The sequence below is a fragment of the Rosa rugosa genome, chromosome 6 (assembly GCF_958449725.1).
Source record: "Rosa rugosa chromosome 6, drRosRugo1.1, whole genome shotgun sequence".
In the NCBI taxonomy this organism is placed as follows: domain Eukaryota; kingdom Viridiplantae; phylum Streptophyta; class Magnoliopsida; order Rosales; family Rosaceae; genus Rosa; species Rosa rugosa.
In genome coordinates this window covers 34130240-34202328 of record NC_084825.1, presented here as the reverse complement: position 1 = coordinate 34202328, position 72089 = coordinate 34130240, and the positions used below count along the sequence as shown (strand labels likewise).

Here is a 72089-nt window from a genome sequence, read left to right as displayed (position 1 = left end):
AAGCATCTAGCTTTCTTCATGTGGGTAGGAAACATGAACATGTGAATATTGAGCTGGTTTTAGGTCAGTTTCTGTCCCTTTATTCCTTCAATTATTTCTCCAACAAGACTTCATTATATGCCTTCGACTTCTCCATATGAAATGTTCCACTATGAGTGTAGATCATCTTGACAAATTTTCAGATTTTTATTCCATGTGGTTGGGCCGAAAATGCTGCTGGACCTCTTATAGGTCCAGTTTTCCAGTTTTGCTTCTGTAGAAAATTGGGCTGATTTTTTGAAGGCCTTCCACTCAAAAAAAACTCTTGCACTCTTCATAAGAAATGATCCTTGGGCTGTCTAGAATGGATCTGGAAAGTTTCAGCACATTTCGATTTCATTTGGTTAGTCTGCCACCCCTCCTTCCTTGTCTAGCTCGGTTTTTCCTAGCCGAAGTAGGAAAATATGCTAAAGTTGACTTGTCATACTTCCATAGTAGGCTTTATTTAGCCTCTAAATATATATTTCGAGCTTGTCGACAATATATAGCTTGAGCCACTGATATTGGCTCAATTTCTCCAAGACGTGCCTTGTCAGGCCAAAATGTTCATTTTGGGTCCAAACATTGCCCCCCAGACTTCGAAGTCAAAGGTCCTCGTCTTGACTAAAGAGGTCTTGAATCAGCACTGCTCTTATAATGTCGTTGCTCCAAAGCCACTTGTATTGGCTTGACTAAAATTACTTGAACAGTGGACTCTCTCCCTCTTAATTATATATAATGAGCATACATATATTAATCGCCAGTCTTCCTTCGCGAACCATCCTTTGCGAGGCCATGTAATTAAAACCACTTCGCTGCCAACAATTCGTAACCCAGCTTTCGCCACAATTATTGGCAAAAATATTGATTTGACCTCCTCCACTGCTAATACCATACTAGGCATATTAAATGCCTCTTGTATATGTGCCCAGACCAATACCAATGGCCTCTTAAGTATATTAGCAAGTTCCAGCCACTATTAGGCAAGAACACAATTTTTTGCATCCTCCGCGACGCACAAATTTGAAACTCTTTTTGTATTTTTGTATTTTTTTTTTTTTTTTTTTAATAAGACAATGTGAATCAAGGTTTAGACATGCGGCCCAAGTATAGTCGTCTAGACACAAATTTTCTTTCAAATCCTTTGGGCAACCTTACTGAAATGGCCAGGTGGGGGAGGGCGAACAAGAGAGGCAGAATCCATTTTGGCATGAGCTACTCCCACATAGTGGTTTAGGCCCATTTGCACGCACTTCTGGATTCAAGAACCTGTCATGAACGTTGTCCCCTTTCTAGACACCATTTCACATAGGCTATACTTACTAAGATGAGAAAGGTCATAAGTGTGAAGACAGTTCAACAAGTGTTAATAAAAGCCGCCCTTAACCTTAAGGGACCTGAACTAGGCACCAATAAGGAGTTTAGGCCAATATTAACAAAAGAGACTTCACCTATTCCGTTATGATTCACAAATGACGAAAATAAAAATGAAAACTGAAAATTGACAGGAAATTTAAAAACAAAGAAAGAAGTTAGTAGCACTATATTTGGCTAACCTCCAGAAGGCCACGGGGGAGGCCATCTATGCTTCACTCCAAGCTCCGATGTATCAAAATTTGTAGGGTAAAAATCCCTCCTGTGAGAGCTCATAGGAAAAGAACAAAGACACTTCTCGTTGAAGAATTTGGAGGAATTTGGCTCGTGAGAGGGGTAATGTTGCCCCCCAAGTATCTTTGTTGGTTGACGAGACATGATCTCCAATTGTAATTTGGAAGATGACGGTGTCCCAAGATCGGCTTTGTCGCCAACTGTCGCCAACTTCTCTTGATCAAAGGGATGATCATGGGTCATATCTTGCCCCCTATGCATCTGATCAGTAGCCACATATTTGGCTTGATCAGTGGAGACATCAGATATTTGTTCAGAGACAATTTTCTTGTCTGAAGAACAATCTTGTTGATAACGTTCTCCATAAGTAGCCTCTATGTAAGGCTGTGATTCACCAGTGAGGCCATTAGGTTGATTGCCACCTATAGGCAAATCAGCCTCATAAATGACCTCTTCTCGAGCGTTCTGCTCAATTTCTAGGTCCCAATCGCGAAACCTCTGCTTTGTTTTTTCGATCAAAATGGCAATGTCCCTGGCTTGCTTTTCTTTATTCCTCTCGATGTTGGCCATGATGATCGCGAGCTGTTCATCAATGCTTGCCCCCTCTGGGATGGTAATAGGCATAAACTCATCATTAATGGCGGTATCGCCAATGGTGGCAACATTGTCCATCAATTCACTTTAGGAATTTCTTTTGGTAAAGATTTTCCCCTGGCATCTCAATGATGAAAAAAAAAAAAAAAAAATTCTAACCTGGTCCCACTGGGCGTGCCAAAATGTTTGGCTCCAATTTTGTTGCAGCTGGTCAACAGTCTCTTTTCTGCGTGGGCGTGCCAGCACCGTTCGGGTGCGGTCGTCGGGGGTGTCCCTTGACCTGACTTCTATCAAGCGATTGTAGACGAGGAGAGCACCAACCTCGTCGTGGGATTCTTTGTGCCTCGTGGTGAGGACTTTGCTGAAGTTTCTTGTTGTTAACACAATCGATACTCAATATTGTAGATCGAGCAGAGCGACATCACCGGGAAGTGTTGAGATCTTGCTAAAGCGTGACTTTAGCTTGGCTGGGTTGCTAGGGCGTTACCCTTGCTTGGCTGGTTCTGTAACCGTTGTGGTCGCGGCACTACCGTCGGCTCCCGAGGAGACTAGGACCGAAGCACGTTGACAGAGGGTTTGGTGGCACTGAAGGTCGGCTTCTGAGAAGACTAGGACTAGGAGTGTGATCACCGCTAAGAGAAAGAAAAGGAGAGGAGTTGCTCTTAGAGAGGTTTGCTCTAGAGAGAACTTAGATCATCTTAGAGATGTTGTTGTGTTGTGAATGTGTGTGTTAGAATGAGAAGAGAATGTGTTTATATAGGGAAGAAAAAGAAGAGTGAAATGATGAGTGGAAGAAAAATAATGAAAGTGGAGTATGAAAGTGATTTGTAAAATATGGAAAAGATAGAGAAATGATTAAATGAAAGCAAGGCATGAAGGTGCAAAAACATGGAAGTGATGATGATCTATTAAAGAGATTGTCTTGAAAAATATATCCAAGGAAAAGAAGAAAAGCATCTAGCTTTCTTCATGTGGATAGGAAACATGAACATATGAATATTGAGCTGGTTTTAGGTCAGTTTCTGTCCCTTTATTCCTTCAATTATTTCTCCAACAAGACTTCATTATATGCCTTTGACTTCTTCATATGAAATGTTCCACTATGAGTGTAGATCATCCTGACAAATTTTCAGATTTTTATTCCATGTGGTTGGGCCGAAAATGCTGCTGGACCTCTTATAGGTCCAGTTTTCCAGTTTTGCTTCTGTAGAAAATTGGGCTGATTGTTTGAAGGCCTTCCACTCAAAAACAACTCTTGCACTCTTCAGAAGAAATGATCCTTGGGCTGTCTAGAATGGATCTGGAAAGTTTCAGCACATTTCGATTTCATTTGGTTAGTCTGCCACCCCTCCTTCCTTGTCTAGCTCGGTTTTTCCTAGCCGAAGTAGGAAAATATGCTAAAGTTGACTTGTCATACTTCCATAGTAGGCTTTATTTAGCCTCTAAATATATATTTCGAGCTTGTCGACAATATATAGCTTGAGCCACTGATATTGGCTCAATTTCTCCAAGACGTGCCTTGTCAGGCCAAAATGTTCATTTTGGGTCCAAACACAAAGTACATATATAAGCTATTAGTGTTGATTTTACAAACTCATGTACTAATCACCTAGTTTGTTTCAAGAAGACATAATCACCGATCACATTTCCAATTAGTGAAATCATCAGCCTTCGACTAAGGTACTTTGCCGGAGCAATGGAGCGTCATGCTTGGACAACTCCAACCTGATTTGGGTACTTATATTAATTCCAACTCCAACTCGCTCCAAATTAGCATAAGATAAGTAACTATATCTTATCTTTTACACTCTTGCAATTAGAGCCATTTCCATGCCTTTACATGCTTTTACTACTTTTAAGCATGCCTACAATATACCACACTTGATATGCATTTACATTCTTCTATGACTTTAAGCATGCGTACACTATGTATCAATGTTACTAGTTGATAAGCTCATAAATGTACATGATTTTGTATTGATTTCTTCATGTTTTCTTAGCTAGTTTTCCATCTATTTGAGTCATTTACTTTATTTTTATGTTTTGTAGGTGCTATGGAGCAAAGTAGAAGAAAGGAAGCTAAATCAGTAAATCTGCCTGTGCAGATCAGTCAACTTTAACATGAAACTGAGTGCAGCTCGGCATGAATCAGACAGTGAAATTTGCATGCTTGGAAAGCCTTGGATGTCTATTTTCTTGGAATTTTAACGGTTTATTCATATCATTTTTCTACAAGAAGTTATGGCCGATTTAGTACAGCAAGGTCTGTCAGTCCTAGAATCTGACACTTTAACGAAAATTCATGATTTGAGGCCCGAATTCCTTTTAGAAGCCCAACAACGAGTATTAACTGAATATATCTGTTTATTAGAGATATATATTAGGAATCTTAAAGGAGAAGCTACTTGATTCCTAAAACGAAAAGAAGTGAAAATATCATAACCTAAGCAATAAAAAGGGGACGTCAGTTTAGACGGAGGACGACCGCACAAGAGAAAGAAAGAACAACATCTTCTGCCATCAGCTAGCCGTGATCTCACCTCCTTCATTCATCTCTATTTTTCTTTTCAATTCTCTTAATGTATGCTTTCCGCGAATTCATGACTATGACTAGCCAATACTTTTGTAGCTAGGGGCGATTTCAAAGCCCCAAACATGTTCAATTCATATTGAAGACAATTCAGTTTTTGGTTTTCTATATTATCAATTGAGTGTTTGTTTTACTGTGTGTACAAGATGAAACTTTACTTGTTTGTTTAGGTGCACAGCTAAATGAATAGGTTAGAGTTCTAATGCTAGGAGTAACACTAGATTCGTATATGTCGTGTGTTAATTCCAATTGAGTAGCAAAACGTTTTCTTGAATTACATGTGACTCAAACCCTAGGTTTAGCAAGACTACAATGTACTTGTGACCCTATATTTATCCAAACCCTTTTATTGCTTAATGATTTTGATATGTTAAACTTAGCAAGCTTGTGTCTAGGTTGCATAATCGAAAATAGATTAAGTGGTAAGCTTGTACTCACTTAACGAGGAACTAAGAAAGGGTAATGGGTTATTTCGAGCTTGTGAGTTAACTTCAGGTAAATTCAATTGAGAATTAAGATTCCATAACTGAGCTGTGATATGATTGAATGTGTTTGGTGGTGGAGAATGAGTCCTTAGCTTTGTCTCTATCAATAGTTTTAAAGTTATAAAATCTGTTTCTGCTTTGTTATCTTACTGTGTTCAGTTTTACGTGAATTATTTCATATATCAAATCAACTCCGATTGTTCTGAAATTTTGTATAAGTATTATTCAATATGTTTTCAGTGTTCTGTAAAATTTACAGAAAATTCAATCTATTCTAGGTTAGTTAATTAATTTATTTTCGTTAACCATTCAGTAGCAGAATTTAGAGTAGTTTGTGACATTTGGTTAGCAGTTTAGGAACTATCTTCAGCGGGTAATGACCCTTGCTTGATCACTATATTACCAATGATGATATTTGAGTGCAAGGTTTAAGTGTTGTGCATCTTTAGACGTACCACTAGTACGTCTACCATGCTAAATATGTCATGCTTTATGTTTCCATGTATGTTTACACCAATATCAAAAATTTTATTAGCAACTTTACTACTAGTACATGCTATACACTTGCCATGCTTAAATCAATTTAATATAACACTCACTTAAACAAACTATGCCACATCTAGAAGCTTGTGACACTTATGACTTAATTAAACATACTAGGATAACGACTTGCTTGGGTTACGACTCGCTTGGGCATCTAACATGGCCACAACTTGCTTGGGCCATGCCCCGCATGCTCGCACAGCGCCTACCCGCTCAACTACATCCAACTTGTTCGAACACAACCTAACTCACTCAAACATATCCAACATGCTTTAGTTAAAGCTCCAAGTTCACAATGCTTCATAGTATTCATCGGGAGCTACTATCAAATTTTATATGGACACCCATCACACTCGCAATTATCTAATATGCATGTCACATGGCCACAAGATCCATATATTATTACTTGCTATACTTATTTGTCATTGTTCATACAATTACAAACTTTATATATACTCTATATGTGAATATGTTGTCTAGCCTTCGACTCATCATATTTTGTCAAACTCCCCCCACGGGAAAGAGACCTAAACGGGTCTAGACTCCACGAGTCTATGGTCCACGACCAACCGCTAAGCGGTAAGGCAACTCCTAACAATTACAATGACCGCTACGCGGCATTGCTGCCAAGTTTTTTTCCTCCTGGAAAAGTAAAGGGACCAGTTAACGCAGCCCACGGCAGCAATTGATCCGGCAGTTAACCCCCGACACTTAGGTATCAAAGATTAGGTTCGCTACCTAACGCCCACTGCTTATATGCATCTCCCCTCATCAAAAATTTTTCCGACCATTCGGAGGTCTATAGCCAGGAGTGGGGGATTCCTTGGAGGGCCTAGCAGGGGCCCACCCGAAAGGGCATAAGCATTCGCTCCGACCAATTCTAGATGGACGATGCACTTGCACTAATTATGCTCACAATAAGGCACAAAGCCACGTTTTAGTATCAACCCCACAAGAAAACCTCCTTGATTGGGGACTTGTACATACAGCCTAGCATAATTAGCAACGGTCAAGCTCAAGCCTCCGCGGCACCCCCAAGTTTCGCGCTCTTGCCTTCATGGCACCTCCGAGCTTCCCGCTCATGAGCTCTAACGCTCACTCCTTCACGACACCCCCGAGATTCCCGCTCAAGAGCTCTAACCCTCACGCCTCTGCGGCATCCCCCGAGCTTCCCATTCACTAGCTCTAATGCTCACGCCCTCTGCGGCACCCCCCGAGCTTCCCGCTCACGAGCTCTAATGCTCATGCATTCCCGGTACCCCTGAGCTTCACACTCACGCCTTCACGGCACCCCCGAGCTTTCCGCTCACACCTTCTCCGTACCTCCGAGCTTTACGCTCACGCCTTCAAGGCACCCTCGAGTTTCTCGCCCACGCCTTCCCGGCACCCCCGAACTTCCCGCTGTCGCCTTCCCAGCTTCGCACTCTTGCCTTCACTACAGCCCCGAGCTTCACGCTCACACATTCACAGCACCCCCGAGCTTCATGCTCACGCCTTCATGGCACCCCCAAGCTTCACGCTCACGCCTTCACGGCACCCCCGAGCTTCACGCTCACGCCTTCCCGGCACCCCCGAGCTTCACGCTCACGCCTTCCCAGCACCCCCAAGCTTCACACTCCCGCCTTCTCGGCATCCCTGAGCTTCGTGCTCTTGCCTTCACGGCACCCCCGAGCTTCACGCTCATGCCTTCCCGGCACCCCCGATCTTCATGCTCTTGCCTTCTGGCATTCTCGAGCTTTACACGCACGTTTCTCAATATAATACACATTAATGGAACATTGAATTCTTCTACCATTTGTCGTTTTCCACAAATTGAATTATTTTCACGTTCCATTCATACAAGTGAAAACCAAACAAACACAAGCGTTCATGTAGCCATCATTCATGAGTTATGAATTCTTTCCTTCATGGCACTCATGCAACTTACACCTCACGAGCGTAACCCTGTCAACTCGACCTCGTTCATTTTCTTCCGCGAATCATGTATTCATCATATACAATTCACATGCTCATTCTTAGTATGCTCACACAACCATATGCGTTATCGAGTTTATACGTCATAACCGATCATACTCGACGCCATTCACACATATACATCAACATGTATCATGCACCTCGTACATTCGTATATGCCAATGCATATCAATGCAAGTCACATACGTTGCCCAATACAATACGCATTCTATGTCACGCCCCTAATTTTGAATAATAAATTCAAAATCCGAAACATGAATTAAACAATTTAATCAAATAAACGTTCTGAATTTTTTTCATAATAATCACACCACACGACACTCAAATTCCAAATCTCGAAAAATCGAGTTAATTATTACAACTCACTCTTGCAAAGTAAAATTGTAAAGCTCTAATTGAGCATAACAAACCTCACAATAAGAGGAAAATAAAGTAAGTGCTACAACTCTTAACCAGCTCGGTCCCCGCCCTGATTATCCTGACCTGCAGGAGTTCCCGCTACACAATTTGAATAGTGTACCGGGATTGCAACAACACCAAACCCGGTAAGCTTTTTACGGCTCGTATGAGTAAACAAGAATGAACTATTGATTTATTAAATTTCCGTTCTTATAACTCTAACAAACAACCACACAATCACAAGGTAACTCCAAAACACACAGCAACATAAAAGAAAGGATACTCTTGAGACTCTCTTTTAAAAACGTGTATTTCAAAGGCTTCATGTAACCTCCGTGTTACTCCCCGGAAATACAATGGCAGACAGACCAGAGCTCTAACTGAATCGTAACCTGTCACCTTGGCCAATGTTCAATCTTACGATAATAATTGCCTCTGTCACTACTTGTGACCAGGATCTGTAGATCCCAAAACACTCTGTCACTACTTGTGACCAGGATCCGTAGATCCCAAAAACATTTAAAGTCTCACATGACTCAAAACTTTACAGAACTCGACTACTCATTCAACACAATAAGCAACAGTTCAAAAAGATATTCTCAATACATCACAATTCACTCATATCACAATGTCACGTCATCAAATATATATTTCCACATAAATATATATATATATATATAGTCATTCACGCAGGAATGACCACTAATACCAACTATAGTTCAAGCATAAAAATCGTGAAATTCATTTGTATAGTTAAAATCATTTTACTTACCTATGGACCGTAGTTGATCAAATCCATATGATTTAAAACAAATATTTATTCCATAAATATTTTCACACAATTACGACAAAATAAATTAATTAAATGTACTTGGTTCGTAATATGAACCAGTCAGGTTTACTCACTTCCAATTCCCGCAGCATCTTCTAAAAGCCAAATATCAATCCGAATCGTCCACCAACTCGATTCGTCAATCACCTAATTAGATACTATCTTGACTTAGTAAATCAATCATAAACCACACATATACGGAAATCCAACGGTCGGATTCTAAATTAATGATGATCTAATGGTCGGATTCTAATTTAAACGATGATCCAACAGTCGGATCGAAATTATATGATGATCCAACGGTCGGATCCTTACGGATCGCCCTTAGGATCATCCTTCAAAATTATCACGAAGATCCAACGGTCAGATCTTCTTGAATCACCCTAACAAACATCTCCACAAAATTATGTGAAAATCCGACGGTCGGATTCTCACAAATTGCCTTCCGAATCACCATTTCTCAATTATACGAAGATCCAACGGTCGGATCTTGACCCGAGACCACACAAAGTCATCGGGACAGTCATACGATCAACATATCAAAACTACAAATCCATCAGACGGTCTGATCTTCACAGATCACAAATCGAACGATCGAAATCGATCGAAACGTAAAAATTCATAACTTAATCATACGATATCCAAAAATTGCATATAATATATCGAAATGATCGTATTGAAATATAGAATCTAAAAATGCACAGAAATCATATTTTTGACCCCCGGAGGTGGCTGGAGTTAGTGGCAGAGCCGCCGCCGACCACCGGCAATGGTGTCGGGGCCGGGCTGTTTCTCTTCATCTTAACATGCTTAACAAAAAACTCTAAAGGCATGCTATCAGAAAACATCAAGAAGAGGTCGAAATCTACCTTTGAAGCTACGGTGGCCGGAAAATTTGCAGAATCCAGCGAGCTCCAGTTCGACGTAAAAAATTCCACCACTCGCTTCGATCTCTTCTGGATAATTGTTCAGAACTTCAAGGCAAGCTCACTGGTTCAAGAATCACACGAAAAGGTGGTCTATAACTCGAGATAATTGGATCGAATGGTTTTTTTTTCGATCTAAACAACTCGAACTCCGACGAATGTAAAATTATTCACACCAGGTCTGGTCCTTCCTGGAGTTTGATCAGAGGGTTGAGGTGAGTCCAATGAGCTAAGAATCAAGAGAATTGGTGACCTGTAGCTCAAGATATCGAGATCGAACCAAAACTAGCTCAAAACGGAACTGTGTCCTCCGTCGCCGCTGCCGGCCGTGTTGCGGTGCAAGGTTGCCACATACAGCTGCGCAAGGAAGAGGCGAAGGCGTGGGACGTGACTTGAAATCGATTGATGGCTTGTGGAGAGAGAACAAGCTTGGAGAAAATTCTTCAGTTTTCTGGTTTTGTTTCGGCAGGGAGAGAGAACGAGAGAGAAATTTTTTTTTTCTTCTTTCTCAAAGCTGGTATACCACCATTCCATCACTTATGTATAATATAAAGCAACCTAGTGTCGCACTACTTCCTTTACTGTTTGAAACACGGAGCACGCCTCCATTTTTTTTAAACAAAGTAATTGCCACTATACTTTGTGATAAAACCAGAAAAAATACGGCAATTGATAAATGTAGTGGAAATTTGATTAAACCTTGCTATAAAATTAACAATTAAGATTTGGCATAATCTTATTCTCCACCCAATCGAAATGAATATTTCATTAAATAAAACTGCCACCAAATATTGCTCGATTGAAAATCGAGGTTATTACATTCTACATGCGCATGTTCCTATATTTGTTTTACAGGTTGAAGAGTCCCTTCTTGCGCTTACGGAGTTCGGGGACTTGTAGGGGCTAGGCGCCTCTCAGACGTTACTTATGCTTGATGACATCATGTGTATAACTCCCCAACCAATAAGCTCCCTCTTACTTGGGGACTACGGGGACTTGTAGATACCTCTCACTAGCATGACTAATTTGCTATCTCATCAAGCATAAAGTAACACCCTCTTAGGGGACCCACAAGTCATGGTGGGGTCCAACCACGACATACATGTTGTAGCCCGACATACAACCTACCCCGTGGTAGTCAAAAGTGGCCAAGACCTCGCCAGGAACCAACCTTCCAGGCCTTGCCAAGTTACCTTCACAAACATGCTTTCTAAGACTAGAATAGTGGTTTTGCATCCCACATTGAAGAAAATGTAAAGGAGAGGGGTTCCCTTACCTATAAAAGAGACCACTCCTCCCACTTAGAATCCACTAAATTACACACTTTATAATCCTCTTGGGCCGCAATGCCCAACACACATAGTTAAAGCTTTCAAGTGGACGTAGTTTCTCGCTAAGTTGAGAGACGAACCACTATACTTCTCGTGTCTCATTTACTCTCTCTCTCTTTCTTTAAACGTTAATTAGAGCCTTCAGTTTTTTAACATTAACAAATGGCACACCCAAAAATGCGTAAGTGCGATATATCAGGCTCGTACCCAGTCACTAGCTGTAACATAGAATAAGGTTGGGTAGCAGTGGGTCGTAGACAAATTAGCGTGGCTGCATGCAGTATTGCATATCCCCAAGTGGAAACAAGGAGATTGGTGTGCATTACCAATGTCCGAGCTATCATTTGTAGTGGCTTAATGGCAGCTTCCGTGAGACCATTTTAGGTATGAACTTGGGGAACTGGATGATCTACATTAATCCCCAGCGACATGCAATAGTCATCGAACGTTTTCGATATAAACTCTCCAGCATTATCAAGTCAAATTGACTTAATTGGGTGGTCTAGGCAGTGAGCCTATAGACAGATAATTTGGGCTAGGAGTTTAGCATAAACAGCATTTTGAGTGGACAACAACCCGACATGTGACCAGCGACATGCAACCAGCATGTCGACGCATCAACCAATACCACAAAGTATTTAAAAGGTCCACATGATAGTTGAATTGATCCTCAGATATCCCCTTGGATTCACTGTAAGAACATAATGAGTATTTTAGGATTCTTTGCATAGGACGGTCTCGATCCTAATTTTTCCAAGGAACAGGCTTTCCAAAATGAGCGAGGGGTCTTAGAGGCAACCAATGAGGATTTTGGTTAGGCCAAAGCGTCTAAAGCGCTATTCGAAGTAAAATTGGTGATTCCATTACCCATCATGGCGTTGGGACCATGGGAAGTGGCATCTATGGCTCCATGGCCATGGGTGACACCATTTATGGCGCTGTTAATAGGGGCCGTGGCGACCCTAGGCCTGCGGTGGACGACGACGGCACCAGTAGTGGCTGCGGTGATGGTCACACTAAGTCAGGGAATCAATCTTTGATTCTTGCTTCGTTTCGCTTGAAAGAATGGATGTTCGTGTGAAGTTTTTAGTATACGGATCATTATATCACGACTAAGATTTCCTAGTCAGTCATGCCAAACCCAAAATGTGTCAGAATCCAAGAGATCTTCTTTTATTACATTATTGGATTCAATAGGTTGAATGGTAGTGATATAAAGTCCACTAGATTGACACATAAGCTTCTCTAAGATGCGCTTTCGGTCGCAATCATTAGAGGTAATGCAAATGAACTCTTTCCCGTTCTCAGTATGCATTTCCGCATGGAATCCGTTGGCTTGGATATCTTTAAAGCTCAATAAGGTTCTATTTGCCTTAGAAGTGTAGAGAGCTTCTATGACATTAATCAAGATGCCATTTGGCAAGAGGAATTGGGTCATTCCATGTCCTTGAACTAATCCTGATGGCCCAGCTATCGTAGTAACAGAAGGATATGTAGGCAACATCTCCAAGAATAATTGCCTATGGTGGAGAATGGTGTGCGTAGTCACACTATCCACAAGACATTGCAGTTCCCCATAAGGAATTGGGTCATTCCATGTCCTTGAACTAATCCTGATGGCCCAGCTATCGTAGTAACAGAAGGATATGTAGGCAACATCTCCAAGAATAATTGCCTATGGCGGAGAATGGTGTGCGCAGTCACACTATCCACAAGACATTGCAGTTCCCCAAAATCCATTCCTAAAAGAAAAAACTCTTAATTAAAAAGGAGTCATAATGAAAAGAACTCAAATTTTATTAATAAGCCAACAAAATTACATCATTGTCTCTTTAACTAGAGAGAATCTAATCCAAAAAGCTAGCTAATGCAAAACAATGGTAGTCGTCTAACTTCTTCGGTAACATCAAAGAAAATGTGACCAGGTGAGTAGTGAGAGGTCTGTGGAGCAAGGCTCGCTTAAGTATCACTTATCTCAAAACCTTCCTAGACATCACACTTACTTTGGGTGAGCCTAGTTTGAAGAAAGACTAAACCATTGGCATTTACTACCAAAATAATATGGCAATTGCCTACATCTCTCGGAAAATATAACAAACTTAATCAAAATCGCCAATCTCTGGATCTTGGCCTTTGAAGTCTTCCACCCTCAGATTGAGATTGCCATCTTGATCTTCTTGTTCCATGTAATGTGCTTCCCTTGCTTCACAATACATCCTGTATGTGTTTGCAACATTCTGGGATGCTTTACATGCCTTGGCCCAATGTCCGGATGTTCCACACCTAAGACAAGCATCTTTATGGTCAAACTCCCTTGATCGAGGCTCTTTAGGAGCGCGTTGGGGACGGCTTCTTTCCTTGGTGGCGTCACTATGATAGCCAGAGGCTTGGCCTTTCTCTCTTTCTCTCTCTCTTCACACGTTGACGTCCACGGTTCTGTGTACACCTATCTAGGCGGTTTCCTTCCTTTTTGGGGCAAAAATATGGACCAGAATGTCCAAAATTATCCATTTCCTTAGGGTTTTTCTCCTTGCGCCCTCCCTTAGGGGCGCAACTATAATTAGACTCTGGAATAGACTTGGTTCCCACTGGTCTAGAGTTATAGTTCTTCACAAGTATGTTGTCGTGCTTTTTAGCTACGTTCATGGCTCCAATAAGCTCATGAAATCTTGTGATGCATCCGGCATTGACATCAATTCTATAGTTCTTGGCTATCATAAATGCAAAGACCGGGAAGGTAGAGAGAGTCTTCTCGATCAACATCGTATCAGTGATTTTCTGCCCACAGAATTCCATCAAAGACTTGATACAAAGTGTTTCCGAGTTGTAGTCAAGTATAGACTTGAAATCATAGAAGCGGAGGCTATGCCATCTCACTTCTAAATCAGGAAGCAGGGAGTCACGAACGTTGCCAAATCGTTGCTTGAGCTCTACCCATAGCTTTCTAGAGTCCTCTTCATTGAGATACTCATTCTAGAGCGCGTCATTCATGTGCTTTATCATGAGAATAATGGCCTTTGCTTCGTTTGCCTCCACATTAGCTCTATTCACTTATAAAGCGACAACTTGTTGAGGAGTAAGCACGTCCTGACTTGGCTCAAGGATTGTACTTAGAATCATTTCAGCCTTAAGATGCTGGCGCACATCACGGACCCATTTGTGGTATCATGCGCTTGTTGTCTCTAGTGGAGCGAAGCTCAACTTGTTCAGGTTACTCATCCTGAAAAACAACAAGAAAATAGGGTTAGTTTCGGAGCGAAAAAGGCTACCACGAAAACAATAAAAATTTCTAAGCGTAGTCGCTTCCAAGAAATTTGATTCCAAGAGGTGTTGGATTAGATCCAAATAATGATGTTTGCGGGCAATTGTTTCTTCTCAACAAACTCTAAGTTTGGATGACTCTACAAGCTCCAAGATTGGAGTGAGCACGAACCCCCACAGTTCGGCTTAATTAGGTCTCTCCAATAATGAAGAAAGGGGGATAGAGAAGAAAGGAGTTTGCAAGTCCCTAAGAAAAAGAAGTGAAATTGAATAAAACTCAAAAAAGGAAACTTTTAGTAAAAAAATACCTCGAAATAGGTCGCCCGAAAATTTGGCCGGAGATGGCCGGAAAACGCTGCTGAAGATGACTGAAAAAAGTCACCGGTAGTCGGAAAATTTCGACAGTCGCCGAAAAAGTCGTCGGTGGCTGTAGCGAGGCTAACCGTGGCAGGGGTTATCGTTGGTGAGGCTAATCTTCTCGGTAGATTGGGCTGAGGCCGCGTGGAGTGGCTGCAGTGAGTGGGAGAGGCTCACGCGAGGTTTGTCGGCAGATGTCGACAGGCGTCGCAAGGCCTACACGGGAGGGCTGCCGAGAAGTTGTCGAGTGCAAAGGGGGCGCACGAAGAGCTGTCGAGGGCTTTCGAGATCCTACCGTGGGCTAGCGAGGCTAGCAAGCAAAGTCTGCTGGCAGGATGCGCAGGGGTGCGCGAAGGGCGAGTGGAGGCTGCGTCGGGGCTGAAGCAAGGCTAACCAGGCCTGTTCAAAAACTTCTGATGGCCGGTTCGGTGGGTTTCAGACTGGTTCTGGGGGTTTCCTAGCCGGTTCTGGGCTGGGATCGAGTACTTCGAGGTGGCAGCGGTGGTTGCTAGGGTTTGAAGGCTACGATTTTAGGGTTTCAGGGTTAGGGTTTCGTGCTGATAATGTGTTTTAGGGAATCGATATTTGAGAGAGAATTTGATGTGCTTTCATTAATAATAGGGGTCTCTTTATATAGAGGATTACAAGCATAGAGATAGAGTTGTACATGGAAACATAATCATACGTACATTGATTGGATATCTACTAAGATTCTCCGAGATTATATCTAATACAAACCCTATTACAACTAGAACAAGTAACCTAGAGTTTGGGCCAGACACATATTCTGGATTTACTGTACTTGAACAAAAATTTATAAAGGGAGTGTGGTTTGTAATTAGAGTGCAAATTTCACTCGCCCTTAACAATAAAACCAGAAAATAAAGAATATATTGAATGTAATATAAATTGAGAGTAGATACATCGATGGTATGTAGTTTATACTCCCTATGTTTTTTTAGTACTTAAACGGTTAAACTATTGTTGGGTTTCGTGTAAAATCATTTTCTGTTGTTGGTACTCGATTTAGTTTCATGAAGAGTTAGATCTTAACAAAATTCATAATTTTTCATGTTGTACATAAAAAATGGGATAGACTCTGTTAGAGTGGTGGCTCTTTCTCTTTTTTGAGCACGCCCAAAACCTTTTAGACGTATGATAAAATTTATATGTAGATCCAGCTCTAGTTGGATGATCTGCTCCCAATGAGGCCCAAAGATCTTTTTCCACACTCGAAAAAAGTAAGCCAACCCAATCAGCCTAGGCAAGCTTGAAGCCAAAACAGGCCAACAACACCAAGAACAGCGCCTAGATCTGCCACAGGCTTCTTGGAAATGCAAATGTCACTCGCTGCAATGCCATCGTAGAAACTGATCTGATAGGAGCATGAAATGCGTATAATATAATGTTTATTTTCTTGTATCATGTTATTGTTATGCTTTTCTATTTATTATTTAGTATTTATGTTTGTTTTATTTTGACATAGACACTCATTCCAAAGTCTCAAAACATTAATAAATCCACTAGCATCTTGATCCAATAGGAAAAAAATTAATGGCTGAATCATGAACGATGTGGTACGATAGCTAGGAGTAGTTCTAGTAGTGGACTTGGCTTAGCTAGTAGAGTAGGGACCGATTCAATACAAATGGGTTTCCCTCTAAAATTAATGGGTTACAAGAATGATGAATCTGAAATGATGAAAAGTTGAAAACTAGATCTGGAATGGTGAATCTGCCCAAGTGTTCTGACCGTTTTTTCTTTTGCATCCGTCGTTAGTATTTCGAGTGTTTTTGTATTGGAGAACGACTGCAGGTTCCTCACAATATTTCATTAATTTTTTACAGGAAACGAATGAAATGCTTACGCAGAGAATCATGACACAGTGACACACAATTACCAAGAGAAACGATAGCAATAGCCCTTGGAGCTTCAAATTTTCTCAATAGTAAGTGTCACTGTTTCGAAAGATCCCGCCACAACTGTTTTTGTCCCGGCCCGGCCGGACGCGGAGAAAACCAGGAGACTTGAATAAACCGTATCTATATGACATAATTAGATGCGAATTATTAACCTTTGTTCTGATCCTTATAACAAGAACAAAGCCCTGGGGGGCATTTTCAAATATTCATTCATAACGACCAGACCAAAGCTCCAGTACTATTGCTTTCGACCAAGAAAGGACAGACCTATATATATATATATATGCTTGTTATTGCTTAATTAGCCACAAACAGAAACATTAAGAATTATTTGCTAGCCTAAGTGTTTAATATGGCAGTGGCAAAATACTCGGCTCTTGCTCTGATTGCGTTTCTGGTGATCAAGGTGATGGTGATGGCAAATCAGTCATACGAAGTTGACTGGTCAATTGGAGTTGATTTCACTTATTTTGCTACTCAAAATACTTTCTTTGCTGGAGATGTATTAAGTGAGTGATCCAAAACTATGGCAGCTTAGCTTTATTATATACCAGATTCATTTGCTGCATTTCTCAACTTTTTCTCTGGAAACAGACCACCACATTTGAATGTTCCTATTTTGCCAAATGCATGTACTACCCGATTCCATAGCTTTTGTGTTAATATCAATTATGGTGTCAATATAATCCATTATGAACCAGACTGGATGAGAGTAGATGAACAATCGAATTTTGAAACGTTCAATCCTCGATATTATCCCTGATCTTTGTTAAATTTGCACAATATATGGTGGCATTCGGACTTTTTACCTAAGCTAGATCATTGTCTACTGCTGTTAATTTGTCATCAATTTCCTTTGATGGAATAGGTATATATTACTTTATTTTGTTTAACAGACTAATTTGTACAAGCAACTTATGATTATATATTATTCATATCTTAATCGATGTTTTGTCTTCTTTTTTTTTTTCTCAGATTTTCATTACGATAACGCTAATCACAATTTTGTTTAACATACTAATTTGTTCGTGCAAGTAATAAGTTATGATTATATATTATTCATATCTTAATTGATGTTTTGTCTTCTTCTTTTTGTTTTTTTTTTCTTTTCCAGATTTTCATTACGATAGCGCTAATCACAATTTGCTTATAGCAACAGATGGTGATGCATTTGATCAATGCCAGATGACACCGAACTTGGGTTTTTATAACAGTGGCAATGAAGCATTAACCTTGGTTGAACCTGGAAACTATTATTTCATGTGTGAGTATAATTGCAAATCTGATGGCATGAAGATGTCAGTGTATGTGAACAATATGTAACAAATGCATGCCTCTCTGGAGAGGAATTTGTGACAAGTTGTGTCACTCTCCGATTTTCAAACAGAGTTAATAAATAAATAAACAAACATAAATATTCTGGGCATGATGGTTTAGAATATATACTTGAAATTTTTTATAAAGAATGCCCTAAATCCACAATGTCAATATAGGCTCATTCTTAAGGGTGATATATTATATTACACTAAGTTCACAAATTAAATTGAATCTACAATTCAATAAGTAAACAAACTCACCACACTCACTACACAAGTGGAACACTAACAAGTTTCTAAACATATACCTGCAACAGCATAATACCTCTCAGCTCCAATCACGTTCATCCTAACCTACATGATAAACGTACCCCTACACCATCGAATATTGTACTGGGTTGCAAACAACAATCCCAGTAAGCTTATGAAAGCTCGTGTGAGTAAACTCAAAACAACCAACAGAACATATGCTTAAACCATCTCAACCTAGCTAACAAAATTGATATACAATTATCACGATAATTAACATCAAGTTCATACCCTGCAGTAATATTCTTTCGTAAGTTAACTTATGACTAAAACCTATATGCCTGACTCTCAACTTAGCAACCAATTATACAAAACTTCAACTGAAAAAATCAAACTTAAGTAACGTTTTAAAACATTTAAAACCTCAATAATCCAAAATCGTCCTCCATTTATCTCAACCGAATAATTGTCAACTCAGTGACGTTTCAAAATCATTAAAATCTCAACAACCACTTCTCAAAAAAATGTAAAGCATTCATGATCTAAATCAAGTAAAAAGTAATCCCTGCATATGAATTAGTTTAGGAGATCGATCACATCAAAATCACATAACGCAAAGCATAGTAATCTTTGCATATAAGTTGGTTCAGGAGATCACATTAAAATCAAATCAATAGAAGTCACAGTAATCCTTGCATATCGATTAGTTCAGGAGATTACGTTAAAACCAATCAATTCAGAAAACAATAATCTCTGCATATAATTTAGTTCAAGAGATTACGAAAGAACATAAGCAATTCATTAATAGAAATAAACTAAAAATATCAATATACGTTCATCTACTGATAACACCAAACACCACATCAACCACTCAACAATAATCCATATCCTTTTCATTATAATCATCACACAGATCACCACACTGGTTATCACCATACTGGTTCCGCCACACAAGTCCTACTGCATATAGACTATCACCATATCGGTCACCACTTTGGTTATCATCACTTCATATACAATTTCATCATTCTCAAAACAATAAAAAAAAAACCTTTTAAAAAAATTATTTTCACACCTCAGACCATCAGCCAAAATCGTATATACTCCATTTAAAACTCAAAACTGGCAAAACCGTCTTTTCTTCCCAAGTCCATTTATTTCCCTCTGAATCACATTGTTCAATAGTAATGAACAAAACACGCAAAACATTTGACTATTGTTTAGCTTCTTATTCACATTGCGTGATTTGTTATGTGGAAAAGATTATGTGTTTGAGGTTAGTCCAACACCTCATGACTTGCTCTTGGGTCTCTAACTCTCAACCTTGCCTGTTTTCTTTGCAAATTTGTGATTTAATTTACTGGTTATTATTTGCTTCAAGTGAGTTTGTGTGGAAGAAGAAGAAGAGTTTCAGTGGTGGTTTTTTTTATTTTTTTTTAATCTTGAAATGATCGTTTTAGCTCTTAAAGTGGGCTTTATGGTCGTAGTTAACGTCTGATTTGGACAGAGCATGAGAGATTGGACACAGAAGACTAAAATTGAAAAGCTTAGGTGGTAAAAATTTTAAATTGAGAGTACAGGGGTGAAATGATGACACCCCCAAACTTCAGGAGGGTAAAATGAAATTAATCTTAGACACACACATGCATGTACATATATATTAGCAGCAAAGGTATTTACCAAGTCGACGAATAAACCTAAACGCGAAAGAAGATCCCAATGCGCCAAGACACAGAGATCCAGAAAATCTCTATTCTTCCGCAGCCGGTCATTCTAGCTATCCGTAAGAGCAAGTGCACCCGTAGTCAAGAAATGTCAAAGTCGAAAAGTCAAGGCGTCGACCAGTCAAGTAACTGTTCATTGCCACTGGACATAGGTTTCCACCCGTTTTTTTTCTTGACCAGTCAAGACTGTTCATATATATATTGGTTATTAATTGTTTGCCGTTGGATCTTCTACTTAATTGAAATGGACCGCTGGGATTTCATCACTGTTACCCACCTTTTTCATGCTTGTAGGGTGGAGTGATGATGTCAGCCACGTTATGGCTTGGGCCGAGCTAGCAGCCCCTCAAACCCAGTCAAAAATTTTGTCATGCTGTTGCCTTTTTTTTTGGCCTCAGTCAATAAAAGCCAACAATTGGCTGGGCAAGCTTTAACCGGTGGAAGACCCTTTTTCCTTGTGGCCGGTCACCACATCAGTTTTCCTTGCTGGAGCCCGGGCAAACTAACACCGGTGGACTTGCTATAAAGGTTCCTCATCGGTCAAACGAACTGCGTCAAACAAAGATAGAAAGTGCTGTTAAAAAATAAAAACAAAAAAAGAGCAACCACCTCATCAGCAAACACGGGTAAACCTAGCAGTGGTTGGAACATTGATGGAACCATAAAGGCTGGCAGGCATCATTTCCCTTTTGTCATACTCCCAACCATCAGTGGCCATGCAAACAGTCGTCTGCCAGGTGATCGAAGAGTTAGGAGCATTGTTTATTATCTTCGGCGCCTTGTCGGGATATGACAAATGGGCAGTACCGCTGCATCCTACTCGTTCAACATAGACCAAGTTGTAAAAGTGGAGCACCTCCGCCACAGTAGGAAATTCGCAGTCAGAGAGCTTCTACAGAGCAGTCGTCGCCAACAGATCATTATCCGCATGTTGACTGAAATCTGCTTGAAGGCAAGTTTTAACTCGCACAGCATGTACTAAAGGCCTGGGACCAAAGGAAGTTTTATCTTGTAATGTAGAGCAGACTCATGCACAGCGGCAGACTAGTCAGGAAGGTCGGTAGCATGCTCATTAGTCTCCAATGGCCGAAGATGCACCAAGCGCTTTGTAAGTCTTCTTCATCTTATAAATTTTGGGCCACATCATGGTGTTTGGCTCCAATTTTGCTGCAGCTGGTCAACAGTCTCTTTTCTGCGCGGGCGTGCCAGCACCGTTTGGGTGCGGTCGTCGGGGGTGTCCCTTGACCTGACTTCTGTTGAGCAATTGTAGACGAGGAGAGCACCAACCTTGTCGTGGGATTCTTTGTGCCTCGTGGTGAGGACGTTTACTGAGCTTCTTGAAAATCACCAAATCGATACTCGATGTTGTAGATCGAGCAGAGCGAGAACCACCGGGAAGTGAGGAGAACTTGCTAAAGCGTGACTTTAGCTTGGCTGGGTTGCTAGGGCGTTACCCTTGCTTGGCTGGTTCTGTAACCGTTGTGGTCGCGGCACTACCGTCGGTTCCCGAGGAGACTAGGACCGAAGCACGTTGACAGAGGGTTTGGTAGCACTGAAAGTCGGCTTCTGAGAAGACTAGGACTAGGAGTGAGATCACCGCTAAGAGAAAGAGAAGGAGAGGAGTTGCTCTTAGAGAGGTTTGCTCTAGAGAGAACTTAGATCATCTTAGAGATGTTTTGATGTTGTGTTGTGAATGGGTGTCTTAGAATGAGAAGAGAATGTGTTTATATAGGGAAGAAAAAGAAGAGTGAAATGATGAGTGGAAGAAAAATAATGAAAGTAGATCTAAGTTCACTTGTAAAATATGGAAAAGATAGAGAAAAGATGAAATGAAAGCAAAGCATGAAGGTGCAGCAACATGGAAGTGGTGATGATCTATTAAAGAGATTGTAGAAGAAAAATATATCCAAGGAAAAAGAGAAAAGCATCTAGCTTTCTTCATGTGGGTAGGAAACATGAACATGTGAATATTGAGCTGGTTTTAGGTCAGTTTCTGCCCCTTTATTCCTTCAATTATTTCTCCAACAAGACTTCATTATATGCCTTCGACTTCTTCATATAAAATGTTCCACTATGAGTTTAGATCATCCTGACAAATGTTCAGATTTTTATTCCATGTGGTTGGGCCGAAAATGCTGCTGGACCTCTTACAGGTCCAGTTTTCCAGTTTTGCTTCTGTAGAAAATTGGGCTGATTGTTTGAAGGCCTTCCACTCAAAAAAATCTCTTGTACTCTTCATAAGAAATGATCCTTGGGCTGTCTAGAATGGATCTGGAAAGTTTCAGCACATTTAGATTTCATTTGGTTAGTCTGCCGCCCCTCCTTCCTTGTTTAGCTCGGTTTCTCCTAGCCGAAGTAGGAAAATGTGCTAAAGTTAACTTTTCATGCTTCCATGCTTCCATAGTAGGCTTTATTTAGCCTCTAAATATATATTTCGAGCTTGTCGACAATATATAGCTTGAGCCACTGACATTGGCTCAATTTCTCCAAGACACGCCTTGTCAGGCCAAAATGTTCATATTGGGTCCAAACATTGCCCCCCAGACCTCGAAGTCAAAGGTCCTCGTCTTGACTAAAGAGGTCTTGAATCAGCACTCCTCTTATAATGTCGTTGCTCCAAAGCCACTTGTATTGGCTTGACTAAAATTACTTGAACAGTAGCCTCTCTCCCTCTTAATTATACATAGTGAGCATACATATATTAATCGCCAGTCTTCCTTTGCGAACCATCCTTTGCGAGGCCATGTAATTAAAACCACTTCGCTGCCAACAATTCGCAACACAGCTTTCGCCACAATTATTGGCAAAAATATTGATTTGACCTCCTCCACTGCTAATACCATACTAGGCATATTAAATGCCTCTTGTATATGTGCCCAGACCAATACCAATGGCCTCTTAAGTATATTAGCAAGTTCCAGCCACTATTAGGCAAGAACACAATTTTTTGCATCCTCCGCGACGCACAAATTTGAAACTCTTTTTGTATTTTTGTATTTTTTTTTTTTTAATTTTAATAAGACATTGTGAATCAAGGTTTAGACATGCGGCCCAAGTATAGTCGTCTAGACACAAATTTTCTTTCAAATCCTTTGGGCAACCTTACTGAAATGGCCAGGTGGGGGAGGGTGAACAAGAGAGGCAGAATTCATTTTGGCATGAGCTACTCCCACATAGTGGTTTAGGCCCATTTGCACGCACTTCTGGATTCAAGAACCTGTCATGAACGTTGTCCCCTTTCTAGACACCATTTCACATAGGCTATACTTACTAAGATGAGAAAGGTCATAAGTGTGAAGACAGTTCAACAAGTGTTAATAAAAGCCGCCCTTAACCTTAAGGGACCTGAACTAGGCACCAATAAGGAGTTTAGGCCAACATTAACAAAAGAGACTGTTTGGCTCCAATTTTGCTGCAGCTGGTCAACAGTCTCTTTTCTGCGCGGGCGTGCCAGCACCGTTCGGGTGCGGTCGTCGGGGATGTCCCTTGACCTGACTTCTTTTCAAGCGATTGTGGACGAGGAGAGCACCAACCTCGTCGTGGGATTCTTTGTGCCTCGTGGTGAGGACTTTTACTGAGCTTCTTGAAAATCACCAAATCGATACTCGATGTTGTAGATCGAGCAGAGCGAGAACCACCGGGAAGTGAGGAGAACTTGCTAAAACGTGACTTTAGCTTGGCTGGGTTGCTAGGGCGTTACCCTTGCTTGGCTGGTTCTGTAACCGTTGTGGTCGCGGCACTACCGTCGGCTCCCGAGGAGACTAGGACCGAAGCACGTTGACAGAGGGTTTGGTGGCACTGAAAGTCGGCTTCTGAGAAGACTAGGACTAGGAGTGTGATCACCGCTAAGAGAAAGAGAAGGAGAGGAGTTGCTCTTAGAGAGGTTTGCTCTAGAGAGAACTTATATCATCTTAGAGATGTTGTTGTGTTGTGAATGTGTGATTTAGAATGAGAAGAGAAGGTGTTTATATAGGGAAGAAAAAGAAGAGTGAAATGATGAGTGGAAGAAAAATAATGAAAGTGGAATATGAAAGTGATTTGTAAAATATGGAAAAGATAGAGAAATGATGAAATGAAAGCAAGGCATGAAGGTGCAACAACATGGAAGTGATGATGATCTATTAAAGAGATTGTCTTGAAAAATATATCCAAGGAAAAGAAGAAAAGCATCTAGCTTTCTTCATGTGGGTAGGAAACATGAACATGTGAATATTGAGCTGGTTTTAGGTCAGTTTCTGCCCCTTTATTCCTTCAATTATTTCTCCAACAAGACTTCAGAATGAGCTTTCGACTTCTTCATAAAAACTGTTCCACTATGAGTGTAGATCACCCTGGTAAAATTTCAGATTTTTATTCCATGTGTTTAGGCCAAAAATGCTGCTGGACCTTTTACAGGTCCAGTTTTCCAGTTTTGCTTCTGTAGAAAATTGGGCTGATTGTTTGAAGGCCTTCCACTCAAAAAAAACTCTTGTACTCTTCATAAGAAATGATCCTTGGGCTGTCTAGAATGGATCTGGAAAGTTTCAGCACATTTCGATTTCATTTGGTTAGTCTACCACCCCTCCTTCCTTGTCTAGCTCGGTTTTTTCCTAGCCGAAGTAGGAAAATATGCTAAAGTTGACTTGTCATACTTCCATAGTAGGCTTTATTTAGCCTCTAAATATATATTTCGAGCTTGTCGACAATATATAGCTTGAGCCACTGACATTGGCTCAATTTCTCCAAGACACGCCTTGTCAGGCCAAAATGTTCATTTTGGGTCCAAACATTGCCCCCCAGACCTCGAAGTCAAAGGTCCTCGTCTTGACTAAAGAGGTCTTGAATCAGCACTCCTCTTATAATGTTGTTGCTCCAAAGCCACTTGTATTGGCTTGACTGTTTCCATATAGGCCTCTAAATAGGCCATAAAGCTTGAATGCCACTATTGAATTGCCTTTGTCATGAACTGACGCTTCCTTTGCCAACTTTATTGCCCCCCATGGATCTAGCGAAACTTGGGCAGGTTGTAGGCAATCAAAACTTTAGCGTGCCCCCCATGCGAAGGAGACTGCTTTTGATTGCGAATGAGGATCCTTCTCTTCCTTGGTGGTAGCTTCGCCATGTGTATAGCAACAAGTATCTGCCTTGTTTGTTGGCTCTCTGTTGATTTTTTCAAATGTAGGTGTTGGAGCCGCTTTCCTGGCTAGATCAAGGCCTATAGTACTTGGCAAAATAAGATGCAAAATAGCAAACTGTTTGCTTTCATTTAATCCTTCGCGAGTCTTATGCCAAAGAGGATGATTGGATCATGGCTATCGTCATCATGACGTGTAACCAATTGAAACCACCATATTTTGCTGCAACTTTAGCATCTAAAACCGCATCGGTTTTAATCATGTTTTAAAAAACATCAGGCCACTATGCTGGCCCTGCGGTGATAGGAAAAGGTGGAATATCTTCACTGTCGCCTTAGATGCGATTCTCAAGATGGAATAATGACTCATTAATTATCAACTAGGGCCACTCACTGGCCCAGCTAATAAATTAATCTCCAAACATATTTGAGCTATAAATCAAAGCGTATTGGAGAAGTATCTTCACTGTCGCCTTAGATGCGATTCTCAAGATGGAATAATGACTCATTAATTATCAACTAGGGCCACTCACTGGCCCAGCTAATAAATTAATCTCCAAACATATTTGAGCTATAAATCAAAGCGTATTGGAGAAGTATTCCTTGCGACCTAGAAATGGCATCCAAGAAACCATTCGTTATCGATCAGGCAGATGAAATCACTGAGAAAGCCGCATTCGCCTGGCGAACTAACATGAGTGTTCGATGTAGAAGTCAGAACGGAGAGGAGAGAAGTCGACTGATGGGCTTTGGTGGCGGTGATAGTCAAGCGAGTCTGGGTCCCACACCTCGCGATCGTTTGCCAAATGATGCTATGGCCTATTATGGGCTTCCCATCCGCCGTCCCATAGCGGCTCTTCGGCAGGTGCCTGGTGATTTTAGCAGTTGGGGACCAAGGAGGAAAGTGGGCTACTGGCCTACCGTCGCTCCCGAGGAAAATATTTGGTATCAGGAGAACCGAGCGAGAGATTTGGCCCGATGGGATGCGGTGGGTATCACCCAAACCATCGATCTATGCTTCTGTCTTCCCAATAATACTAGCCCTGCACCGCTAGCTGCCGCTCTTTGCTTCTGGAACACCTCCAGCAATACATTCGATTTCCGGTTTGGGCAGATGAGCATAACTCTGCTGGATGTTCTTACCATCACGGGGTTGCCCATTGACTTTGACCCCTATGTGCATGGTCAGTTTGATGGCACTCAATTTTCTTTGAGAATGGATATGGCTGGTCGAGGGCATCACAGCAGATCCTACCCATCCTGGCGCGAATATTACTGCACCCGGCGTGACCATACAGGAGGTATCGCATTCCTGGAATTCTGGCTTTGCAAATTTATCTTTTGCACTTCTTCCAACAAACCTACTGGACCTTGGAATTCTCTGGCCACTGCTCTCTACAATGGTATTTGCGTTGGCCTTGGGCAACCTGTATTGGGTGCGTTATATCGCTCCCTTTATAGAGCCGTAATGCACCCATTTGATACCGAAATTAGTGGCCCCTTCTGGATCCTTGCCTTTTGGCTGCAGATTTATTTCCCTCTCTTCCGTCGCGGTGATATTCCAAAGGAACCTCCAGTTGATTCCCTTTTGGGGAACTGGCTTTGCCGCAACGTAAGGTATCGAGCTCCACCCTACTCCGAGTGTTTTATTTACTTGTACTTGCTGGGAGAGATGCCGGACCCAAAAATGGTCCTTTCTAGGCGATTCCCTCCTCCCCTTGATGATGGCTTTCTGCCCAGTGGACGGGATCATAGCGAAAGAGCCTTCCTGACCTTTCGTCGCGCCATCTACTGCTTGGATATTCGTCTTGCCACTGAACGCGTAAGTTATGAGCTCTATGCCCCTAACCATTTTGCTCGCCAATTTGGGTTGGCCCAGTTGGTACCCTGGCCTCTGGTTGATTCTGCCAATTACTACACCTCTTGGCGGAGATTATCCCCACCTGGGTCTGCCCCCTTTCAGAGTCAGTTTACTTTGATAGTGATTCCCCCTTGGGTCAGAGCGTTGTACCCCCTCAACGATGTCGACGATGATTATGCTGATTGGTGGAAAAAAGTGTCCGTGAACTGTTGGGACCTGCCACATGACGAACTCTTCTTCCTGATCTTTCGTGGCATGAGTAGTCCTGGTCCGGAGGACCGCAAGATTCTTGAGCGCTTCTCCAACCCTGCAGCACAACCCCCGCGACCTATTCTACCTTCTCGCTCATCGCGTCCAGAGATACAAATCCACGAGCCTAGGGCAACAGTAAGTTTTTGTCTTTCTTCACCGTTCTTTTTTCTTGTGTTGATTTTCTCGCTCTTATTCCTGAGTGTGTTTTGCAGCAAACTACCTGGAGCAGGATAGCCTCTGTTTAGGCTGGGAAACAAAAGGCAATAGCAGAGGAGACTTCTGAGGGAGAGTCTTCGCATGATGAAGATCCCGCTGAGGTAATTTAGTTAAGAATGATCCCAAACTTGTATATTTGGTGCTTCCCCCCTTTTTGAGTTATGAATCTTTTCTCGTACAGGCCACTGCTGTCTTTGCTTGCAAACGCGATCGAGCTCAATTCGTCGAAGAGAGTTTTGAAGATGACGAACCTCTGGGAATGCGATTGGTAAACTCCGACCCCGTCTTATCCTTTTTAAATTTTAGAATCTGGGCAGGATCTTCACTATGTATCTTTTGACAGGTCCGTCAAAGGACCACTAATCCCTCTCGCCTGAGCGAGGCTGGACCCTCAGCCACTGCAAAAAAGCCAACTCTCTCGCTAGTTCAAGCATCAACTAACCCCGTGGCGCCTCTTCCGTCTCCCACATCTACAGAGCATCTGCAAGGTCCTACCATTCTAATAACGATCTCCGATGACGACTCCTCGGAGCATGAAAGTGTGGAAAGCCACTCTGAGGATTCTGCCGCTTATGAGGAACTGATGACGACAGAGATTCTCGCGGCACTAAAGGTCCAAGAGGTGAATGAAGTGAGGCCTCTTCCTCTTGGTGACCACGTACCAGATATTGACCCGACAACTCGAGAGGTAAGCCACTGTTGGCCAATGCTTTCCATTTCCCTTTTGATCCAACCCCACTCTCTGACATTTCTGAATCTAACCAGGATTCTGTTTGTACCGAGGAGGTGGCTACAAACGCTGAGGGTCCTATCGGTAGGACAGTCGCCCAAGAGATGAAAAATGATACTGACGGTGGTGGTGCCCCCCAAGTCTTGCGAATAAATGAGACAACCGTCGAAGCCGAGGGCCCTGTGCTTGAATCTGCTCCACTTGCCCATGGTGAGGCGCGAGTTGAGTTTCCAGATTCTCCCGCGGCTGAAGGGACAGACCAACCTATTGAAGATGAAGAAACTGAGGAAGTTGTCCACCCTTTTGCATTGGTGGTTCGTGATCCTGTGGCGCCTCCGCCGCCTCCTACCAGATTCGAGAGATTGATGAGGGTGTTAGAGGTAACTCCTCCTTCTGCTATGGATGAGGCTAAGATGGTGCTTCACGAACATCTGGGTCCTCAGGTATTGGAGACTGACATCCTCTCGCGAGTCTTGGAAGCCCTAAGGTATCTTTGCCAGGAGAAGGCATTGACCCTGCAGCAATTTAGTGCCATTGACGATCTGCTGAATGAACTTGGTGAGGCCCGCCAACGCCCAGGCTCACGACACTCGAGAGGCTTTGAATAGCCTCTCTCGAGAAATGGACATCTCTCGCGGTATTTTAAATGAGCGAACCAACCGCCTGCGGGAACTACAAATCCAAAGGTCCGACTTCAAACTTCGGATCGAGGACCTCCATACAGGTTTAGCCTTTGTTGAAAACGCGATTGCTACAGAAGAAGCCCAACTCGATGAACCTCTGGCTGCTTCTGAAGAAATGGGCCGCAACCTGGCCCATCTCAGAGAACGGGCCACTCAGGCCGAAGCTAGTACTATTGCGGCGAATCTCCGCGTGGAGGAACTTTGCTTGAAATTGAGCTTCATGGGCCAATCTCTGTAGGCCCCCTCGAAAACTGTTCGGTCTCCTTACACGTCAATAATCCCTTCTTTTCCGAGATTTAAGGCATTAATCACTCGTTGAAAAACAACGGTCGTGAAAAAATAATCTCGTGAATAGAACAGTTACCTCCTCGAAAACCGCTCCTCACATGCTGCTAGTCCCTTTTTTCCCGAGATTTGGAATCACTAATCTCGATTTATTGACATCGGTTTTGAAATAGAACTTCATTCAAGGGTGGGGATTTGCCTGAATTCCCTATAAATAGTTGTATTTCGGGAAGGGAATACTCACAACAATTTTTCTGAAATATTCAAGAAATGGCCTTTCAGTCCTTGCTTCTTTTTCTCCTTCTTCACAAATCTTCCCCTCATGAAATGACCTTTAGCCTCTAAATTTTAGGCTTTATGGCGTAATCTTAAGCCTGGGTTAGGCCTCATGGCGTAATCTTAGGCAAACCCTTGTTTCGTCCTTCTGGGAGTCTGTAACAACAATGTCAGGCTTCAGATTGGTTTAGAAACGCGAGGGGGCTCCGAGTGTGGGATCTCCGGTCATGTAAGATCATTTTTTGAGAAAATCCCATACGCGGAGCGAAACGGGGAGAGGAGGGAAGCCAAATTGAGGTTCATCTTTCCTCCTCTGTTTCCTTTCTTCTGGACCTGGCCCGTGTTGTGCCCTCCAGATGGAAGGAGATTTGGTTCTCACCTCCTTCTCCCCCTTTCTCTTCTTGATAGAATCTTGGAGGGATGAGAAGGGATGGACTCTTTGAAGGAATGGGTTCAAGCTACAGAATGGCTGTTCCTGTACTTCACGTCCAGCTAATGGTGGTTACCAAGGCTAGAGGGGGTGCAGAGACTCAAGCTGATATTTGGTTCCTTCACTCTCTGCCCCTCCTTGAGATAATGGCGCGGCTCAACCCGACGTTGGATTCCATAGCTGCTTCCACTTGAGAAAAGATTTAGAAGATAATCCGAAGATTCATGTTTTGTATTCTAGCCACTTTTGGCTTTGTAATGAATGTACTGCTTTTGGCCGCAAAGCCACTTTATGAATACAATAATATTTTCTTATCCTGATATTCAAATATCCGTGAGAAGCTGTGTCAACGTGTCTCGCAAGGCCCCAAATATAGGCCCCCATAGTTGTATATTGAAAATAATACGAACTTTTAAATATGCTCCACATCAAAAAGAGCCTCGCGGCGAGGGTTTTGAGAAAATATGTATCTTTTAGATCCACTTGCTGGCTCCCAACTCAAAACTCTTAGCGCCAATAACTCCTTCTTTTCTGAGATTTAAGGCACTAATCACTCGTTGAAAAACAACAGTCGTGAAAAATAATCTCGTGAAAAGAACAGTTACCTCCTTGAAAACCGTTCGGTTTCCCCACATGCTATTATTCCATTTTTTTCCGAGATTTAAGGCACTAATCACTCTTTACTGACATCGGTTTGACTCTTCTTTTCAACCGTCCATCCAAGGGTGGATATTTGCATGCCTATATCTTCCTCCACAATCTCCAATCCCAAAACCATTTCATCAACTCCAATATTACTTGTCACCACCATTCTTCAATTCTCGCATTCTCTCAATCCTTCACCAATGGAACCATAAACCCAGCAACCAACCGAGGATGGAGGAAGTAACAAAGCAGCCGAGAGTAGTGCTAACATGCTTTGTAGGCGGAACAGGTGGAATCCCACTACAGATCAGATAAGAATCCTTAAGGAGCTTTTCTACAATAAGGGAGTTAGGTCCCCAACTTTAGAGCAGATTCAGAGGATCTGTCTCCAGCTGAAATGGTACGGCCAGATCGAGTTCAAGAACGTTTATTTTTGGTTCGTGAACCAAAGGGCTCGGGAGAAGCGGAAGAAGAGGTCCACTTCGGATGTTCATGTGCCCATGCAAAGATCAGGGCTTGTTGGTGATGACAATGGTACCAATTGGAAACCTGAGGATCAGTATATTAACTTCGAATCTTCTGCATCTGCTTCTGCTTCTTCAGCTGGTGTGATTGCTTTTAACGGGCAGAAGGGGAACTATGGTGGTTATGGATCTATGAACATGGAGATTGAAACCCTTCCTCTGTTCCCAATGCATGGTGAGGACATCTTTGGTAACATGAAGACTACTTCCGATGGAGGTGGCGGTCACGGTGGTGGCTCTCACATTTCCCTTGAGCTCAGCCTTTCCTGCGAGGGCAAAGCTGGAAAAAGTTTCTGGAGCCGCTGACTCGGCTTAGTAGCTTTGCGAGTGTAGGAACACTTAGAATTGCCCCTTAAGAGTTGTATTAATGATTTTTTTTTTTTTTTTTTTTTTTTTTATAAGTAGTTGAATTCAATAAGACAATGTGAATCAAGGTTTAGACATGCGGCCCAAGTATAGTCGCCTAAACACAAATTTTCTTTCGAATCCTTTGGGCAACCTTACTGAAATGGCCAGGTGGGGGAGGGCGAACAAGAGAGGCAGAATCCATTTTGGCATGAGCTACTCCCACATAGTGGTTTAGGCCCATTTGCACGCACTTCTGGATTCAAGAACCTGTCATGAACGTTGTCCCCTTTCTAGACACCATTTCACATAGGCTATACTTACTAAGATGAGAAATGTCATAAGTGTGAAGACAGTTCAACAAGTGTTAATAAAAGCCGCCCTTAACCTTAAGGGACCTGAACTAGGCACCAATAAGGAGTTTAGGCCAATATTAACAAAAGAGACTTCACCTATTCCGTTATGATTCACAACCCCTTTACCAAATTCAACTTTTTTTTTTTTTTTTTTAATGAAAAGAAAAATAAAAACGAAAAATTAACAAAAAATTAAAAGCAAAGAAAGAAAGAAGCTAGCAACACTATGTTTGGCTAACCTCTAGAAGACCACAGGGGAGGCCATCTATGCTTCATTCCAAGCTCCGATGTATCAAAATTTGTAGGGTAAAAATCCCTCCTATGAGAGCTTGTAGGAAAAGAAAAAAGATACTTCTCATCAAAAACTTGGGAAAAATTTGGCTCGTAGGAGGAGTAATCTTGCCCCCCAAGTATCTTTGTTGGTTGGCGAAACATGATCTTCAATTGCACCTTTGGCGATGAAGATGTTCCAAGATCGGCTTTGTTGCCAACTACCATGTCATAGAACATGGTGTCTTCAGGATTAGCCACAGATTGGCCATTATAGACGACCACTTGCTGGTCTGAATTCTCCATATCAAGAGCTTCACTTGCTGGATAATTGTAAACAAGAGTTAACTTGTATTGATGATACTCAAATTTACAGTTGCGAAGGACAACTTGGCCACTAGAATAATTGTTCTGGCCATTCATGCAACGTGGGTTGTAGATGTGCCCTCCACATATATCAAAGCCACCGCTTGGCCTTGAAGAATATATGAAGAACTTCAAGTTGAATTGATTAATAAAGCCACAAATTGGCTTCTGTAGACCACAACTTAATTGATAATTAAGTTGGCTCTGATTTTGATCACCTTCACCAAGACGTCCAGTAGCAGAGTCACAATTAAAATGATCATGAACTTGCTTCTTTTGATCAAAGGGATGATCATGGGCCATATCTTGCCCCCCATGCATCTGATCAGTAGCCACGTATTTGGCTTGATCAGTGGAGAAATCAGCTATCTGTTCAGAGACAATTTCATTGTCAGAAAAACATTCTTGTGGACCGTCTTCTCCATGCATAGCCTCTGTGTAAGGCTGTGACTCACCAGTGAGACCCTTAGGTTGATTGCCACCTATAGGCAAGTTAGTCTCAGAAATGACCTCTTCACGAGCGTTCTGCTCAATTTCTAGGTCCCAATCGCGAAACCTCTGCTTTGTTTTTGCGATCAAAATGGCCATGTCTCTGGCTTGCTTTTCTTTATTCCTCTCGATGTTGGCCATGATGATCGCGAGCTGTTCATCAATGCTTGCCCCTTCTGGGATGGGAATAGGCATAAACTCATCATTAATGGCAGTATCGCCAGTGGTGGCAACATTGACCATCTATTTACTTTAGGAATTTCTTTTGGTAAAGATTTTCCCCTAGCATCTCAATGATGGCGAACAAATGCAAAAAGACTCTAGTGTAGTCCCACTGGGCGTGCCAAAATGTTTCGCTCCAGTTTTGCTGCAGCTGGTCAACAGTCTCTTTTCTGCGCGGGCGTGCCAGCACCGTTCGGGTGCGGTCGTCGGGGGTGTCCCTTGACCTGACTTCTGTTGAGCGATTGTGGACGAGGAGAGCACCAACCTCGTCGTGGGATTCTTTGTGCCTCGTGGCGAGGACTTTTGCTGAACTTCTTGAAAATCACCAAATCGATACTCGATGTTGTAGATCGAGCAGAGCGAGAACCACCGGGAAGTGAGGAGAACTTGCTAAAGCGTGACTTTAGCTTGGCTGGGTTGCTAGGGCGTTACCCTTGCTTGGCTGGTTCTGTAACCGTTGTGGTCGCGGCACTACCGTCGGCTCCCGAGGAGACTAGGACCGAAGCACGTTGACAGAGGGTTTGGTGGCACTGAAAGTCGGCTTCTGAGAAGACTAGGACTAGGAGTGTGATCACCGCTAAGAGAAAGAGAAGGAGAGGAGTTGCTCTTAGAGAGGTTTGCTCTAGAGAGAACTTATATCATCTTAGAGATGTTGTTGTGTTGTGAATGTGTGATTTAGAATGAGAAGAGAAGGTGTTTATATAGGGAAGAAAAAGAAGAGTGAAATGATGAGTGGAAGAAAAATAATGAAAGTGGAATATGAAAGTGATTTGTAAAATATGGAAAAGATAGAGAAATGATGAAATGAAAGCAAGGCATGAAGGTGCAACAACATGGAAGTGATGATGATCTATTAAAGAGATTGTCTTGAAAAATATATCCAAGGAAAAGAAGAAAAGCATCTAGCTTTCTTCATGTGGGTAGGAAACATGAACATGTGAATATTGAGCTGGTTTTAGGTCAGTTTCTGCCCGTTTATTCCTTCAATTATTTCTCCAACAAGACTTCAGAATGAGCTTTCGACTTCTTCATAAAACATGTTCCACTATGAGTGTAGATCACCCTGGTAAAATTTCAGATTTTTATTCCATGTGGTTAGGCCGAAAATGCTGCTGGACCTCTTACAGGTCCAGTTTTCCAGTTTTGCTTCTGTAGAAAATTGGGCTGATTGTTTGAAGGCCTTCCACTCAAAAAAAACTCTTGTACTCTTCATAAGAAATGATCCTTGGGCTGTCTAGAATGGATCTGGAAAGTTTCAGCACATTTCGATTTCATTTGGTTAGTCTGCCACCCCTCCTTCCTTGTCTAGCTCGGTTTTTTCCTAGCCGAAGTAGGAAAATATGCTAAAGTTGACTTGTCATACTTCCATAGTAGGCTTTATTTAGCCTCTAAATATATATTTCGAGCTTGTCGACAATATATAGCTTGAGCCACTGACATTGGCTCAATTTCTCCAAGACACGCCTTGTCAGGCCAAAATGTTCATTTTGGGTCCAAACAGAGACTTCACCTATTCCGTTATGATTCACAAATGACGAAAATAAAAATGAAAACTGAAAATTGACAGGAAATTTAAAAACAAAGAAAGAAGTTAGCAGCACTATATTTGGCTAACCTCCAGAAGGCCACGGGGGAGGCCATCTATGCTTCACTCCAAGCTCCGATGTATCAAAATTTGTAGGGTAAAAATCCCTCATATGAGAGCTTGTAGAAAAAGAACAAAGATACTTCTCGTTGAAGAATTTGGAGGAATTTGGCTCGTGAGAGGGGTATTCTTGCCCCCCAAGTATCTTTGTTGGTTGACGAGACATGATCTCCAATTGTAATTTGGAAGATGACGGTGTCCCAAGATCGGCTTTGTCGCCAACTGTCGCCAACTTCTCTTGATCAAAGGGATGATCATGGGTCATATCTTGCCCCCCATGCATCTGATCAGTAGCCACATATTTGGCTTGATCAGTGGAGACATCAGATATTTGTTCAGAGACAATTTTCTTGTCTGAAGAACAATCTTGTTGATGACGTTCTCCATAAGTAGCCTCTATGTAAGGCTGTGATTCACCAGTGAGGCCATTAGGTTGATTGCCACCTATAGGCAAATCAGCCTCATAAATGACCTCTTCTCGAGCGTTCTGCTCAATTTCTAGGTCCCAATCGCGAAACCTCTGCTTTGTTTTTGTGATCAAAATGGCCATGTCCCTGGCTTGCTTTTCTTTATTCCTCTCGATGTTGGCCATGATGATCGCGAGCTGTTCATCAATGCTTACCCCCTCTGGGATGGGAATAGGCATAAACTCATCATTAATGGCGGTATCGCCAATGGTGGCAACATTGTCCATCAATTCACTTTAGGAATTTCTTTTGGTAAAGATTTTCCCCTGGCATCTCAATGATGACGAAAAAAGACTCTAGTATAGTCCCACTGGGCGTGCCAAAATGTTTGTTTTGAAGCCCGGTGGTTGAATGTCTTCAAGAGAAAAAAAAATTCTAACCTTGTCCCACCGGGCGTGCCAAAATGTTTGGCTCCAATTTCTCCAAGACACGCCTTGTCAGGCCAAAATGTTCATATTGGGTCCAAACACATGGATTTCCCAGTTTTATCCACCCTAACGCCATCTGGCAATGCCCATGTAGACCCTCCACTTGTAACCCCTTCCGCCTCATCACAGGAATTGCCCTCCTCGTGATGGGAAACGCTAGCACTAGTGTATGTTACTCTCGAAGCGCTCCATCTGCTGATGCCTAATTGTTGTCCTCCCATGTCGTGGCACGCTCGTGTTAGTCTAGGTTCCATAGAGTAAACTATGGTTTGCAAGGGCGTTATGTCAAGAGGTTCAGGCAGTGAGATTCCTGCAGTGATAAAATGAGGCAACGAATCAATGAAAACGTGGTTCATAGTGTCAAGTGACACGTCAAACCTTGACTGCTCACTGCTTTAAATCTCTACGACATTAGGCATCCCTCAGAAATACCCTAAAATCCAAGTTAACAATCATAGTTAGATCTAACCTACCCCTTTGCTAACAATCCCTCAAGAGCACATGAAGAACAAAGACTCGAAACCCATAAAAGAAAAACTCAGATTCATGCATATCCTACCTCTTCACCCTTTTTTCCTCAATCAAAACCCGAAATGAGAGCACCCACATCGGCGTATCCCACATCTCTCTCACCATTCTAACCAATTAACCATCTTATACACAATCAACAAAAAACGAAGAAAGAAAACTAGCAAAAGGCACAAAGGAACCAACTTGCAACTGTCACGCCCCGAATTTTGAATAACAAATTCAAATCCGAAACATGAATTAAACAACTAAATCAAATAAACGTTCTGAATTTTTTTCATAATAACCACACCTCACAACACTCAAATTTCAAATCTAGAAATCTCAAGTTAATTATTACAACTCACTATTACAAGTAAAATTGTAAAGCTCTAATTGAGCATAACAAACCTCACAATTACAAAAGCTGTAAACCAAAACAAATACTCTAACCCGCACGATCACCGCCCTGATTCTCTTGACCTGCAGGATTACCCGCTACACAATTTGAATAGTGTACCGGGATTGCAACAACACCAAACCCGGTAAGCTTTTGATAGCTCGTATGAGTAAACAAGAATGAACTGTTGATTTACTAAAATTACAATTCTTATAACTCAGGTAAACAACCAACAATCTCAACTTTCACAAAGAAAACATCAACCCAACTCACAGAAATCAACAAAGAATACATCACCACAATCTCATAACCTCTATATTCCTCATGTGGTCTTTCCCACAATACGTTATTAACCTCACTACAGTGGTCATTCCCACAGCCTGCAGTTATTCCTACTGTGGTCTTTCCCACAATTTATAATTATCCCCACTGCAGTGGTCATTCCCACAGCCTGCAGTTATTCCTACTGGGGTCTTTCTCACAACTTATAATTATCCCCACTGCAGTGGTCATTCCCACAGCCTGCAGTTATTCCTACTAGGGTCTTTCCCACAACTTATAATTATTCCCACTGCAGTGGTCATTCCCACAACCTGCAGTTACTACTTATCCTCAAACACACACACTTCGGTTATCATTAAACCGAAGGACCTTAGACCATTCGGTTCTCGGAACCCTACATTCTCTACATTCTATTCAACACACAAGGTCAACATCATTAACACGAACATTCATTGATAATCATTTTCATAATTAATCATGGCAACTTCAAAACAACACCATATCATAACCAAGTCATCACAATTCCACACACACTTCAATGTCACAACTTTCCATATATATATATATATATATATATATATATATATATATATATATATATAAACGTAATTATCCGCTCAAGAATAATCACTAATACCAACTATAGTTCACACACAATAAAATCGAGAAATTCATTTTTATAATTAAAATCATTTTACTTACCTATGGACCGTAGTTGATCAAGTCCATATGATTTAAAGCAAATATTTATTCCATAAATATTTTCACACAATTGCGACAAAATAAAGTAATTAAATGTATTGGGTTCGTAATATGAACCACGTGAGGTTTACTCACCTCAATATTCCCGCTGCGTCTTCAATTTAACACAATTTACAACCAAACTTGCTCACCCATGTAAGACCGTCAATCACCTAATCAAACACGACCTTAACTTAGCCAATAACTCAAATACATACTCAAACGACAATCCAACAGTCGGATTCTAAGTTATACGAAAATCCGACGGACGGATTCTCACCAATCGCCTCCCGAATCACTATTTTGCAATTATACGAAGATCCAATGGTCGGATCTTCACCAATGACCACACAAAGTCATTGGGACAGTCATACGATCAACATAACAAATCTACAAATCCATCAGACGGTCTGATCTTCACAGATCAACAATCGAACGATTGAAACGTAAAAATTCATAACTTAATCATATGATATCCAAAAATTGTGTATAATAAATCGAAATGATCGTATTGAAATATAGAATCTAAAAATGAATAGAATCCATATTTTTGACCCCCGGAGGTGGCTGTTAAGGGCCGCCGGAGTTAGTGGCAGAGCCGCCACCGACCACCACCAATGGTGTCGGGGCCGGGCTGCTCTTCTTCATCTCATCAAGCTTAACAACTTTCCTAACTAGCATGTAAGCTGGAAATGACCGGAAGGGGTCGAAATTACCTAGAACCAGTCGAGCTTGGCCGGAAATTTTCTAGAAACTGGCGATTATTTGCAGAAACCGACGAGCTCCAGTTCGTCGTAAAAACTTCCACCATTTGCTTCGATCCTTTCTGGAGACTTGTTCAGAAAGTCAAGGCGAGTTCATCAAGCCAAGAATCACAAGAAATCGTGGTCTGTAACTCGAGATATCCGGATCAAAAGGTGATTTTCGATCTAAATCGAGGCGAGCTCCGACGAACATGAAATCGTCCACTACAGTTGCGATCCTTCTTGGGGTTTGATAAGAAGGTTGAGACGAGTCCAACAAGTCAAGAATCAAGAGGAGTGGTGGCCTGTAGCTCGAGATATCGAGCTTGGAACCAAATCGAGGTTTAACCGGCCTCGAGCTCCACCGCCGTGTACGGCCCACAAGACTGCGAAAGGCTGCCACCGGCAGCTGCGCAAGGAAGAGGTCTGGTCTTGATTGGTGGCATGAGGAGGGAGAGAGAGCTCGGAGATCCTATGCCCTGTTTTTCGGTTCGTTTCGGTCGAGAGAGAGAGAACGAAGACTTTCCAAAATGGGTGGTCAGATGAAAAATGGAAAGTTTCTAAATTTGCTAGGATTTTTTCCTTATATACCCAAAATGGAAAAATCTCGTAAATGTCGTAACTAGTTCATACAATTTCTTATTCTTTTGTTCCTGATACGCACGAACTCGTATCGACGAGTTCTACAACTTTCATGAAGGAAGTTTTTCCCAAATTCCATACGTATAAAAAGTCGATTTCTCAAATTGAACATTTCGAGCTTTTTGTTAAAACAAAATGTTTCGGAACTTCGATAATTCTAAAAAAAAGAATTACTTCGAGTAATATTCGTACAAATGCACTTTATTTATTCCGCACAATTTCACAAAAAGAAAATGAAAATTGCGGTTATTACAGCAACAAACCGCAAAAGCAATCAAGGATCACGAACACAAAGCGATAGACCAAGGACTCCACTCAAAGGATTCTTAGGATTCTTTATCCCTCCTTAAAGATTTCTACGAAAGCCCTCTCTCTCTCTCTCTCTCTCTCTCTCAAAGCACAAAGACGAGTGAACTTTTGAAAACTAGGTTAAGTGTGAAAGGTGAAGTCGAGTTCCCCACTGAAGTATGAAACCCTCTGCCATATCAAAACCGTGGAAGCAAAAAACCGCTCTTCACCAAATCATGACATGTGTGTCACTACCCCATTATTACTTGGATTAGGCTTGTGGAGGAAAAAATATATTGTCGAGGAGGGGGTATCTGGTCGAAGAGAAGATATCTCGTCGAAAAGGAAATTTCTTGTTGAGGAGAGAACATCTTGTCAAGGAGAAGATATCTCGTTAAGAAAGAGATATCTCGTCGATGAATATTTCAATAAGATGAAACCATTTAAGGAAGATCTGAGTAAGGAGGGATTTCCTTGAGGAAATCCGAGTGAGGGACAATACCTTCGAGGCACAATCTCTTTGAGGAAGAATCTTCTTAAGGTGGACATGATAAGGCGGACCAGTCAACAGAGTTGGTCAGCTCATCCGAATCAGTAGCAAGTAAAAAATACTTTCCCACGTCGTCTTGAGGGTGGTATCATGAATCCACTAACGCATGACTTACGGACAAAACACACCACTATGCTCACTAGTTGATATTCGCTAAACCTGGTCTATAAATATTTGGTAAAGTGAACATTTCTGGTAAGCCACACATTCCATTTACACCATATACTACTCAAACTATTACTAACTTAGGCATTAAAGTATTTTACAGGTACGTAGCTTCCTTTCTTGTTTCGACTCGACTTGCTTGTACCGACCCAAATTCGGAGAACGAGCGTGAAGAAATTAGCCGCAAAGCTTTCACTCACTCCAATCAGGAAAAATGGGTGGGAAATCTTCAGCTGAATTTTTCAGCACCAACATGGCATGATGTAGATATCTTTTGCAAAAATGAGAACTACCATTCCCGTCTATTTGGCTCTTGGTCACTCTTGGATCGTTCACATTTGTTAGCGTGGGGAAGTCGGAGCCTTTAGGAAATTTCTTTTGGTTATTCACTTTACGTTTTCCCTTCATAAAATAAACAAATCGTAAGATATCAATTTGTTTACTAGAGATTGGAGATTAGAGGCGCAAAAAAGAGTTTGGCTTTCTATATATATTAGAGATCGGAGATTAGAGATTAGAGATCATATTAACTCGGCGGGAGGCAGTATTACATTCTTTCTGATGTTGATGGTGCCAATTAAGCTTTGAACAACTGAGAATAAAGAGCCAGAAGGGAATCTGAATTTACGGCACTAACCATCACTGTTTCGAAAGATCCCGCCAAAACTGTTTTTGACCGGGTCCAGCCGGACGCGGAGAAAACCAAGGAGACTTGAATAAAGCGAATCTATATGACATAATCAGATGCGAATTATTGACCTTTGTTCTGATGATTATAACAAGAACAAAGCCCCGAGGGCATCTTCAAATATTCATTCACAACGACCAGACCAAAGCTCCACTATGGCTTTCGACCAAGAAAGGACAGACCTATATGTTTTTTTTTTTTTTTGGATAAATATATATATGCATGCTTGTTATTGCTTAATTAGCCACAAACAGAAACATTAAGACTTATTTGCTTGCCCAATTGTTTAATATGGCAGTGGCACAATACTCGGCTCTTGCTCTGATTGCGTTTCTGGTTTCTCCGATCATGGTGATGGTGATGGCAAATTCATACGAAGTTGACTGGGCAACTGGAGTTGATTTCGCTGAGTTTGCTACTCAGAACACTTTCTTTGCTGGAGATGTATTGAGTGAGTGATCTAGCGCTTCGGCAGCTTAGCTTTATTATATACCAGATTCATTTGCTGCATTTCTCAACTTTTTCTCTGGAAACAGACCACCTGAATGTTCCTATTTTGCCAAATGCATGTATTACCCGATTCAATAGCTTATGTGTCAATATCAATTATGGTGTCAATAATCCATTATGAACCAGACTGGATATATGAAACTGAAAATATTTTGGTTTCGTAGTTCGAATTTCAAAACGTTCAATCCTTGATATTATCCCCATTCTTTGTTAAATTGCACAGTAGATGGTGGTATTTGGAGTTTTTAGCTAGGCTAGATCAATTAGCTAGTTTGTCATCAATTTCCTGTGATTGAATAATTTATTACTTTATTGTGTTTAACATTGTTTGTGCAAGTAAGTCATATATAATTATATGTTATTCAGATCTTAATCGATGTTTTGTCTTGTTTCTCAGATTTTCATTATGATAGAGTTCATAACAATGTGGTTATAGCAACCGATGGTGATGAATTTGATCAATGCGAGATGGAACCGAACTTGGGTTATTATCAAAGTGGCAATGAAGCATTTACCTTGGGTGAAGCTGGATACTATTATTTCATGTGCGGGTATCACTGCAAATCTGATGGCATGAAAATGTCAGTGTTTGTGAAGTAGATATTTGTAACAGTTGAATGGCTGTGAGATCTCAGAATTTCGGCTTTGTATTTAAATAGGAAAAATAATTTCAAGCTATTTTTGCTTGTTAAAATCTTTTAGTTTTTAAAAATTATTTGAATTATAAGTTTTTTAAAATTTGTCTTTCGAGCCTGTAGAATTAAAGTAGAGGTCGTTACGAGTTCATATGAGTTTTCAGACAACCGAGCTATTTTTAATGATCTTTGAAAGTTGGTATTATCCAAGAATTAATTAAAAATAGATTTATGACTCCATTTTAATCACTGCGAGATCTAGACCGTCAGATTAAGTTATAAATAAGCTTTGGAGCAGCTTGAGAGGCATCAGATTGCAATCCCAGACCGACCCATTTTGCAAGCGAGACCGGTGGTGGTAGCTTCGTCTTGGCGAGATGAAGAAGCCTGTGGTATCTCCTTGTCCATCCATCAACTTTAGAGAGAGAATCGAAGAGGGAGAAAGTTCTAAGTTTTCCGGCGACCTTCGATTTCAACTCTGGTATGAAAGTTGGTCAGTTCGTCGAGGTTACTTGAATTCGAGTTTTGGTTGAGAATTGGAGATTTTGAAGTTTTGGGCCGTCACGGCCACCGTGTGCAGCTACGGTGGTGGTTGTGCTGGTTGATTTCCAGCTTCTATTTGCATACTGAACTTGAATTGATATTCTGTTATGCTTGAATGGGTTTGTGATGGAAATCAACGAAGACTTGGCTGCAGAACAGAGTATATGAAATTCTAGAATTGGTCGATTGAGTTTATGTGCAGCTACTGTTGTTTGTGAAGCGTATTGTTGTAGATTGTATTAATTTTGGAGTCACAGTTTAATTGGGACAGAAATGGAGAAATTGAGTGGAAAGCCAGAATTATATAGAATCGAATTGATTTTGGGAAAGTATGGAAGGATAGGAAATAAGGATTTGGGTGTCCTTAGTACATTGAGGGATTTGGTCGATACGAGGATTAAATGTGTGTTAACAATCCCAGAAGTATAAGGATATGGATTTCAGAAATGTGAGTCACAGTGTTACTAACTCTCAGCAGCATGAAAGTCAAGACAGGGTCTCTCAGGGAACATTTTCTTTTAAATTGATAAATAGATTATTAATTGAAATCGGTGATTTGTTTGACTATGTTATCGCTTTATATAAAAGCATGTGTTATAACGATTGTGATGTCATTCATGATACATATGCATTGGGACGAATTGTAAAAGGAGTTTGGAAGGATATGTGGAATTGATATCTAAATGGATTACGGGAAATGAATGCTTTTGTGTAGTTGAGCTTGACTCATCTGGCTAAATTTCAAGTGGGCTAATAAAGCTGTACGATTTTGGTAATCTAGGTTAAGCAAGATGACTAGCAAAAAGGGAAAGTTGATTGAATTATTACAGGGAGTTAGATCATGTACTCAAAACATCTAGAGTCACTTCCGTTTGGTAAAATACACGGTATGGAACGTGTAGGCTCTCTTGTTTTGATATATGGACTAATGGGTAATTAAGTGAATCTCATCTGACATGCATCGTTTCTATTATTTATTTTTGTAAGAATTGTTTGATAACTTGATTGCGATGTCTAGATAATAATGACTTAAAAAGGTTTGGCCCTATTGAGCGTAAGCTCACCCCTATAGACAGGTGTGACACGAGTTTCAAGAAGTTTAAGCGAGATAACGTTTACGATTGCTAGACTATGAAAAGAATTACAGGAGTAGAGCGAGTGAGATTAGAAAACGAGGTGTAATTTCTTTTTGTTATTTCAAATGTTTTATTTTCAACGATTTCTGAAAATGTACTATTTGGTATTATTTTTAATTTGGTTTTATATTTCTACGCTCGCTCCTCGGATCCGGTGTTAGATATCTAATCTCACCTCCACTTGGTTCGGGGCGTGACAATGCTTCACTAGAGAGGAATTTGTACTAAGTTGCTTGTCAATTTTGATTACTTTTCTTGAGTCGGGTATAACAAATTGTACGTGAACGGTGGTTCTATTCAAATCTTTTTATTATCTTAAAAAAAAAATGTCAGCTTTATTATTGACTAGTCTTCCTCCATACATGCTCTGTATGTGTCAAAGTATTTTTTATTTTTGAGAAAATAAAAAAGAAAAGGTAATGGAAGAAATCGGTTGTTGCAAAGAGAAGGTAGTGGGAGAGAAAAATGGGTTGTGTGATCTTTTTTTTGTTTATTTTTCTAAAAATATATTTTGTGATTGTCATGATTGACCTTGTGATTTAATTAATAAGGTTATTTTTGTCAAAAGTTTGAAACACCTCTTCTTTTAATAATAGTATAGAGAATAAGAAAAGTTACAAAAGAGAGATGTAGAAACTACATCAAAATGAAAAATAAAAAGAATACGAGATGCACAACGACATCTGAAAATAAACCTATAAAGAGACAGTTGGATGCAAGATGACATCTGATGAAGCACCGGATATGAACCGGCATATAAGCAGCTACCGATGGTATGACCAACTATAAGAAGGTAATCTTCCTTTAATGTAACCAGTGATTTGACCGACCAAGCCAGCCTACGTATACATATTGCATAATAGAAAGCAATCTTCCACTTATGTTACCATGGTATGACAGTCCATGAACAATCCCTTAACAATGTAATGGGTGATGTGACCAACTGCATATATTCCACTAAAGCTATCCAAAAAGAAGAGAAATCTTCCACCAAAGTACTCAACAAAACATAAAGCAGGAACCAAAATTAAAAGAAGCAGCCAAACAAGATCCTAAAAAGGCTCCAGGCCTAATACCCGACCCGACCCAACCCAGGTCCCAGATTCAGACCTGACCCCAGCCCCTAGATCCATCATTCCAACCATCGAACTAGATTCCAGGCCCAACAACAAACCCCACTCCAATCGCTTTGAGGCTATCTCAACCCGGTCTTCGCTGCCCACCGCAGCAACACATGACAACTCTCAGGAACCCAGTCCTCCAGTTGTTGCCTTCGACCGCATAGTTGACCCCCAGATCATGCTTGAACCTCGCTCAACCTATTCTCACACCACACCGTCGCGTCCACTGTACCACGCTTTTCCACCACTAGATAGACATAACAAATTTGCATTATGTGCTCCCTCTAACATGTCATCTTTTTCTTCTTCTGTCAAAGTGGTTGGCAAAGCATTCGCACCTTACAGTGCCTTTACTAGCCATTGGTGAACTAATAAGGCTCGCATCTTCAAACCCCAAAAGTTGAAATCTTTTCTCCCATTAAATTAATCAATCATATATTTAATTGTAGAAAAAGATTTCATAATTGAATCCATGATCACAGCTTAAATCACCAACTGGAAATATTATCATCAAATCAGTGATCATCTCCAAATCAAATACCCCCAGGCGTACCCTGAGCTCTGATACCACTTGTTGTGCGGAAGCGTTAAACAAGTATGAAGTATCAAAATATGAAAAAGATAAATTAATAGAAAAATCCATAAAATTAAGGGTTTACGTGGTTCATCCCATAATCAAAGGGTTATATCCATGGGAAGAGATCGACGATAAGGAGATTCCACTAATATCCAAAGGAGATTCTAAGGTGTTACTCTCAAACTCAAATCTCAATTTGTGAGGGTCCTTTATGAATTAAATAGCGACTATGCCAAAATCAACCCAATAATTCGATTAATGGGAGGACTTTGTGTGTGCTTCAGATAATGGACAGAGCTTGACAGCGTGAAGCGTGATGCGAGAGCTAGAAATACATTGCCGTGAGAGAATTGGAGGGTTTTTGGATATGGGGTTCCTAGAAAAATGGATTTGAAGAAGGTTTTGGGAGAAAATGGCTAAGAGCTGGGTTTATGCTTGAAAGCTTGGTTGTTGTAGGTGTTTCTAAATTTTCCATGCTTTGCTCTATACCTATTCCAATGCCAAGTCTCCCTTTCTATAGGCTTGATTGGAGAGTGTTGTGGTGACTCTAAACACTTGGTTTTCTGACTAAAAATTTCTTCTTCAACTCATACATGAATTATGCTCTAAAATCTAGGAAAGAAGTGCTTGCTCGAGAGATGAGGTTTTGGTAGAAAATGAAAGTTGTTGCAGTAGTCAACAATCATTGCAGCAGAGGTAACCGCGGTGACACTAAACCTAAAACGATGAGGTGGACGAGGAAAGTTGAGATCTACAAGTTCATTGTTTAAGGAAGAAGAGAATGTCCCTTAACTAGTCGCAAGATTTTCGCCTTACTAACTAGCAGAAGAAATCAATATTTCTTGAGGATTTTAGTTTGATCTATGTGTATTCAATTGCTGCAGGGAAGAAAGCGAGATTAGAACGAAGAGGAAGAAAGTTGAACTTTCTATTTTGGGCTTTTAGTTTTAAAGGAAAAGTTTGCCCAAATCTCATATTCACCATTTCGTTATTGATTTAAATCATCAGGCTTGGATTTTGGGCCCAAAACCGAAATAACCAACGACGCTAAATCAATAAACGAGCATTATGTATTTCCGTAACTTTCCACACCACACCCACTTCTGTAAGCCCTAAGAGCGTAGTTGTGGTTTGGGTCCACAAGCGTGGCATGATGGTTTGAAAAGATATGTAACTTTTTATCTTTCAGAATGTTGTTTGTATTTTTATTTTTTTATTGGGCTTGAAATAGGCGTTACGGCATGCTTCATGCTTTTTTGGGTATCAACACAATTACACCCAAATACACTCATAGAAGAGAAAGACCAAATAAAAAAAACAACTACCTCGCATATATATTATCACTCACAAGAATAAAAACAACAAACCAATAGGTGGTTTTTCTCTATAATTAACCCAAAATTACTACGTCTCAATAACCCAAAACTGCGGTTATTTCTTTTCTTTCTCATTTTAATTGTTGACCGAAAGCATATATAAATATATGCATGTGACAAACTCAAAAACATTAGCTTAATTATGTGGGCTTAGTCCAAAAAATAATTTCTTATTAATGTAACCCACAAACCAGCTGCTTCGGAGTCAGAATGCCCGAAATGAGCCATCCGTACTGTTTTTGACCCAGCCCGGCCGGACGCGGAGGAAACCAGGAGACTTGAATAAAGCGTATCTATACGACATAATCAGATACGAATTAATAACCTTTTGTTCTGATCATTATCACAAGAACAAAGCCCTGAGGGCATATCAATCACAACGACCAGACCAAAGCTCCACTACTGCTTTCAACCAAGAAAGGAACGACCTATATATATGCATGCTTGTTATTGCTTGATTAGCCATAAACAGAAACATTAATTAAGAATTATATATCTGCTAGCCTAAGTGTTTAATATGGGCATATGGCAGCGGCACGATACTCGCTCTTGCTCTGATTGCATTTCTCGTTTCTCCGATCAGTGTTTAATATGGTGATGGCAACAACATACGACATTATCTGGGCACTTGGAATTGACTGCACTGATTTTGTTTCTCAAAACACTTTCTATGCTGGAGATGTGATAAGTGAGTGATCTAGAACTTTGGCAGCTTAGCTTTATTATTTACGAGATTCGATCATTTGCTACATTTCTCAACTTTTTCTCTGGAAACAGACCACCACATTTGAATGATTATAGTTTGTTAATGCATGTACAATAACCGGAGTCCATAGTTTTCGTGTTAATATCAGATATGGTGTCAATAATCCATTATGAATCAGACTGGATGAGACTATGAACATTTTGGTTCTATAGTTTGAACTTCAAAACGTTCAGTCCTCGATATTATCCCCGTTCTTTGTTAAATTTTGCCCAGTAGATGGTAGTATTCGGGATTTTTAGCTAGGCTAGATCATTGTCTACTACTGTTTTTTTTTTTTGGTCTACCACGGTTAGTTTGTCGTCACTTTCCTTTGATGGATGTTTTGTCTTATTTCTCAGATTTTCATTACGATGTCGCTCGGGACAATGTGGTTATAGCAACAGACGGTGATGCATTTGATCAATGCAAGATAGAACCGAGCTTGGGTCATTAATTATCAAAGTGGCAATGAAGCATTAAACTTGGGTGAACCTGGATACTGGTATTTCATGTGCGGGTATCACTGCAAATCTGATGACATGAAGATGTCGGTGTTTGTGAACTAGATATTTGTAACAAATGCATGCCTCTCTGGAGAGGAATCTGTACCAAGTTGCTTGCGAATCTTGATTATTTATCTTTAGTCGGGTATAAGTATAACATTGTAAATTATATATGATTTATAGTTTAATGAGGAACCTAAAAATAAAAGATATTTTGAGTGTAATTAAAGCCATACTTGGTTTTAGTCCCAGTTTATTCTCCTTATTTGTTTGCTTTTTTTTCATTCTTCTTAGCACTTAAACGATCACACTAGTGTTAGATTTCTTGTAGGATCGTTTACTATTGTTGGTACTCGATCTAATTTCTAGAAGAATTAGATCTTAATAAATTCATAATTTTTCATTTTGTGGATAAAAAGATGGTATACTACTTTTCAGAGTATTAACTCTCTCTCTTTCGGAGACAGACGCGACCAAAACATTTTGGGTTAAACCTTCTGATGGGAATCTATATTTAGACTTCAACATAGACGCTCAGTACAACGTACATCTCAAAAGATTAATAAAGTACAGCCATCAATCATGAACGATGTGGTAGGAAATCTTTTAGGAGTAGCTCAATGGTGGACTTCCGCTATCTAGTAGAGTGGTGATCCGTCCAATACAATTGGGTTTCCCTCTAAAATGGGTTACAAGAATTTTTCTTTTGGATTTCAGTCTTCAAAGTGAAGTTGTGGCCCAAATAGTGATTTTCAATAAAATCTTCATTGACCCAAACAAAAGCTCAAGAGATGAAAAGAAAAAAAAAATGAAAAAAGATAGGTCACTATCAAAGGGAGTGCATGGTTGAACATTTCTTCTGATAATATGAGTGCATCACATTTTAATCGAGAATACAAACCCACCACAACGGTCAATATATCTATAATCAAGCTAGCCTCGTGTTTTTTGTCCTTCCAATTAACTCCAAGGTGTGCTTATCATAGTCAAGCAAAATTGACGTTTGAGAGGTACTTGATGAGATTCATTTTTATTCTCGTTGTAAGAGGTACTGAGGTTTATTCTAATCGATATTATCAATCATAATCGCATATTCTGAATAATAATACTTAAAAATACATATTATTAAAATATCTAAACTTTTAGATATGTATTTGTCGGTAAATTGACAGATATAAAACAACCCTAGATATTTTGCAACCAACAATTTGGACGTGTTATAACCTATAAGCAACCAAAACTATGAAGCATTCCACATTTGCCTATATATGACTTTAACGTTTATAATGGCCGAATTATCAAGCAAAGTAGAGGACGTAACCAGTCTAAGGCTACAATGTTATGGGCATGTATAAGAAAAGCTTTAGGTAGAAGGATTCTACCTTTACCTTTTACTAAATATGGAGTAAAAGGCAATATGCAAAGCCAAATGTTTGAGACCTAATTGGGGTGAGATAAAAGAGAAAGATTGTGTAGCAAAAAGATATGCCCGACAGTTTAAGCGTATGCCATAGAGAAACTCATGTAAAGATAGACAGAACTCTGCTTACGTGTGAAGTCTCAAAGTCTTGGTTGACCTTTATGTACAGCCCAAGGATCCACAAGCCATCGCTATATTCTAGGTCAATGTATGAATTCAAAATATGTATAATGTATATTTAAATCTGCATACATACCTACATTGTTGTATTATGCTGTTGCCTAGTGACAGTTAACTTCTTATAAGATCAACTCGTAATGAATCTCAATCATTCATTTCCTATTTTTTCTTTAGTTTCATCAAAAAATAACTTTATTTCTCCATCTCACATCCATTTAACCTACATTGATCCATCTTATTTCATCGATCTCCAAAAGTATGTGATCCGTTCTATCAATATTGTACATTTTTATTTTTGAATTTCTATCTGATCGTTCGATTAAAACCTTTGTGCATGTTTTTGTACACACACTTATTATATATATATATATATATATATATATATATATATATATATATATATATCTCAAACTTATCTCCCTCGTGCAAGTAGCTAGCATGAAGATCTTGAAAGAATGAAGAGGGCGTGATTGTGGGATATGTGCCATTAATTCAATGCAAACAACCCCAAGAAATGCAGGGAGCCCATTAATAGAGATTTTGTAGTCAACTCAGAGATTTTGTAATACTTTGAAGAGACAGAGCTAGTCTTGGCCGATTAATTTTATAATTAGTCATCAATTAGTATAAATCGATCATTGGACTTGAAAAACTCTCAATAAATAATTATTCCATGAACAGAGCTAGAGCACTGAAAAGAATAAAAATAATAAATCAGAACCATTCATAGTTTAAAGTTGGTATAGATCAATGGATTATTATTTGGAAGCTACTACATAACTATAATTTTTGTTAGCATTTTATCCCACTATCATAGAGTGGATTGAACATATATAGGTATTTCAAGCTAAGTTGAAGAAAACCAAAATTAAAGAAATAACCTAGAGGCATATGTTCAACTGAAATATCTTTTGATCAAAACTCATTGTATCCAGTTCCAGTGTGAAGTCCAGTGGCCATTTATGTATATGAGATGATGCCAAAACTCATTGTATCCAGTTCATTATTAATGAAGTTTCTTTTGATCAAAAAAAAAAAAAATTGAAATATCTTGTGAGGTACAGAGGTATAATTAGTTGTTGTCATGGTAATGATTTGGGGTCAAGTTTTTAGTTGGTTGTTGCTTTGGTTTTAACTTTTTATCCGGCTCTTATGCTCATGATCATAATTCTTCTCTTTTTCTTGATCCGATGCTAAAGGTATAGCTAATTTATTTAGTCACAATTTCTTTTTTAATTATGTCGCCATTGTTTTTGGCCTTTGAGTCTGCAGTTGGTGTTGATTTTCAGTTTAGAGCAAGTGCATCAATGCACTGTTGCTCGGTTCGACTAATTCACTTGTTAAGGATTGATTCAGACAATTGATAGACCACGATAGGACTCACAAATTAGTAGACTAATTCTACAATGCTACATTTGAGTTTTTCTCAGTTTTTTGGACTGGGATGCAAATGAGAGCATCGGTGCATTTGCTCTTAATAAAACAACTCTTGAATAAGGCGCAAGTTTTTCTCACAATGTGACATGTATGGGTACAATCAAATGATGAATCCACGTGCCCAAACTACACTATACCATAAATTTGTGTTAAAAATAATTAAGTTGATTAACATTGACTTCAATTAATTCAAGTCTTCTCTCTCTACCTATCCCTTGATATTTAATCACAATGGCTCGCTCACATCACAATGATCACATGCCTGCCTCACCGACAGTACGTTCTAATTCCCATGCCATCTCCAGGAGTGCAGTTAGAGAATTTTTTGGATCCAAAAATACTAAAATAGTATCATTCTTAAGTAGGTACAGAAGGCAAATTCTAAGAATTAGAAAATGGACCACTTTTGGCTCTGGTATCGGCTTTCTGGCATATTTCATTTCTTCATTTGATTGGAAGGAACCCAACATTGCGTGTTATCATTGAAAATTCATAAGTGTTCTAGCTTCACATATTCACATATGTATAATTTAGGGGCCCTTAAGCCCTAAATAATGGACCTTTCCTAAGATAAAGTGGGGCAAATTTTCTCTTTTTGTTTTTGATAAGAATTGTGGGGCAAATTGATTTTACATATTCTTTGGCTATTTATTGGGTAAAGGTTAAAACTTACGACAACTCTGCGAGTTGGGAGCTACTGGGTTGCCAAGTGTGATGTGATTGTGAGGTTTTGTTTGAATTGTTATGTTGCTTGCATGGCTTGGTTTCTCTATTTTGGAAACCCAAGTCGACCAAAAAATAATACAAATTAAAGATGTACCGCAAAATGGAGTCATTTGCGATAGCAAACACAAATAATGGGGTGTCATTCAACTTAATAATGCACATTATTTTTTGGGAAATTCGTCCAAACAGTGTCTGAACTTTTCCAGATTATTAATTTTCATACCTATATTTCAAAAAACATCGAAATGGTATCTGACGATTTAAGCCCGACCCAATTTCTGTACCTAGCAACAGTAAAATCGCTAACTCTGTTAACTTTTGAAGGGTATTTTCATCATTTTACTATTCATCTTATCTGAAACCATCCTCTTCTTCTCCTCCACCGAAACCATCACCAAACCAGACTCTCAGATCTATTGATAACTGATTCTTTCTTTCTTTCTTTCTTTTTCTTCTTCTTCTTCTTCTTCGATTGCTGCTTCATCAAACCAAGGACAAAGCGCTGTCTCTATCTCTCTCGACTTCGTGCCTCATTTTCGCGCCACCGGTGAGCCCATGCAAACCCGGCCCACAACCAACTCCAGAACTCATGTGTTGATTCTGATGGTTTCATACAGGTGTCAAATGAAGACTTCCTACCGATTGGAAAAGAAGGAAAGAAAGAAGAGGATGAAGCTAATTTCGATGGAGAGTAGTTGAGAAGGAATCACTAGCTGAAAAGACATTGGCGAAGGAGGACAACAAGTCATCTGTTATTGAGAGAAGCATAAGCAATTCAAGCAGGGAGTTACTAGAAGCGCGGGAGAAGACAGGTGAACTTGAGCTAGAGATTGAAAGATTGGCTGGTGTGTTGAAGCAATCGGAGTCAGAGAATTCCGAGCTGAAGAATGAGGTCTTACTTACAAATGAGAAGCTCGAAGAAATTGGAAGGAAGAACGAGGAGCTGGAACTCAGTCACAAGAAATTGCAAGAGCAGATCACTGAAGCTGAGGAGAAGTACATTTCACAACTCAGTGTTTTGCAAGAGGCATTGCAAGCTCAAGAAGAAAAGCACAAGGATCTTATTGGGGTGAAGGAATCATTCGATGGTCTAAGCCTTGAGCTCGAAAGCTCGAGAAAGAGGATGCAGGAGCTAGAGCAAGAGCTGCAGAGTTCTGTAGGTGAAGTGCAGAAGTTTGAGGAGCTGTACAAGCAAAGTGATTCGCACGCTGAGTCTGAGACAAAGAGGGCCTTGGAGTTCGAGAAGCTGCTTGAAGTGGCGAAAGTGAGTGCTAAAGAGATGGAAGAGCAGATGGGTGCTATTCAAGGAGAACTTAAGGGATTGTATGACAAGATTGCTGAAGATGAAAAAGTTAAGGAAGCACTTCAGTCTGCTGCTGTTGAGCTTTCTGCAGTCCAAGAGGAGCTGGTTCTGTCAAAGTCCCAAGGTGTAGACTTGGAGCAACGACTTTCTGATAAAGAAGCTCTTATAAGTGAACTAACTGCGGAATTGGACCTGAAAAGGGCATCATCAGTTCACTTTTGTTGGTTGATCTGATTTGGGTTTTCTTTTTTTACTTGTTTCTATGGTTGTTTTTCTCAAGATATATGTGTTTGTTCAGACTGCTTTGATTGATTTGTATTCGAAGCTGGGACGAATTAGTGAAGCCTAGAAGGTGTTCGATCAAATGCCTGAGAGAGATGTTTTGCATGGACTACAATGTTTTCTTCTCTTACTCGTGTAGGGAATATGATTTTGGCGAGGACATTGTTCGATGAGATGATAGAAAGGTGTACAGCTACTTGGAATACTATGATCAACGGCATGAAAGGTGCAAAGAAGTGAAACCAGAGGATAGAACAAAGGGTGAAGTTGTAGAGAGATAGGAGGATGAATAGTAAAATGACGAAAATACCCTTCAAAAGTTAACAGAGTTAACGATTTTACTGTTGCTAGGTACGGAAATTGGGTCGGGCTTAAATCGTCAGGTACCATTTTGATGTTTTTTGAAATATAGGTATGAAAATTAATAGTCTGGAAAAGTTTAGACACTGTTTGGACGAATTTCCCTTGTTTTTTTATTCTTTTTGTCTTGTCTTAATTCTGTGAGTATGAATTACAAACCTCCAAAGGAATATTTTTTGAAAATCTACCTCTGACTTTTGCATCTTAAATTTACCATTTATCAAAACAATATTTGCATCAGTATATCTCTCCTCTCTTCGGGTTAGGAGAGAAACCCTAAAGTCGACGGCGGCGGGCCTTCTAACTGAGAGATCTCTCTCGTTCGATGGCAGCCTGGTGTCTGGACTGGCCTCAAGCCTCGCCTACGTACGTAGCGGTTTGCTGCTGGACGGGTATTGATGCTATTGCCCGAGGAAGCTCTTGATTAGATGTTCTGATTGAGATTTTGCAGGTTTGGTTTCAGCGTCTAGTCCCGGTGGAAGTCTCTGAGTGCATTTTTTGTGTTGAGCCTCGTCGACGGCGTCTCGAACCGGTGGCCTGGCGTCATGGTTTCATGGTTCTGTTTCAACGGCGGCACGGGTCATGGGGTGTGAGTAGATGATGTGCGGTTCCGTGGCGGTGTGGTGCGCAGCGGCGCAGGTTGGGGCGGCGCTAGTCAGGAGCTGTGATGTGCCGCGGTGGGAGGCAGATGGAAACTTGTTGGCCTAGGCCATTCCGGGCTTGTCGAACTTTGAGTGGACCTCTCCCTTGGACTGCCTTTTAGGCTTGAAAATTTGGGCTGGTGGGAGTTTTTTTGCCCTAGGCCCATAAAAAAAATTACTATAAACATACGTATACAGTATACTTGCATATATAAGACTTCACCGTTCATTAGATAGATATTTTAGAAAGAAAATTATCGTGGGAGATTTCTTTCATTTTAAGGGACCACTGGGAGGGAGATGGCCTTGCAACCTCCCTCGCTATTGTTTGAGACTTTGAGTGATGTTTTGGGAGCAAGATAGGGTTTCGTTTAGCTAGGCTCCAATGCCTTAAGAGTTGGACAGGTTTATAGTTATGTTGTACTCGTGCCCTTGTGAAAGGGTTATTCCTTCTGATTTGTTTTTCTCCAACCTGGATGAATTTACCGAGCTAAAACTTCTCTAAAGAAAGAAAAATAACAGTTAACCTGGACAAAAATGTAGAATAATAACAGTATTATCATAACTGATCACGGAGGTGACCGGCCGGTCGGCGCGCTCATTTGACGCCGGGACCAGAATTCCAGTCAGTCCTGTATAAAATCTCATCGTTTGAGTTCATCTTGTTTGTACAGTACTGTAGGTGTCCCTTTTTCTCTCCACGTGCGGACAAACAATCGAGTTTCAGAAAGAGATGAGGTCCCAACTCCCAACTGGAAGACTCGCAGATTCTAATCGAGGTCATCGACTGCGTTAAACCTAGAAATGACATCTGGCTGCATCTGGATAACGTGTTGTTGTGATGGGACTGTTGGAGAGCAGAATGCCAGAATAAGAGGGAGAGAGGATGAAGAAGAAGAGCGCCTTTGAGAAACGTGATCGAGGTCGTCGTCCTTGAAGACTGCAGCTTTTTCTGAAGATCCACACAAGCACCGACGCCTTTTAAGGTACATTCAGGGCTTCATGCATATGAGTTGTGACTCAAACTTTCAACTTTTGCTTCCATGGCTGGTATAATATGGATAAATAGTACACGATGATTAATGAAGTTTGAAGTGTTCTGCCTAGGTCCATAGATTTCATGACCGGTGTCTTTTTTTTTTTCTTTGAGAAAATATCACAAATGATCACTGAGTTATGACCTATTCGACACTTAACTCACTGTATTTTCAACAATATCACATAACTCACTCACTTTTACCATTAAAAGCCATCAAAATTAATGGTATATTTGTCTAAACACTAAAAAATGCATTTCTAACTTTAAAAAAGGAACAATTTTTTTTTCAAATTATATGTTTAAATTAAAATAAAATTCTTTTTTTTTAGAAATTTCAGAAACTAAAAAAAAATTTGAAAAAAAATCTAATAAATTTAGAAATTTTTTTAAGTTAAAAATGTACTTTTAAGCGTTTTGACAAATATACCCTCAATTTTAACGGCTTTTAACGGTAGAACTAACGGCAGTGAGTTAAGTGAAAGATGGATCTAAAAATTAGTGAGTTATGTGTTTGGACCCAAAATGAACATTTTGGCCTGACAAGGCACGTCTTGGAGAAATTGAGCCAATGTCAGTGGCTCAAGCTATATATTGTCGACAAGTTCGAAATATATATTTAGAGGCTAAATAAAGCCTACTATGAAAGCATGGAAGCATGGAAACATGAAAAGTCAACTTTAGCACATTTTCCTACTTCGGCTAGGAGAAACCGAGCTAAACAAGGAAGGAGGGGCGGCAGACTGACCAAATGAACTTGAAATGAGCTGAAACTCTGCAGATCCATTCTAGACAGCCCAAGGATCATTTCTTATGAAGAGTGCCAGAGCTTTTTTTTGAGTGGAAGGCCTTCAAACAATCAGCCCAATTTTCTACAGAAGCAAAACTGGAAAACTGGACCTGTAAGAGGTCCAGCAGCATTTTCGGCCCAACCACATGGAATAAAAATCTGAAAATTTGTCAGGATGATCTACACTCATAGTGGAACATTTCATATGAAGAAGTCGAAGGCATATAATGAAGTCTTGTTGGAGAAATAATTGAAGAAATAAAGGGGCAGAAACTGACCTAAAACCAGCTCAATATTCACATGTTCATGTTTCCTACCCACATGAAGAAAGCTAGATGCTTTTCTCTTTTTCCTTGGATATATTTTTCTTCTACAATCTCTTTAATAGATCATCACCACTTCCATGTTGCTGCACCTTCATGCTTTGCTTTCATTTCATCTTTTCTCTATCTTTTCCATATTTTACAAGTGAACTTAGATCTACTTTCATTATTTTTCTTCCACTCATCATTTCACTCTTCTTTTTCTTCCCTATATAAACACCTTCTCTTCTCATTCTAACACACCCATTCACAACACACACATTCACATTCAACAACAACATCTCTAAGATGATCTAAGTTCTCTCTAGAGCAAACCTCTCTAAGAGCAACTCCTCTCATTCTCTTTCTCTTACCGGTGATCATACTCCTAGTCCTAGTCTTCTCAGAAGCCGACTTTCAGTGCCACCAAACCCTCTGTCAACGTGCTTCGGTCCTAGTCTCCTCGGGAGCCGACGGTAGTGCCGCGACCACAACGGTTACAGAACCAGCCAAGCAAGGGTAACGCCCTAGCAACCCAGCCAAGCTAAAGTCACGCTTTAGCAAGTTCTCTCTACTTCCCGGTGGTTCTCGCTCTGCTCGATCTACAACATCGAGTATCGATTTGGTGACGCAAGAAGATTAGCAAAAGTCCTCACCACGAGGCACAAAGAATCCCGCGACGAGGTTGGTGCTCTCCTCGTCTACAATCGCTTGAAAGAAGTCAGGTCAAGGGACACCCCCGACGACCGCACCCGAACGGTGCTGGCACGCCCGCGCAAGAAAAGAGACTGTTGACCAGCTGCAGCAAAACTGGAGCCAAACATTTTGGCACGCCCAATGGGACTATATCAGAGTCTTTTTGTGTTCACCATCATTGGGATGCCAGAGGAAAATCTTTACCAAAAGAAACTCCTGAAGTCATGGCGACGATAGAAGGCTATGTGCCCATTCCCATTCCGGAGAATGCGAGCATAGAGGAGCGACTTGCTATCTTTCAACAGAACACTGCTTCGTATTATGCGAATTTGAAAAAGGTCCTGGCGGCGCAGCAGAAGAGGATGGATGAACTTTTCCAATCAGCCCAACAAGATTCGTGGCAGACTTGGGAGCAGCTGGCCGACGTGACCAAACCAGCCCAAGAAAACCACCAGCAGTCGATGAATGTCGTCGCGACCCAGCACAAACAGACCTCATCGGAGTCCGCGACCATGCACAAGAATGACGCCAATCTGACTGCAACTCATGTGGATTCGCAACATGGGGAGGTTGACGCCATCAACACAAAGCAAGAGAGCTCCTTGAAAAGTCAAGAAGCGGCGCGCGAAGATGGTGTTACCAAAATTGAATTGCCTATAAGAGGCGATCAATTTAAAAGCAAAAACCTTCCTCTCGACCAGCCCGTCGCAGAAGAAGAAAGTAGCTTGCCCATTGTTGAATCACAGCCTTACATAGAGGCTGCTTATGGAGAAGATCATCAACAAGATTGTTCTTCGGACAAGAAAGTTGTCTCTGAACAAATATCTGATTTCTCCACTGATCAAGCCAAATACGTGGCCACTGATCAGATGCATGGGGGGCAAGATATGGCCCATGATCATCCCTTTGATCAAAAGAAGCAAGTTCATGATCATTTTAATTGTGACTCTGCTACTGGACGTCATGGGGAAGGTGATCAAAATCAGGACCAACTTAATTATCAATTAAGTTGTGGTCTACAGAAGCCAATTTGTGGCTTTATTAATCAATTCAACTTGAAGTTCTTCATATATTCTTCAAGGCCAAGCGGTGGCTTTGATATATGTGGAGGGCACATCTACAACCCACGTTGCATGAATGGCCAGAACAATTATTCTAGTGGCCAAGTTGTCCTTCGCAACTGTAAATTTGAGTATCATCAATACAAGTTAACTCTTGTTTACAATTATCCAGTAAGTGAAGCTCTTGATATGGAGAATTCAGACCAGCAAGTGGTCGTCTATAATGGCCAATCTGTGGCTAATCCTGAAGACACCATGTTCTATGACATGGTAGTTGGCAACAAAGCCAATCTTGGAACATCTTCATCGCCAAAAGTGCAATTGAAGATCATGTTTCGCCAACCAACAAAGATACTTGGGGGGCAAGATTACTCCTCCTACGAGCCAAATTTTTCCCAAGTTTTCGATGAGAAGTATCTTTGTTCTTTTCCTACAAGCTCTCACAGGAGGGATTTTTACCCTACCAATTTTGATACATCGGAGCTTGGAATGAAGCATAGATGGCCTCCCCCGTGGTCTTCTAGAGGTTAGCCAAACATGGTGCTGCTAGCTTCTTTCTTTCTTTGCTTTTAATTTTCTATTAATTTTTTCGTTTCTAGTTTTCTTTTCATTAAAAAAAAAATCAGTTAAAAAAAAAAAAAAAAAAAAATTGAATTTGGTAAGGGGTTGTGAATCATAACGGAATAGGTGAAGTCTCTTTTGTTAATATTGGCCTAAACTCCTTATTGGTGCCTAGTTCAGGTCCCTTAAGGTTAAGGGCGGCTTTTATTAACACTTGTTGAACTGTCTTCACACTTATGACCTTTCTCATCTTAGTAAGTATAGCCTATGTGAAATGGTGTCTAGAAAGGGGACAACGTTCATGACAGGTTCTTGAATCCAGAAGTGCGTGCAAATGGGCCTAAACCACTATGTGGGAGTAGCTCATGCCAAAATGGATTCTGCCTCTCTTGTTCGCCCTCCCCCACCTGGCCATTTCAGTAAGGTTGCCCAAATGATTTGAAAGAAAATTTGTGTCTAGACGACTATACTTGGGCCGCATGTCTAAACCTTGATTCACAATGTCTTATTAAAATTTAAAAAAAAAAAAAAATACAAAAATACAAAAAGAGTTTCAAATTTGTGCGTCGCGGAGGATGCAAAAAATTGTGTTCTTGCCTAATAGTGGCTGGAACTTGCTAATATACTTAAGAGGCCATTGGTATTGGTCTGGGCACATATACAAGAGGCATTTAATATGCCTAGTATGGTATTAGCAGTGGAGGAGGTCAAATCAATATTTTTGCCAATAATTGTGGCGAAAGCTGGGTTGCGAATTGTTGGCAGCGAAGTGGTTTTAATTACATGGCCTCGCAAAGGATGGTTCGCGAAGGAAGACTGGCGATTAATATATGTATGCTCACTATGTATAATTAAGAGGGAGAGAGGCTACTGTTCAAGTAATTTTAGTCAAGCCAATACAAGTGGCTTTGGAGCAACGACATTATAAGAGGAGTGCTGATTCAAGACCTCTTCAGTCAAGACGAGGACCTTTGACTTCGAGGTCTGGGGGGCAATGTTTGGACCCAAAATGAACATTTTGGCCTGACAAGGCACGTCTTGGAGAAATTGAGCCAATGTCAGTGGCTCAAGCTATATATTGTCGACAAGTTCGAAATATATATTTAGAGGCTAAATAAAGCCTACTATGAAAGCATGGAAGCATGGAAACATGAAAAGTCAACTTTAGCACATTTTCCTACTTCGGCTAGGAGAAACCGAGCTAAACAAGGAAGGAGGGGCGGCAGACTGACCAAATGAACTTGAAATGAGCTGAAACTCTGCAGATCCATTCTAGACAGCCCAAGGATCATTTCTTATGAAGAGTGCCAGAGCTTTTTTTTGAGTGGAAGGCCTTCAAACAATCAGCCCAATTTTCTACAGAAGCAAAACTGGAAAACTGGACCTGTAAGAGGTCCAGCAGCATTTTCGGCCCAACCACATGGAATAAAAATCTGAAAATTTGTCAGGATGATCTACACTCATAGTGGAACATTTCATATGAAGAAGTCGAAGGCATATAATGAAGTCTTGTTGGAGAAATAATTGAATAAATAAAGGGGCAGAAACTGACCTAAAACCAGCTCAATATTCACATGTTCATGTTTCCTACCCACATGAAGAAAGCTAGATGCTTTTCTCTTTTTCCTTGGATATATTTTTCTTCTACAATCTCTTTAATAGATCATCACCACTTCCATGTTGCTGCACCTTCATGCTTTGCTTTCATTTCATCTTTTCTCTATCTTTTCCATATTTTACAAGTGAACTTAGATCTACTTTCATTATTTTTCTTCCACTCATCATTTCACTCTTCTTTTTCTTCCCTATATAAACACCTTCTCTTCTCATTCTAACACACCCATTCACAACACACACATTCACATTCAACAACAACATCTCTAAGATGATCTAAGTTCTCTCTAGAGCAAACCTCTCTAAGAGCAACTCCTCTCATTCTCTTTCTCTTACCGGTGATCATACTCCTAGTCCTAGTCTTCTCAGAAGCCGACTTTCAGTGCCACCAAACCCTCTGTCAACGTGCTTCGGTCCTAGTCTCCTCGGGAGCCGACGGTAGTGCCGCGACCACAACGGTTACAGAACCAGCCAAGCAAGGGTAACGCCCTAGCAACCCAGCCAAGCTAAAGTCACGCTTTAGCAAGTTCTCTCTACTTCCCGGTGGTTCTCGCTCTGCTCGATCTACAACATCGAGTATCGATTTGGTGACGCAAGAAGATTAGCAAAAGTCCTCACCACGAGGCACAAAGAATCCCGCGACGAGGTTGGTGCTCTCCTCGTCTACAATCGCTTGAAAGAAGTCAGGTCAAGGGACACCCCCGACGACCGCACCCGAACGGTGCTGGCACGCCCGCGCAAGAAAAGAGACTGTTGACCAGCTGCAGCAAAACTGGAGCCAAACATTTTGGCACGCCCAATGGGACTATATCAGAGTCTTTTTGTGTTCACCATCATTGGGATGCCAGAGGAAAATCTTTACCAAAAGAAACTCCTGAAGTCATGGCGACGATAGAAGGCTATGTGCCCATTCCCATTCCGGAGAATGCGAGCATAGAGGAGCGACTTGCTATCTTTCAACAGAACACTGCTTCGTATTATGCGAATTTGAAAAAGGTCCTGGCGGCGCAGCAGAAGAGGATGGATGAACTTTTCCAATCAGCCCAACAAGATTCGTGGCAGACTTGGGAGCAGCTGGCCGACGTGACCAAACCAGCCCAAGAAAACCACCAGCAGTCGATGAATGTCGTCGCGACCCAGCACAAACAGACCTCATCGGAGTCCGCGACCATGCACAAGAATGACGCCAATCTGACTGCAACTCATGTGGATTCGCAACATGGGGAGGTTGACGCCATCAACACAAAGCAAGAGAGCTCCTTGAAAAGTCAAGAAGCGGCGCGCGAAGATGGTGTTACCAAAATTGAATTGCCTATAAGAGGCGATCAATTTAAAAGCAAAAACCTTCCTCTCGACCAGCCCGTCGCAGAAGAAGAAAGTAGCTTGCCCATTGTTGAATCACAGCCTTACATAGAGGCTGCTTATGGAGAAGATCATCAACAAGATTGTTCTTCGGACAAGAAAGTTGTCTCTGAACAAATATCTGATTTCTCCACTGATCAAGCCAAATACGTGGCCACTGATCAGATGCATGGGGGGCAAGATATGGCCCATGATCATCCCTTTGATCAAAAGAAGCAAGTTCATGATCATTTTAATTGTGACTCTGCTACTGGACGTCATGGGGAAGGTGATCAAAATCAGGACCAACTTAATTATCAATTAAGTTGTGGTCTACAGAAGCCAATTTGTGGCTTTATTAATCAATTCAACTTGAAGTTCTTCATATATTCTTCAAGGCCAAGCGGTGGCTTTGATATATGTGGAGGGCACATCTACAACCCACGTTGCATGAATGGCCAGAACAATTATTCTAGTGGCCAAGTTGTCCTTCGCAACTGTAAATTTGAGTATCATCAATACAAGTTAACTCTTGTTTACAATTATCCAGTAAGTGAAGCTCTTGATATGGAGAATTCAGACCAGCAAGTGGTCGTCTATAATGGCCAATCTGTGGCTAATCCTGAAGACACCATGTTCTATGACATGGTAGTTGGCAACAAAGCCAATCTTGGAACATCTTCATCGCCAAAAGTGCAATTGAAGATCATGTTTCGCCAACCAACAAAGATACTTGGGGGGCAAGATTACTCCTCCTACGAGCCAAATTTTTCCCAAGTTTTCGATGAGAAGTATCTTTGTTCTTTTCCTACAAGCTCTCACAGGAGGGATTTTGACCCTACCAATTTTGATACATCGGAGCTTGGAATGAAGCATAGATGGCCTCCCCCGTGGTCTTCTAGAGGTTAGCCAAACATGGTGCTGCTAGCTTCTTTCTTTCTTTGCTTTTAATTTTCTATTAATTTTTTCGTTTCTAGTTTTCTTTTCATTAAAAAAAAAATCAGTTAAAAAAAAAAAAAAAAAAAATTGAATTTGGTAAGGGGTTGTGAATCATAACGGAATAGGTGAAGTCTCTTTTGTTAATATTGGCCTAAACTCCTTATTGGTGCCTAGTTCAGGTCCCTTAAGGTTAAGGGCGGCTTTTATTAACACTTGTTGAACTGTCTTCACACTTATGACCTTTCTCATCTTAGTAAGTATAGCCTATGTGAAATGGTGTCTAGAAAGGGGACAACGTTCATGACAGGTTCTTGAATCCAGAAGTGCGTGCAAATGGGCCTAAACCACTATGTGGGAGTAGCTCATGCCAAAATGGATTCTGCCTCTCTTGTTCGCCCTCCCCCACCTGGCCATTTCAGTAAGGTTGCCCAAATGATTTGAAAGAAAATTTGTGTCTAGACGACTATACTTGGGCCGCATGTCTAAACCTTGATTCACAATGTCTTATTAAAATTTAAAAAAAAAAAAAAATACAAAAATACAAAAAGAGTTTCAAATTTGTGCGTCGCGGAGGATGCAAAAAATTGTGTTCTTGCCTAATAGTGGCTGGAACTTGCTAATATACTTAAGAGGCCATTGGTATTGGTCTGGGCACATATACAAGAGGCATTTAATATGCCTAGTATGGTATTAGCAGTGGAGGAGGTCAAATCAATATTTTTGCCAATAATTGTGGCGAAAGCTGGGTTGCGAATTGTTGGCAGCGAAGTGGTTTTAATTACATGGCCTCGCAAAGGATGGTTCGCGAAGGAAGACTGGCGATTAATATATGTATGCTCACTATGTATAATTAAGAGGGAGAGAGGCTACTGTTCAAGTAATTTTAGTCAAGCCAATACAAGTGGCTTTGGAGCAACGACATTATAAGAGGAGTGCTGATTCAAGACCTCTTCAGTCAAGACGAGGACCTTTGACTTCGAGGTCTGGGGGGCAATGTTTGGACCCAAAATGAACATTTTGGCCTGACAAGGCACGTCTTGGAGAAATTGAGCCAATGTCAGTGGCTCAAGCTATATATTGTCGACAAGTTCGAAATATATATTTAGAGGCTAAATAAAGCCTACTATGAAAGCATGGAAGCATGGAAACATGAAAAGTCAACTTTAGCACATTTTCCTACTTCGGCTAGGAGAAACCGAGCTAAACAAGGAAGGAGGGGCGGCAGACTGACCAAATGAACTTGAAATGAGCTGAAACTCTGCAGATCCATTCTAGACAGCCCAAGGATCATTTCTTATGAAGAGTGCCAGAGCTTTTTTTTGAGTGGAAGGCCTTCAAACAATCAGCCCAATTTTCTACAGAAGCAAAACTGGAAAACTGGACCTGTAAGAGGTCCAGCAGCATTTTCGGCCCAACCACATGGAATAAAAATCTGAAAATTTGTCAGGATGATCTACACTCATAGTGGAACATTTCATATGAAGAAGTCGAAGGCATATAATGAAGTCTTGTTGGAGAAATAATTGAATAAATAAAGGGGCAGAAACTGACCTAAAACCAGCTCAATATTCACATGTTCATGTTTCCTACCCACATGAAGAAAGCTAGATGCTTTTCTCTTTTTCCTTGGATATATTTTTCTTCTACAATCTCTTTAATAGATCATCACCACTTCCATGTTGCTGCACCTTCATGCTTTGCTTTCATTTCATCTTTTCTCTATCTTTTCCATATTTTACAAGTGAACTTAGATCTACTTTCATTATTTTTCTTCCACTCATCATTTCACTCTTCTTTTTCTTCCCTATATAAACACCTTCTCTTCTCATTCTAACACACCCATTCACAACACACACATTCACATTCAACAACAACATCTCTAAGATGATCTAAGTTCTCTCTAGAGCAAACCTCTCTAAGAGCAACTCCTCTCATTCTCTTTCTCTTACCGGTGATCATACTCCTAGTCCTAGTCTTCTCAGAAGCCGACTTTCAGTGCCACCAAACCCTCTGTCAACGTGCTTCGGTCCTAGTCTCCTCGGGAGCCGACGGTAGTGCCGCGACCACAACGGTTACAGAACCAGCCAAGCAAGGGTAACGCCCTAGCAACCCAGCCAAGCTAAAGTCACGCTTTAGCAAGTTCTCTCTACTTCCCGGTGGTTCTCGCTCTGCTCGATCTACAACATCGAGTATCGATTTGGTGACGCAAGAAGATTAGCAAAAGTCCTCACCACGAGGCACAAAGAATCCCGCGACGAGGTTGGTGCTCTCCTCGTCTACAATCGCTTGAAAGAAGTCAGGTCAAGGGACACCCCCGACGACCGCACCCGAACGGTGCTGGCACGCCCGCGCAAGAAAAGAGACTGTTGACCAGCTGCAGCAAAACTGGAGCCAAACATTTTGGCACGCCCAATGGGACTATATCAGAGTCTTTTTGTGTTCACCATCATTGGGATGCCAGAGGAAAATCTTTACCAAAAGAAACTCCTGAAGTCATGGCGACGATAGAAGGCTATGTGCCCATTCCCATTCCGGAGAATGCGAGCATAGAGGAGCGACTTGCTATCTTTCAACAGAACACTGCTTCGTATTATGCGAATTTGAAAAAGGTCCTGGCGGCGCAGCAGAAGAGGATGGATGAACTTTTCCAATCAGCCCAACAAGATTCGTGGCAGACTTGGGAGCAGCTGGCCGACGTGACCAAACCAGCCCAAGAAAACCACCAGCAGTCGATGAATGTCGTCGCGACCCAGCACAAACAGACCTCATCGGAGTCCGCGACCATGCACAAGAATGACGCCAATCTGACTGCAACTCATGTGGATTCGCAACATGGGGAGGTTGACGCCATCAACACAAAGCAAGAGAGCTCCTTGAAAAGTCAAGAAGCGGCGCGCGAAGATGGTGTTACCAAAATTGAATTGCCTATAAGAGGCGATCAATTTAAAAGCAAAAACCTTCCTCTCGACCAGCCCGTCGCAGAAGAAGAAAGTAGCTTGCCCATTGTTGAATCACAGCCTTACATAGAGGCTGCTTATGGAGAAGATCATCAACAAGATTGTTCTTCGGACAAGAAAGTTGTCTCTGAACAAATATCTGATTTCTCCACTGATCAAGCCAAATACGTGGCCACTGATCAGATGCATGGGGGGCAAGATATGGCCCATGATCATCCCTTTGATCAAAAGAAGCAAGTTCATGATCATTTTAATTGTGACTCTGCTACTGGACGTCATGGGGAAGGTGATCAAAATCAGGACCAACTTAATTATCAATTAAGTTGTGGTCTACAGAAGCCAATTTGTGGCTTTATTAATCAATTCAACTTGAAGTTCTTCATATATTCTTCAAGGCCAAGCGGTGGCTTTGATATATGTGGAGGGCACATCTACAACCCACCTTGCATGAATGGCCAGAACAATTATTCTAGTGGCCAAGTTGTCCTTCGCAACTGTAAATTTGAGTATCATCAATACAAGTTAACTCTTGTTTACAATTATCCAGTAAGTGAAGCTCTTGATATGGAGAATTCAGACCAGCAAGTGGTCGTCTATAATGGCCAATCTGTGGCTAATCCTGAAGACACCATGTTCTATGACATGGTAGTTGGCAACAAAGCCAATCTTGGAACATCTTCATCGCCAAAAGTGCAATTGAAGATCATGTTTCGCCAACCAACAAAGATACTTGGGGGGCAAGATTACTCCTCCTACGAGCCAAATTTTTCCCAAGTTTTCGATGAGAAGTATCTTTGTTCTTTTCCTACAAGCTCTCACAGGAGGGATTTTTACCCTACCAATTTTGATACATCGGAGCTTGGAATGAAGCATAGATGGCCTCCCCCGTGGTCTTCTAGAGGTTAGCCAAACATGGTGCTGCTAGCTTCTTTCTTTCTTTGCTTTTAATTTTCTATTAATTTTTTCGTTTCTAGTTTTCTTTTCATTAAAAAAAAAATCAGTTAAAAAAAATAAAAATAAAAAATTGAATTTGGTAAGGGGTTGTGAATCATAACGGAATAGGTGAAGTCTCTTTTGTTAATATTGGCCTAAACTCCTTATTGGTGCCTAGTTCAGGTCCCTTAAGGTTAAGGGCGGCTTTTATTAACACTTGTTGAACTGTCTTCACACTTATGACCTTTCTCATCTTAGTAAGTATAGCCTATGTGAAATGGTGTCTAGAAAGGGGACAACGTTCATGACAGGTTCTTGAATCCAGAAGTGCGTGCAAATGGGCCTAAACCACTATGTGGGAGTAGCTCATGCCAAAATGGATTCTGCCTCTCTTGTTCGCCCTCCCCCACCTGGCCATTTCAGTAAGGTTGCCCAAATGATTTGAAAGAAAATTTGTGTCTAGACGACTATACTTAGGCCGCATGTCTAAACCTTGATTCACAATGTCTTATTAAAATTTAAAAAAAAAAAAAAATACAAAAATACAAAAAGAGTTTCAAATTTGTGCGTCGCGGAGGATGCAAAAAATTGTGTTCTTGCCTAATAGTGGCTGGAACTTGCTAATATACTTAAGAGGCCATTGGTATTGGTCTGGGCACATATACAAGAGGCATTTAATATGCCTAGTATGGTATTAGCAGTGGAGGAGGTCAAATCAATATTTTTGCCAATAATTGTGGCGAAAGCTGGGTTGCGAATTGTTGGCAGCGAAGTGGTTTTAATTACATGGCCTCGCAAAGGATGGTTCGCGAAGGAAGACTGGCGATTAATATATGTATGCTCACTATGTATAATTAAGAGGGAGAGAGGCTACTGTTCAAGTAATTTTAGTCAAGCCAATACAAGTGGCTTTGGAGCAACGACATTATAAGAGGAGTGCTGATTCAAGACCTCTTCAGTCAAGACGAGGACCTTTGACTTCGAGGTCTGGGGGGCAATGTTTGGACCCAAAATGAACATTTTGGCCTGACAAGGCACGTCTTGGAGAAATTGAGCCAATGTCAGTGGCTCAAGCTATATATTGTCGACAAGTTCGAAATATATATTTAGAGGCTAAATAAAGCCTACTATGAAAGCATGGAAGCATGGAAACATGAAAAGTCAACTTTAGCACATTTTCCTACTTCGGCTAGGAGAAACCGAGCTAAACAAGGAAGGAGGGGCGGCAGACTGACCAAATGAACTTGAAATGAGCTGAAACTCTGCAGATCCATTCTAGACAGCCGAAGGATCATTTCTTATGAAGAGTGCCAGAGCTTTTTTTTGAGTGGAAGGCCTTCAAACAATCAGCCCAATTTTCTACAGAAGCAAAACTGGAAAACTGGACCTGTAAGAGGTCCAGCAGCATTTTCGGCCCAACCACATGGAATAAAAATCTGAAAATTTGTCAGGATGATCTACACTCATAGTGGAACATTTCATATGAAGAAGTCGAAGGCATATAATGAAGTCTTGTTGGAGAAATAATTGAATAAATAAAGGGGCAGAAACTGACCTAAAACCAGCTCAATATTCACATGTTCATGTTTCCTACCCACATGAAGAAAGCTAGATGCTTTTCTCTTTTTCCTTGGATATATTTTTCTTCTACAATCTCTTTAATAGATCATCACCACTTCCATGTTGCTGCACCTTCATGCTTTGCTTTCATTTCATCTTTTCTCTATCTTTTCCATATTTTACAAGTGAACTTAGATCTACTTTCATTATTTTTCTTCCACTCATCATTTCACTCTTCTTTTTCTTCCCTATATAAACACCTTCTCTTCTCATTCTAACACACCCATTCACAACACACACATTCACATTCAACAACAACATCTCTAAGATGATCTAAGTTCTCTCTAGAGCAAACCTCTCTAAGAGCAACTCCTCTCATTCTCTTTCTCTTACCGGTGATCATACTCCTAGTCCTAGTCTTCTCAGAAGCCGACTTTCAGTGCCACCAAACCCTCTGTCAACGTGCTTCGGTCCTAGTCTCCTCGGGAGCCGACGGTAGTGCCGCGACCACAACGGTTACAGAACCAGCCAAGCAAGGGTAACGCCCTAGCAACCCAGCCAAGCTAAAGTCACGCTTTAGCAAGTTCTCTCTACTTCCCGGTGGTTCTCGCTCTGCTCGATCTACAACATCGAGTATCGATTTGGTGACGCAAGAAGATTAGCAAAAGTCCTCACCACGAGGCACAAAGAATCCCGCGACGAGGTTGGTGCTCTCCTCGTCTACAATCGCTTGAAAGAAGTCAGGTCAAGGGACACCCCCGACGACCGCACCCGAACGGTGCTGGCACGCCCGCGCAAGAAAAGAGACTGTTGACCAGCTGCAGCAAAACTGGAGCCAAACATTTTGGCACGCCCAATGGGACTATATCAGAGTCTTTTTGTGTTCACCATCATTGGGATGCCAGAGGAAAATCTTTACCAAAAGAAACTCCTGAAGTCATGGCGACGATAGAAGGCTATGTGCCCATTCCCATTCCGGAGAATGCGAGCATAGAGGAGCGACTTGCTATCTTTCAACAGAACACTGCTTCGTATTATGCGAATTTGAAAAAGGTCCTGGCGGCGCAGCAGAAGAGGATGGATGAACTTTTCCAATCAGCCCAACAAGATTCGTGGCAGACTTGGGAGCAGCTGGCCGACGTGACCAAACCAGCCCAAGAAAACCACCAGCAGTCGATGAATGTCGTCGCGACCCAGCACAAACAGACCTCATCGGAGTCCGCGACCATGCACAAGAATGACGCCAATCTGACTGCAACTCATGTGGATTCGCAACATGGGGAGGTTGACGCCATCAACACAAAGCAAGAGAGCTCCTTGAAAAGTCAAGAAGCGGCGCGCGAAGATGGTGTTACCAAAATTGAATTGCCTATAAGAGGCGATCAATTTAAAAGCAAAAACCTTCCTCTCGACCAGCCCGTCGCAGAAGAAGAAAGTAGCTTGCCCATTGTTGAATCACAGCCTTACATAGAGGCTGCTTATGGAGAAGATCATCAACAAGATTGTTCTTCGGACAAGAAAGTTGTCTCTGAACAAATATCTGATTTCTCCACTGATCAAGCCAAATACGTGGCCACTGATCAGATGCATGGGGGGCAAGATATGGCCCATGATCATCCCTTTGATCAAAAGAAGCAAGTTCATGATCATTTTAATTGTGACTCTGCTACTGGACGTCATGGGGAAGGTGATCAAAATCAGGACCAACTTAATTATCAATTAAGTTGTGGTCTACAGAAGCCAATTTGTGGCTTTATTAATCAATTCAACTTGAAGTTCTTCATATATTCTTCAAGGCCAAGCGGTGGCTTTGATATATGTGGAGGGCACATCTACAACCCACGTTGCATGAATGGCCAGAACAATTATTCTAGTGGCCAAGTTGTCCTTCGCAACTGTAAATTTGAGTATCATCAATACAAGTTAACTCTTGTTTACAATTATCCAGTAAGTGAAGCTCTTGATATGGAGAATTCAGACCAGCAAGTGGTCGTCTATAATGGCCAATCTGTGGCTAATCCTGAAGACACCATGTTCTATGACATGGTAGTTGGCAACAAAGCCAATCTTGGAACATCTTCATCGCCAAAAGTGCAATTGAAGATCATGTTTCGCCAACCAACAAAGATACTTGGGGGGCAAGATTACTCCTCCTACGAGCCAAATTTTTCCCAAGTTTTCGATGAGAAGTATCTTTGTTCTTTTCCTACAAGCTCTCACAGGAGGGATTTTTACCCTACCAATTTTGATACATCGGAGCTTGGAATGAAGCATAGATGGCCTCCCCCGTGGTCTTCTAGAGGTTAGCCAAACATGGTGCTGCTAGCTTCTTTCTTTCTTTGCTTTTAATTTTCTATTAATTTTTTCGTTTCTAGTTTTCTTTTCATTAAAAAAAAAATCAGTTAAAAAAAAAAAAAAAAAAAATTGAATTTGGTAAGGGGTTGTGAATCATAACGGAATAGGTGAAGTCTCTTTTGTTAATATTGGCCTAAACTCCTTATTGGTGCCTAGTTCAGGTCCCTTAAGGTTAAGGGCGGCTTTTATTAACACTTGTTGAACTGTCTTCACACTTATGACCTTTCTCATCTTAGTAAGTATAGCCTATGTGAAATGGTGTCTAGAAAGGGGACAACGTTCATGACAGGTTCTTGAATCCAGAAGTGCGTGCAAATGGGCCTAAACCACTATGTGGGAGTAGCTCATGCCAAAATGGATTCTGCCTCTCTTGTTCGCCCTCCCCCACCTGGCCATTTCAGTAAGGTTGCCCAAATGATTTGAAAGAAAATTTGTGTCTAGACGACTATACTTGGGCCGCATGTCTAAACCTTGATTCACAATGTCTTATTAAAATTTAAAAAAAAAAAAAAATACAAAAATACAAAAAGAGTTTCAAATTTGTGCGTCGCGGAGGATGCAAAAAATTGTGTTCTTGCCTAATAGTGGCTGGAACTTGCTAATATACTTAAGAGGCCATTGGTATTGGTCTGGGCACATATACAAGAGGCATTTAATATGCCTAGTATGGTATTAGCAGTGGAGGAGGTCAAATCAATATTTTTGCCAATAATTGTGGCGAAAGCTGGGTTGCGAATTGTTGGCAGCGAAGTGGTTTTAATTACATGGCCTCGCAAAGGATGGTTCGCGAAGGAAGACTGGCGATTAATATATGTATGCTCACTATGTATAATTAAGAGGGAGAGAGGCTACTGTTCAAGTAATTTTAGTCAAGCCAATACAAGTGGCTTTGGAGCAACGACATTATAAGAGGAGTGCTGATTCAAGACCTCTTCAGTCAAGACGAGGACCTTTGACTTCGAGGTCTGGGGGGCAATGTTTGGACCCAAAATGAACATTTTGGCCTGACAAGGCACGTCTTGGAGAAATTGAGCCAATGTCAGTGGCTCAAGCTATATATTGTCGACAAGTTCGAAATATATATTTAGAGGCTAAATAAAGCCTACTATGAAAGCATGGAAGCATGGAAACATGAAAAGTCAACTTTAGCACATTTTCCTACTTCGGCTAGGAGAAACCGAGCTAAACAAGGAAGGAGGGGCGGCAGACTGACCAAATGAACTTGAAATGAGCTGAAACTCTGTAGATCCATTCTAGACAGCCCAAGGATCATTTCTTATGAAGAGTGCCAGAGCTTTTTTTTGAGTGGAAGGCCTTCAAACAATCAGCCCAATTTTCTACAGAAGCAAAACTGGAAAACTGGACCTGTAAGAGGTCCAGCAGCATTTTCGGCCCAACCACATGGAATAAAAATCTGAAAATTTGTCAGGATGATCTACACTCATAGTGGAACATTTCATATGAAGAAGTCGAAGGCATATAATGAAGTCTTGTTGGAGAAATAATTGAAGAAATAAAGGGGCAGAAACTGACCTAAAACCAGCTCAATATTCACATGTTCATGTTTCCTACCCACATGAAGAAAGCTAGATGCTTTTCTCTTTTTCCTTGGATATATTTTTCTTCTACAATCTCTTTAATAGATCATCACCACTTCCATGTTGCTGCACCTTCATGCTTTGCTTTCATTTCATCTTTTCTCTATCTTTTC

The 72089-nt window shown here is 40.9% G+C and overlaps 3 protein-coding genes across 4 annotated transcripts; all 3 read left to right on the top strand.

Moving 5' to 3' along the window:
• Positions 1-17134: 17134 nt before the first annotated feature.
• Positions 17135-18269, top strand: LOC133718875 (uclacyanin-2-like). Of its 2 annotated transcripts, none has more exons than XM_062145755.1 (2): positions 17135-17349; positions 17994-18269. In XM_062145755.1, the coding sequence occupies exons 1-2, from the start codon at positions 17193-17195 to the stop codon at positions 18161-18163; spliced, it is 327 nt and encodes a 108-aa protein (XP_062001739.1). In that variant the 5' UTR covers positions 17135-17192; the 3' UTR covers positions 18164-18269. The 2 variants fall into 2 exon arrangements, with proteins under 2 accessions (XP_062001739.1, XP_062001738.1); XM_062145754.1 differs by having other exon boundaries at positions 17138-17349; positions 17955-18269.
• A 22691-nt stretch (positions 18270-40960) lies between these two features.
• On the top strand, positions 40961-41945 carry LOC133718784 (uclacyanin-2-like). The gene is made up of 2 exons (XM_062145662.1): positions 40961-41189; positions 41646-41945. Exons 1-2 carry the CDS (start codon positions 41030-41032, stop codon positions 41846-41848), a joined length of 363 nt encoding a protein of 120 aa, XP_062001646.1. The 5' UTR covers positions 40961-41029; the 3' UTR covers positions 41849-41945.
• A 9207-nt stretch (positions 41946-51152) lies between these two features.
• LOC133716633 (uncharacterized) lies at positions 51153-53184 on the top strand. Its single transcript, XM_062143316.1, has 3 exons — positions 51153-51197; positions 52265-52338; positions 52431-53184. The coding sequence occupies exons 1-3, from the start codon at positions 51153-51155 to the stop codon at positions 53182-53184; spliced, it is 873 nt and encodes a 290-aa protein (XP_061999300.1).
• Positions 53185-72089: the final 18905 nt, after the last annotated feature.

Excerpts from the sequence above, each read along its gene's own strand:
- LOC133718784 (XM_062145662.1), top strand. The coding sequence starts at position 41,030 with ATGGCAGTGGCACAATACTCGGCTCTTGCTCTGATTGCGTTTCTGGTT. Across the intron at positions 41,190-41,645 it reads CTTTGCTGGAGATGTATTGA|ATTTTCATTATGATAGAGTT; the intron begins GTGAGTGATCTA and ends CTTGTTTCTCAG.
- LOC133718875 (XM_062145754.1), top strand. The coding sequence starts at position 17,193 with ATGGCAGTGGCAAAATACTCGGCTCTTGCTCTGATTGCGTTTCTGGTG. Across the intron at positions 17,350-17,954 it reads CTTTGCTGGAGATGTATTAA|ATTTTCATTACGATAGCGCT; the intron begins GTGAGTGATCCA and ends TTTCTTTTCCAG.
- LOC133716633 (XM_062143316.1), top strand. The coding sequence starts at position 51,153 with ATGGCTCGCTCACATCACAATGATCACATGCCTGCCTCACCGACA. Across the intron at positions 51,198-52,264 it reads ACATGCCTGCCTCACCGACA|GTGTCAAATGAAGACTTCCT; the intron begins GTACGTTCTAAT and ends GGTTTCATACAG. Across the intron at positions 52,339-52,430 it reads GAAGCTAATTTCGATGGAGA|GGAGTTACTAGAAGCGCGGG; the intron begins GTAGTTGAGAAG and ends CAATTCAAGCAG.